At 33.5% G+C, this 72,089-nt stretch overlaps 2 protein-coding genes across 2 annotated transcripts; one reads left to right on the top strand and one right to left on the bottom strand.

Moving 5' to 3' along the window:
• The first annotated feature begins 15,580 nt into the window (after positions 1-15,580).
• Positions 15,581-16,039, top strand: LOC139869007 (uncharacterized). Its single transcript, XM_071857343.1, has one exon. The coding sequence runs from the start codon at positions 15,581-15,583 to the stop codon at positions 16,037-16,039; it is 459 nt and encodes a 152-aa protein (XP_071713444.1).
• A 17,917-nt stretch (positions 16,040-33,956) lies between these two features.
• Positions 33,957-57,283, bottom strand: LOC139866710 (caffeic acid 3-O-methyltransferase-like). The gene is made up of 4 exons (XM_071855002.1): positions 56,847-57,283; positions 54,645-54,955; positions 34,950-35,014; positions 33,957-34,496 (listed from the first exon to the last, which is right to left on the bottom strand). Exons 1-4 carry the CDS (start codon positions 57,230-57,232, stop codon positions 34,200-34,202), a joined length of 1,059 nt encoding a protein of 352 aa, XP_071711103.1. The 5' UTR covers positions 57,233-57,283; the 3' UTR covers positions 33,957-34,199.
• Positions 57,284-72,089: the final 14,806 nt, after the last annotated feature.

Genomic DNA, 72,089 nt, shown 5'->3' with positions numbered 1-72,089 from the left:
TTAATAGAATATTATGGAAACCAATTCTCCACTAGCTTTTGTCTAACTTTCGTAAATGACACTTTTTATTTTTATTTATAAATAGCTTTACAAATTATTCCGAATATCGTTAAGAGAAATAGATTTTCTCAAATCATAGTGGACCTCTCAACAGAGACTTGTAATCATAATTCAATGTTTCTGATAATTCAATCATTTAATATATATATATTTTTAATTTCATCGATAATCATATTGAAACAAATATGTTCATATAAAGCATTATACGTTTAAATACTTTATTGACATTTTCAATTTATAACATATACACATATACATACATATTCATATATGTTCATTTAATGGTTCGTGAATCATTGGAATTTGGTCGAGGTTTAAATGAATGTATAAACATAGTTTAAAATCCTTGAGATTTAACTTAACAAACATTGCTTATCGTGTCAGAATAATATAAAGATAAAGTTTAAATTTAGTCGAAAATTTCCGGGTCGTCACAGTAAATTCATGCATTAATTTCTATTATGGAATCACAACACCTAAAGTTTTTCTAAGAATTGAATTCCTTCAAAAGGATCGAATAACATAAAAACAATGATAAAAACCTTTAAACAAACAGATTGTCCTTTGCTCACGTTTCGAATAGCCAAAAGATGCAGCAGAGGGGCAGGATTCGTTTGGTCCCAATATAATTGAGTACTGTTTAGCTCCAATAACCCAGTCCACGTACAAATCTAACTACTACTACGAATCAGAAAAATTATCTATTTATTTAACTGCCAATTCCCCGGCAGCGGCGCCAAAAAGTTGATGCGTTGAAACAGTACCTTTATTTTTGAACGGATTTGAGTTGTTTTGTTACACGAATTGATTTATTGTATATATGGTATTTTAATGAATTCAGGTTGATTTCACACATATATAGGCAACTGGTCCTATCCGCGTAGTTTAGTTTTATAGGTAAATCCGATTCGTTCCACAGGGAGATGGAGTGTTTAATGGTTTTTAATAGTCTTTAAAGTTAAACTTATTTAAAAGGGAGTTTTGGATTAGGAATTTATATTTAACATAATAATAATAAAATATAACTTAATCTTAATTTAATTGAACTACTTATTAATTAAAATTACAAGATTACATGATTTATAATTATTAACTTAAAAGTGAACTAATATGAAATTATACTAATGGTGATACAACAATTTTATTACTAAATGGTAATTAATAAAACAATAACTTGTAATAAAACTAAATGATTAGAATTTTGTTTTGAGCAATAACATATAACATAAATTTATTTAAATTAACTAAATAATAAGTTTTAATTAAATTAAAAATGAATTATAGGAAATTATAATAATTAAACTAATTATAAATTAATTACTTTAAAATAATAATAAAAGATTTAATTTAAAAATTAGAATTTAAATAAAATTCGTAACAGTGCTAGTACTACATGAAAGGACCCGTTCATATACATTATAAACGATTCACAATAGTTGATTACATTGCGAGGTATTTGACCTCTATATGATACATTTTACAAACATTGCATTCGTTTTTAAAAGACAATCTTTCTTTACATCGAAAATTGACAGGCATGCATACCATTTCATAATATCCACTCTCCAATTATAAATTGATTTAATAATAATCTTTGATGAACTCAATGACTAGAATGCAACGTTCTTCGAAATATGCTATGAAAGACTCCAAGTAATATCTTTAAAATGAGCAAATGCACAGCGGAAGATTTCTTTAACACCTGAGAATAAACATGCTTTAAAGTGTCAACCAAAAGGTTGGTGAGTTCATTAGTTTATCATAATCATTTATTTTCATCATTTTAATAGACCACAAGAATTTCATTTCCAGTTCTCATAAATATACGTCCCATGCATAGAGACAAAAATAATCATTCATATGGTGAACACCTGGTAATCGACATTAACTATATACATATAAGAATATCCCCTATCATTCCGGGATCCTCCTTCGGACATGATATAAATTTCGAAGTACTAAAGCATCCAGTACTTTGGATGGGGTTTGTTAGGCCCAATAGATCTATCTTTAGGATTCGCGTCAATTAGGGTGTCTGTTCCCTAATTCTTAGATTACCAGACTTTAATAAAAAGGGGCATATTCGATTTCGTTAATTCAACCATAGAATGTAGTTTCAATTACTTGTGTCTATTTCGTCAAACATTTATAAAAGCGCATGTATTCTCAGTCCCAAAAATATAAAGGGTAAAAAGACAAATGAAACTCACCATACTGTATTTCATAGTAAAAATACATATAACGTCATGGAACAAGTGCAAGGTTGGCCTCAGATTCACGAACCTAAATTAATTATATATAATTATATGTTGGTCAATATTTATCTAACAAATTAGGTCAAGTCATAGTGTACCACAATCCTAATGCTCGAGACTAATATGTAAAAGTCAACAAAAGTAAATTTGACTCAAAATAATTTCCAAAAATCTATACATGATTAATATGTAGTTTAAATATCGTCGTTTTATATTTTTAAAAGATTTATTAGAGTAAATAATATAATTTATTTATTAATAAATAAAATTTTATATTAAATTTATATAATAAAATATACTTTTATATATATTAAGTAATAAAATTTATAGGGTTCATTTAATATCTTAAAGATAATATGATAGGTATTATTAAAGTAAGTTATTACACATAGTAAAATATGTTTGTATCACATATTTATTTGATAAAATAATATCTATAATGATAGTAAGTAAAAGTTGTATTATTTTGTAATAATAATTATTATTATAAAAATATCATTATTTATAATTACTAAGATGACATTATGATAAAACGATAATTCTAATTATGATATCTTTAATATTTACGATAATTTTTAATATTATCTTTAAAATAATAATTCTATTTATAATAATAATAATAATAATAATGATATTTTATAGTAACAATGACTTTTCTATTAAAATAATAATTTTTGTTAAAATGATAGTTTTAATACTAATGATACTTTTAATAATAATAATAATGATAAAAATAATAAGAACGATAATTTTATCTAAATCAATATCTTATAATATTTTAATTTCATCATGATACTCTTACCCATTATTTCCTAATTGTTTCGCTTAATAGCTTTTAATCATCTTTTATATCGTGTTCATAATAATGATAATAATAGTAATCAAAATAATTAGGTGTTACAAATATTTGTTTTAATTACACTAATATTAATAATGATAGTTACTATAACATTATTAACGATAATACTAATAATTATCTTAATGATAATATAGTAATAATAATAATAACAATAACAATAACCATTTTTAAATAATGATATATATATATATATATTAATAATGATAATAATAATAATAATACCAATAATAATAATAATAATAATAATAATAATAATAATAATAATTGGATAATAATAATAATACTAATTATAACTTTAACGATAATAATGATAGTAATAAAAAAAATAACAATTTTTAATGATAAATCCCTTTTATTGATAAAGATAATAATAATGATAATAATAAGATAAAACTAGAACGACGATAAAAACGACGATAATAATAATCATTTTTAATAAAAATATCGTAAATTCAATTGATTATAACTTCTAATCCGTTCATCGAAACCATTCGATATCTAAAGGAAAAGTTCTTAATTTTTCGCTAGCTTTCCAAGGACATGCATATCTTATACCTTATCTCAACCGCAAGTGTAACTAATTCAAGATTCAACCTAACCTGTCTAATGGCAATATCAAAAGTACAAGCATGCATAATTCTAAATACTCGAGCACTAGTCAGGGATACACTATTAGTATGTAAAAGTTAAATTATGAGTACTCACGTATCAATATTGAGATTCAATATTGCAGGAAAGGTACGTAGACGCAACGAAAATGATAAACACTATATTGACCTCACGAGCATACCCATGAACCATACTCAATCACCTCCATAGCTATAACCCATAATTTCCTTAATCCTATCCCACTCGAAAAATAATTTTGAAATCACTCGGAAAGCACTCCGTCGTAATATTTTATGTATACTAATAATATCTTGAAATAATACGGAGTAAATATATATATGTAAATTGATTGAGAGAGTTTAGAGAAAAATATTTTCAAGTTTCTATGAAATAATGAAACCTATTGAATTCTATTTATAATAGATTTTTGAATTATTAAAGTGAATTATTAAAGTATGAATTATTAAAGTGAATTATTAAAGTATGAATTATTAAAGTGAATTATTAAAGTATGAATTATTAAAGTGAATTATTAAAGTATGAATTATTAAAGTGAATTATTAAAGTTAAAGTAAAGTAAAAATAAAATAAAGGTAAAGTTTAAGTATAGTAAAAGTATAAAACTATGTACGTATAATACGCGTATAAATATATATAATATTAATTTAAATCGTTATATATATTTAATAAAATAAAATATAAATATCGTTATCTTTATCATACTAGTTAAGTAATGAGTAGTCAAAAATAGTTCTAGATATTTATAAAAGTTATATACGTTTTAATAATAAAGTTCTTTTTAAACTGAAAACGTTTTTGTACGTTTGAAACTAAATAGATCAATCGAGTCTTTATGAGATTCAATCTTCCACTATCCTTTGTCTAGTTCTCAATGATTGACAATTTGTTCTTATTTAAAAATCACTTTACCATTTTCCGAATATTGTTAAAATGGAAAGATTTCTCAAATCAACGTGGGTCTTTAAACAGAGACTTGTAATAATAATTCAGTATATCTGATAATTCAATCATTTGATCTTATCTTCCAATTCCATTGATAAACATTTTGAAACAGATACAATCATATAAAGTATTTAATCTAATATTTTGTTTACGTTTCAAGTTATAATATATATACACATATACATATATAATCATATTCGTTTAATGGTTCGTGAATCGTTGGAACTTGGTCGAGGTTGAATTAATGTATGAACATAGTTTAAAATTCTTGAAATTTAACTTAACAAATATTGTTTATCATGTCGGAAACATATAAAGATTAAAGTTTAAATTTGGTTGGAAATTTCTGGGTTGTCACAGTACCTACACGTTAAAGAAATTTCGTCCCGAAATTTGAGTGGAAAGGTCGTGAATGATAATAAGTATGTTTTCATGATGCATACGGGCTGAAAATTAGAGTTTTATCATCAGCGAATAATTTGGATAAACAATCCATTTATATGAAGATTACGAATGAAGCTAACATAGAAGAGTGAAATGAGTAAGTGTAGATTCATCTTATCATTTGACGTAGATATGATTGATTCCCAGATTTCAAGGGATTTGAAGAAAATCTTCTTAATAAGATTTGACTCTCCGGTAATCAAGGAAATTAGGATCCGCTTTAAATGCGATCGTCCATTTTAATTGTTCTGTCATAGATTTTCTTATAAATTCACCTCCTTCGTTTCCTTACAACTCACACCTTCTGTTGATGCATTTTATGCAAGTCCCTAGACATCTACCCACGTCCATTGCAGGTACAACAGTTTACTGGCCACCATGATTGCTTGTTATTATCCTATCCGTGTTTGTATGTGATTACAGGAACTGCAGGAATGAGATTTAGATGTTTGACTATGTTAGACTTAGTCAGACGTACGAGTGAAGCCTCACTAGTATGGCTGATAGGCTCATACGCACGGTTGATGCTGAGCTAAGTCACAATTACAACCTAAATGGGAACACACGAGTGAGTGATCACCTGTACGGCTGATGAAGCTAACTCGTACGTGTGATGAATGAATCGTATGGGTGAGTCAACAGCAGGGGTATATAAAGTCTTATGTTCTTCATTTTAGGTTAAGCCTCTCATTTGTTACACACACTCAGATCTAGTGAGCTCCTCCGATTCTCTCTCAGTCCAAATCACCCAGGTGGTGAATAATAGCTCTAGGTGTTGATCTAATCACACTTGATTTAGTTGTGATTTGACTAAATTAATCAAAAAAAACTTAACCTATTCACTAGAGGGTTTGATTCACTTATTCTGCCATTGTGTGAGTTAAATCTGTTGATTTCTAAGTTCCTAGTCATGTTTCATCACCTTCTATTCTTTCCCCCTCAACTCATATTTTAAAGTATTCATCAATATGCTCCATCCAGTTCTGATTCTCGATATACTTCTAACTTTCATATCGGTCATTCTTCTTTTTCATCTACCGCCGGAAGAATCTATTTACTTCTACTATACTCTTGGGTTTATAGTGTTTCTAGTTCTCCCGAGTCTTTATATAGCTATATGCATCGATATATATGGTTTATAATTTCTGGTTTATCGTTGGGCTTTATATGTTCCCTTATATTTCAAAGTCTCTGCTTCTGTCTTCTATAATCATTATCATTCACAGTTGATGCTCTCTTTTATTTGCTACAATTTATACCCCAATTTCTATTTCGGAGTTTTGTCCTTTCGTTTCTTCTTCTTGCGATTAAGCACCGCTTGTAATGGTCTAGAATTCACATATATGAATTTCGGAATGAACATTGTTAATGTTCTAGGAAGGAAATTGTGATGGCACGATCTTGACTTGTCAAATTACTAGAATACCTTGGAAAAGGCCGAATCATCAAGAAATATTTTCTTGATATTTTAGAGGTTAAATAGAATACAAGAGTCGTATAACATGGCACATGATGATGTTATGATCTGTGAATCATCACGTTCCATTTAGAAACTCAGCATGACTTACTGTAATATAATCACGTTGATCAAGTGTCATTATATTATACTAATTCATGCTTCAGTTCTCAACACTACTTCAAAATATTCCTATTTTAAACTTGAATGTTTCAGAATTTAGAAACTAAAATAGTTTCTTTTATGATGTAATACAGATAGCGCGAAGAGGTAAATGATTTCAAATAAGAAAAATTAAGAAAATATCTTCAGAAATATGGAGGATATTTATAATGAAAGATATGATGATATTTTAGAATTTCTAATATCAGAGGATGATGAAGAATATTGTCCGCAGGGGTTTAGAGTCAGGAACAAGGTATTCGTTAATGACTTCAGTAGGTACTGAATCATTTAGATCCTTTGAAGTCAGGTTCAGTCTTTGTAATTTGTCCACAGCCTCCTTCCTACTTTGCTCAATCCGTTTTCCAGTTCCAAAACTTCTCTTTTTCTGCGCTTTGCCAGCACACTTCATCATTATCATCCAGCTTTTACCGTTTAAAGTCGTTTATAGTTTTTGCCTGCTTCATCAGCATTTTTTTCCATTTTCGGAGAACCAATTCGTAGTTCGGAGTGTTTTTCAGAAACTTCACATTCAAATTAAGTCCAGAAGATAGACGTTATATATACACATATAACTGTTGGCGTAGACATGCTGCGAGATTTCAAAATACTGATTGCTAATTCCCAATGATTCGTATGGCAATTCTCATTACAAGATGCGAATGAGTAAATGATGGGGTTTCAATAAATAATTATAATGACTTTTTGGAGAGGCTAAAGTCAAAGGGTAATGAAGTTGTTGGTACATCTGCTAATAATGTGGTGAAATGTAAAAGGTTCCCTGGTAACGATGGTGTATATCTCAAGGTTATAATAAGGTTAGTCTGACTGAAAAGTCGAAGTTGACTTGCTGGAGCTGTGATAAAACTGGCTACTTTGAATAGGAGTCGCAAAGTTATTTTTGCTAATAAATGCCAAAGAATCTGATGCGGATACGTTGTTTAAACTTTTACTTTGGTTTCAAGAGTTTTTCGGGTACATAACTGTGGGTAACATGTGGTTGGATCATCATCTCGATTGCTCATCATTCGAAGTGTCTTCAGAAATTTTTGAAGGGTTTGAACACAGATTGTAATCGTTAACATACATTTGATGTTCTAACACAGTTTTGAAGTCAAAATATAGCTTGTGAAATATGTAAGGATCTAAGAGTGATGATTTTGGTCATATCTCGAGTTGAATTTTGAGATTTCAAAATCAGAATATGTAATTAAATTTTGAATGAGTATGGTTGTTTTAATTTCTATAAAAGAATGTATATTGTTGTGAAAGTAGGGAGTATAATGGATGATTTGCTGAATCAGATTCGAAGAATGTAACATATTATTTTTGAATTTATATATCTCTCGGGTATTACCTACCCGTTGAAAAAAAAATTCACAATTAATATTTTGTACAAAAGAATTTTATTACAGTCTTTATGAAAATATATATATATATATATATATATATATATATATATATATATATATATATATATATATATATATATATATATATTCTTCAGATGTAACATAGATTTAATGAGTTAATGTTAAATTAAACTCATTTGATTTACGGTTGAAACTAGAATTGAATAATCCCTAAAGGCTTTAAAAAGTACATAACTTTTACGCAGTATTTCTTTAATGACATTGAAATTATGAATCAATACTTCGTTATTTGCTGATGTATGATGTTCGGTTCGTGGAATTCTTGTGAATTTCGCAAAGTACGAATGATGTTATCTGAAAAGTTTCGGGTACATCGATGATGAAAGTGTAAAATCAAATATATACTTGATTTATTATGAATTGGAATTTGTTGAATTGCGACAGAGATTGTAGTTAACGCTGGTTAAGTTGCGGCCGAAGGACGTACATTATTGCATATTTGTAATATGAATTAACCGAGTAGTTAAGATTCACACACAATAGCTTAGCACGGAAAGATTTATTTCAAAATATATATATATATATATATATATATATATATATATATATATAATATACATATAATTTCTTCAGAGGGAATGAGTTAATTCTTCATAACTCGTTGATACAATATACACGTTATTGATTCGTAATGATGTCCACAGTGATTCTTGAACTGACGGAGTTTGTGATGTTATCAGTGTTGTTGATTCGGATGTTGACTGTACTGACGATGCTGGTAACGCTGACGGTACTGTTGATGCTGTTGGTAAAGCAAGTTTAGCTTGTTAATCACCCATCATTTTTGTCAGGGTTTCTACTCTTCCTTCTATCATTTTGGTTTACTTAACTGATTTATGGTTAGGGCTAGATTAGGTAATCTCTAAGACTTTAGAGATTACATAATCGCCGCGGAATGTTTCTCCAATGAAGTTATAAATTAATACTTCGTCAGTTATTGTTGTTGGTACTCCTTGGTATCTATGGTGCGTATGACGTTGATGCTCAAGTTGAGGTTTACGACGCAGTTGTGGTTGGAGGTGGTAATGGTACTGTTGGCGTTGATGATGGTGGTATTGGTTATGCTGCTGATGCTGCTGCTGGTGTTTGTAATCTCTGCACCATATTCTCTAAAGCCACTACCCGAGCGCGAAGCTCGTTGACTTCTTCTATTACACCGGGGTGATTGTCGGTTCGGACAAGCGGATAAATGAAATCTAAAATTTGATGTAATATATAATCGTGACGAGATACTCTGGAAATGAGCGAGAACATGGTGTTTCGGACAGGTTCGCCGATAAGTGCTTCAGGTTCTTCGTCAAGAGGGCAATGTGGTGGATGGAAGGGATCACCTTCTTCTTGTCTCCAATGATTGAGGAGGCTACGAACCCATCCCCAATTCATCCAGAATAGGTGATGACTGATTGGTAGATCTATTCCGGTCACACTGCTTTCGGAGCTTGAATGGGATTCCATTTCGGAATCTGAGTGACTTGAACTGATGACGAATTCCATTTCGTACGATTGGATAAAGGATTTTTTTTTTTTTTTTGATATGAAATGATTTTGGCTAACGGATGGTATTCTAATTACATAGAATATATATATATAGATCAAAAGATTTCGTAGATTACGGAGGACTTTGCGGGATATGTCAGGCAAAGTTTAAAGTAACAGATACGATAAGATATGATTTAGCAGATATGCTAAGATATGAATTTTTGTCTATACACTATTCATGCAATCAATGCAGCAAGACGTGTCTTAGACTAAAAACGATAACCAGGTAATTTCCTGAGGATGATAAGTAGTTAATTTTCGACACAAAATGATAAGCAAAACTTTTGACATGCAGACACGGTCGAAGTCCAGACTCACTAATGCATCCTATCGACTTATCAGTTAGACACACTAATGCAGACCTGGTTCGCTAAGACCACCGCTCTGATACCAACTGAAAGGACCCGTTCATATACATTATAAACGATTCACAATAGTTGATTACATTGCGAGGTATTTGACCTCTATATGATACATTTTACAAACATTGCATTCGTTTTTAAAAGACAATCTTTCTTTACATCGAAAATTGACAGGCATGCATACCATTTCATAATATCCACTCTCCAATTATAAATTGATTTAATAATAATCTTTGATGAACTCAATGACTAGAATGCAACGTTCTTCGAAATATGCTATGAAAGACTCCAAGTAATATCTTTAAAATGAGCAAATGCACAGCGGAAGATTTCTTTAACACCTGAGAATAAACATGCTTTAAAGTGTCAACCAAAAGGTTGGTGAGTTCATTAGTTTATCATAATCATTTATTTTCATCATTTTAATAGACCACAAGAATTTCATTTCCAGTTCTCATAAATATACGTCCCATGCATAGAGACAAAAATAATCATTCATATGGTGAACACCTGGTAATCGACATTAACTATATACATATAAGAATATCCCCTATCATTCCGGGATCCTCCTTCGGACATGATATAAATTTCGAAGTACTAAAGCATCCAGTACTTTGGATGGGGTTTGTTAGGCCCAATAGATCTATCTTTAGGATTCGCGTCAATTAGGGTGTCTGTTCCCTAATTCTTAGATTACCAGACTTTAATAAAAAGGGGCATATTCGATTTCGTTAATTCAACCATAGAATGTAGTTTCAATTACTTGTGTCTATTTCGTCAAACATTTATAAAAGCGCATGTATTCTCAGTCCCAAAAATATAAAGGGTAAAAAGACAAATGAAACTCACCATACTGTATTTCATAGTAAAAATACATATAACGTCATGGAACAAGTGCAAGGTTGGCCTCAGATTCACGAACCTAAATTAATTATATATAATTATATGTTGGTCAATATTTATCTAACAAATTAGGTCAAGTCATAGTGTACCACAATCCTAATGCTCGAGACTAATATGTAAAAGTCAACAAAAGTAAATTTGACTCAAAATAATTTCCAAAAATCTATACATGATTAATATGTAGTTTAAATATCGTCGTTTTATATTTTTAAAAGATTTATTAGAGTAAATAATATAATTTATTTATTAATAAATAAAATTTTATATTAAATTTATATAATAAAATATACTTTTATATATATTAAGTAATAAAATTTATAGGGTTCATTTAATATCTTAAAGATAATATGATAGGTATTATTAAAGTAAGTTATTACACATAGTAAAATATGTTTGTATCACATATTTATTTGATAAAATAATATCTATAATGATAGTAAGTAAAAGTTGTATTATTTTGTAATAATAATTATTATTATAAAAATATCATTATTTATAATTACTAAGATGACATTATGATAAAACGATAATTCTAATTATGATATCTTTAATATTTACGATAATTTTTAATATTATCTTTAAAATAATAATTCTATTTATAATAATAATAATAATAATGATGATATTTTATAGTAACAATGACTTTTCTATTAAAATAATAATTTTTGTTAAAATGATAGTTTTAATACTAATGATACTTTTAATAATAATAATAATGATAAAAATAATAAGAACGATAATTTTATCTAAATCAATATCTTATAATATTTTAATTTCATCATGATACTCTTACCCATTACTTCCTAATTGTTTCGCTTAATAGCTTTTAATCATCTTTTATATCGTGTTCATAATAATGATAATAATAGTAATCAAAATAATTAGGTGTTACAAATATTTGTTTTAATTACACTAATATTAATAATGATAGTTACTATAACATTATTAACGATAATACTAATAATTATCTTAATGATAATATAGTAATAATAATAATAACAATAACAATAACCATTTTTAAATAATGATATATATATATATATATATATATATATTAATAATAATGATAATAATAATAATAATACCAATAATAATAATAATAATAATAATAATTGGATAATAATAATAATACTAATTATAACTTTAACGATAATAATGATAGTAATAAAAAAAATAACAATTTTTAATGATAAATCCCTTTTATTGATAAAGAAAATAATAATGATAATAATAAGATAAAACTAGAACGACGATAAAAACGACGATAATAATAATCATTTTTAATAAAAATATCGTAAATTCAATTGATTATAACTTCTAATCCGTTCATCGAAACCATTCGATATCTAAAGGAAAAGTTCTTAATTTTTCGCTAGCTTTCCAAGGACATGCATATCTTATACCTTATCTCAACCGCAAGTGTAACTAATTCAAGATTCAACCTAACATGTCTAAGGGCAATATCAAAAGTACAAGCATGCATAATTCTAAATACTCGAGCACTAGTCAGGGATACACTATTAGTATGTAAAAGTTAAATTATGAGTACTCGCGTATCAATATTGAGATTCAATATTGCAGGAAAGGTACGTAGACGCAACGAAAATGATAAACACTATATTGACCTCACGAGCATACCCATGAACCATACTCAATCACCTCCATAGCTATAACCCATAATTTCCTTAATCCTATCCCACTCGAAAAATAATTTCGAAATCACTCGGAAAGCACTCCGTCGTAATATTTTATGTATACTAATAATATCTTGAAATAATACGGAGTAAATATATATATGTAAATTGATTGAGAGAGTTTAGAGAAAAATATTTTCAAGTTTCTATGAAATAATGTAACCTATTTAATTCTATTTATAATAGATTTTTGAATTATTAAAGTGAATTATTAAAGTATGAATTATTAAAGTGAATTATTAAAGTATGAATTATTAAAGTGAATTATTAAAGTATGAATTATTAAAGTGAATTATTAAAGTATGAATTATTAAAGTGAATTATTAAAGTATGAATTATTAAAGTGAATTATTAAAGTTAAAGTAAAGTAAAAATAAAATAAAGGTAAAGTTTAAGTATAGTAAAAGTATAAAACTATGTACGTATAATACGCGTATAAATATATATAATATTAATTTAAATCGTTATATATATTTAATAAAATAAAATATAAATATCGTTATCTTTATCATACTAGTTAAGTAATGAGTAGTCAAAAAAAGTTCTAGATATTTATAAAGTTATATACGTTTTAATAATAAAGTTCTTTTTAAACTGAAAACGTTTTTGTACGTTTGAAACTAAATAGATCAATCGAGTCTTTATGAGATTCAATCTTCCACTATCCTTTGTCTAGTTCTCAATGATTGACAATTTGTTCTTATTTAAAAATCACTTTACCATTTTCCGAATATTGTTAAAATGGAAAGATTTCTCAAATCAACGTGGGCCTTTCAACAGAGACTTGTAATAATAATTCAATATATCTGATAATTCAATCATTTGATCTTATCTTCCAATTCCATTGATAAACATTTTGAAACAGATACAATCATATAAAGTATTTAATCTAATATTTTGTTTACGTTTCAAGTTATAATATATATACACATATACATATATAATCATATTCGTTTAATGGTTCGTGAATCGTTAGAACTTGGTCGAGGTTGAATTAATGTATGAACATAATTTAAAATTCTTGAAATTTAACTTAACAAATATTGCTTATCATGTCGGAAACATATAAAGATTAAAGTTTAAATTTGGTTGGAAATTTCTGGGTTGTCACACTACACTTATGCGTTTCGTGTACGTATATACGCGTTTCGCGTATACTTTTAAAGATACGCGGTTCGTGTGAAATTATACGTGATTCGCGTATGGTTTATTCGATGTGACAAAACAGTACTGGTTCAACCGAAGTACATTGATTTATATTTTCAATTTTTGCTGTATAATAACAATACGTAAATAAATAACAAATATAATTATTTGCAATATATAAATAGGAGTGTTCACTTAAATGTTTCACCTCTAGATCCATGGATTGTTTTAAGTTTAAGCTTTATTAAAATGTTTAGTATAAAACTTTATATTTTTTCTTTCGAATAAATGAAGTTTCAACTAGCTAAATTAAGTCTAATTTTCATCGGATCTTATTTAGATAGTTACTATTTCCCAAGTATTTAATTTGAGACCCAACCCAGTTTTGACTTTCGCCAAAACCCAAATCATAACGGTTTCCCTTTTTACAATATCACTATTATATACCTAATGATATTACCCAAACCACCGAACTTTATTTCTAATTTAGTGTTAATAAATTATTCATAAGTTCGTCTAAATCACTATTAATGTTGAAGCTTAATTTATATAAATAAAAATAACTTTCGTTATTTGAATCTAATAAATTAAGTGACAAGGGTTAAATATCTAAATACATAATAATGGTTCTTTTAATTAGGCTCAATGTTAAAAATACTTAAGTTACATTTTAATTTTTACAAATGATAACAATCCATTTCACTAGGGGCTCTACATCTAAGCAAACACTAGGGAAATTTAGCTACTCATTATACTAGGGTAAACATAAAAATATAAATATATAAACATAATAATAACGATAAAAATTGATAACGATAATTTTAATAGAATATACTTACGAAAATATTCACTTTCATTTACTTCAAATGGTAAAAAAATTACAATAACAACACCCTTGCACTCGAACAATAATACCCTTAATCACGAACAATACACCCTTAATATTGAAACTATCCTAAAAATTGAACTTGAAAATTAATTGGAACTGAACTTAATTTATACGGAGTACAAAGATACTAATAAAATGATGATAATATCCCTCTGCTCTCTATTTTGCTATGTATATTTGTGTTGTATGGATTTGTGTACTGACCATTCCTCCTTGTCTGTGTAATGTACTCCGTATTATATCATAGTATTAGAAGTAGTAGGTAGACTTCTCTCTGATCCCTTTTTGCTGTAAAAGACTGGAAAGTGAATTATTCCCTTAAGCATGCGTATAAATATAGTTAATATATATTAAAAAGCAACCGTCCCATGTGAACTTGGAATCTGAATCTGGATCAAACATTACGCGTTTCGCGTAGGTCTTCACACGTTTCGCGTAGGAGTTAAGTAGAATCTGGAATTTAGCCACAATATTACGCGTTTCGCGTAAGGTATTACGCGATCCGCGTAGGAGTAAACTGCAGTTTTTTTAATTTTTAATTTTATGTTTGTTCTTTGTTGACCCCGTGTTGTCGTATATTGACTTGGAACTTTCATTTGAACTCTTTTCCTTCGATCATCTTGGACTTCGTTTCGGATAAACGTTATCTCGATGTATATTTGGTTAAAACCTGTCGTTTATTATCATTTCTTCAAACTTCAAGCTCGCGTTTACTTTTGCCGTTTTTCTCGTGAATTATGCATTTGAATGTCTTCGTTTCGCTAAAAGCCGATGAAATATAAATGATATTGCGTCGAAATATATGTATGTTTAAAGCAATATCACTCACCAATATTATTAATGATTTGTCTAGTTTTGTACCGCGTGACAGGAACTCGAAAGCTTGGATTTGGACATTAGCAAACAATGAGATTTTTACGGTTAAGAAGTTAACATTGTTGATTGATCAAGATGTATTTCGAAGAGACATCACTATTCCTGGAACGTTAATTAACGGGATGGTTCCTCTTAAGGTCGAGATATTCATATGGAGAGCTAGGAGACACAGAATTCTAGTGCGAGTTGAATTATATAAACGTGGAATTGATCTAAGTTCAATTAGATGTCCAATATGTGATGACGAACTTGAAGATGTTAATCACGCCTTATTCAATTGCAAATTTTCAAAAGAGATATGGCTACGGGTGTTAAAATGGTGGAAGTTCAATCAAGCAGTCACTCCGTCTTCTGTAGACATCTTCTTGGGTGATGGTTTCAATCTTTAAACTTCATTCGGTAAAGATATTTGGCAAGTGGTGGTTTGGGTCACTTGTTACATGATATGAGATAATAGAAATGCGGCGACCTTCGGAAAAACCAAGATGGGTTGTGCAATGATCTTGAGCGAAATCTAACTAAGATGTTTCGAGTGGATAAATAACATATCAAAATCTATTTCTCTCGAGTGGAACAGTTGGCTCACAAACCCTTCTGATATCGGTTGTCATCTTTCAGACACTCATATCTTATGTTTCGATCCCCTGTTATGATCAAGATGGCAAGGTCTGCACAGTTACACTCTGATGTGCAACGCGTATATATTCTAGTTATAACTGTTTATGTAATTGAGTTTGTTTCTTCTCTCGAGCCATAACTTTTATTGCTATTGGGCTTTCTCATATTGGGCCTTTTTGGATCCCAGATATTGTAAGGGATTATCACTTTTTTGCCCATTTTTTTCACCTTTTTGCGTTGGAGCCCAAAAAAAAAATGCCAAATTGCCCGCGCAACCTGGGTGTGCCTATAGCGACCTTGCTTTCCGGGGACGCAAGGAGCCTCTTGCGACCTTGCTTCCCGGGGACGCAAGGACGCAAGGTGCCTCTTGCTCCTGCCTGATCGTTTTTCTTCAGACATTTCATCGAACACCTTATGTGCATGCAAATTATTCATTGCTTTTATTATTTTGATGATATTCTTCCATCCCACATAACATGTGAAGTGAATTTGAATAAAGTTCTACATAAATAATCACATAAAAATATGCATGCACAGAGAATTCACTTGAAATTTTCACAGCTAAATAAAAAACTCAGCTATAGGTTATATCAGTCAGTTTGACCTTCTTTGTACAACTATGTAATCGTAAGCTTATGGAATTTTTGGCCTTAAATACTTGACCGATTAGTTGCAAGTTCTTTATTTATTTTTTAAACAGAGTTGTAATAATTACTTAGTTCGTTCAAGACTTCATAACATTATGCACATAAGGTGTTCGATGAAATGTCTGAAGAAAAATGATCAAGCGGGAGCAAGAGGCACCTTGCGTCCTTGCGTACCCGGGAAGCAAGGTCGCAAGAGGCTCCTTGCGTCCTTGCGTCCCCGGGAAGCAAGGTCGCAATAGGCACACCCAGGTGCAAGGACGCAAGGCGCAAGGCACCTTGCGCGGGCAATTTGGCAAAAATTTTTTATTTTTTTTGGGCTCCAACGCAAAAAGGTAAAAAAAAAATGGGCAAAAAAGTGATAATCCCTATTTTAAATCAATATATTATAATAAATAAAATTTGTTGGCTTTTCACACACACACACACACACACACACACACACACACAAAACTGGGCAAAGATATGCAGAGTAAAAAAAGAAAGAAAAAACATAGTCTAAAGTTTGAATGCATGTCACCATTTCATCGCAAATTAATTCGATACTCATATAACATTGGAAGTTAATAAGTTGATGGATTTAGAAAGGGTACGAATTAATTAAAATTATCTTACAACAACAACAACAATACATAATCCTACACATGCGAGGTATGAGGGAGGTGAGATGTAGACAATCCTTCCTCTACCATAGAATAGAAGAGAAGTCGTCTCTCTAACAACGAGTCGTGAAAGAATTCTCTGCTCACCGGAAGAGAAAGTCATACATCTCTCTAGTCCATGGTAGAGAGATTGCTTCCGTAAGAATTTCCGGCCAAGAATTTTTTTTGTCTCAAGTGTTTAATTATTAGAGAGAAGCTTTGAAGCTGACCAAAAAAGACGTTTTATGTTTTAGAACTTTTATACAATCCATTTGTCCCAATTTAGTTCTCTAGTAATTTTTTAGTATGTTTAAATTAATTATTCACTTTTATAAATTATAAATATGTCTTAAAATACTTATGTAAAGTTTTTTTATACAATACATTGAATGTATGCATGTAAGAGATATACATATGTAAAAAGTAGGGAGTGAATGATAAAATAGTAAAGAAAAGAAAAAAAAAAAGTTCATTGTAATAATAATATGGGTTGAAGTTACGAATATATCATATACTTTCATTTTTGTTTTGATGTAGTCTATATACCAAAAACGATATTAATGTACTCTATGAACTTGTTGTTTATGTGTCATTATCAACATATACAAAGTTTTGACATGATAAATAAGGTATTTTTAAACATGGTAATGTCGTTATTTTTTTCCATTTTAACATAGTCATGAGCAAAGCATGTGAGGGCATTTTTGTCTTTTTACCTTTCTCCTTCACCACCTTTATCTTCATCCCACAACCAACTCTTTCCCAAATTTTTAAAACATAAACCCTACCATGCGATTGTTTCATCATGAGCTTGAATCATGTTTATGGACCTAATCGGGCAACCGGGTCAGGTTGATCCGGTGTTACTATTCATTCAATCTTGTGGATTGATATATATGATAATGATAATGATAATGATAAAGATAATATGAATGATAGCACCGATATTATCAATATTTTAATTCCCTTTTTGCGATGCTATCTTCCTCAAATTCGCACAAATATGACATATTCCTTTGCTTATTAGGGGAAAAAATGAGCAAAGGCTACTAACCGTCCGAAAAAATTGTTTGTGACCTTTAAATGTATTATTATGGAGAAAACAAGCCAAAAATGGAATAAAATGAAGAAGCCAAAGAATACAGAGAAACTGCTCAGGATGACGACCTCATCTCCCACGCCAAAGTCCTCACTATAGTAAAAAAAAATAATTCAAATTAAAGTCAAAAGCATTAAAGGATAGTTCTCGCGCAAAGCTCAATACGACGTCCTAGATCACCAGTACGACGACCAAATTAAATAAGAAAAATATTCAAATTTAATGAAGGAAGTTCTAGAAGCAGCTCAAGACGGAGGCCAAGAAGTCAAAGCCACCGGTGTTATTTAAGGAAAAGATTAATGCGTTTCAGTAAAAAGGAAATAATCTCTCGGGAAGGGACCTTGATGGTCAAGCCGCCGGATGAGCATGCCAGTTAAGATACAGAAGACACTTTCCATAACTGAAGACGACGACCATCAAGCTCAATATTACAGCCTCAGCCCTATCCCTATACCAGGCCGACGGCCTGCGAAGCTTGGCCGGCGGATGGATTTTGCCTATAAAAGGAGAACTTCGATTCTAGTTTTTCGGAGCGGCATATCACTTTTTATATGTTTAGTTAGTTTTTATTTCCTGTCGAATTACTTTTAGTTTTTACATTCAATTTACATTATCAAAGTTAATTTCAAGCATTGTTATTTGAAGATTCAAGTTATTTTCTGGTACAAAACCGAGTATTGTACTTTTCATTCAAGATTATTGAAGTTATTTTCCATCTTATCTCCGTTGTTCATCATTTATCAAGGTATAATTCCCATTTACTTATTAGTGTTCTTAATAAGTACTATGCTTATTTGCTTTATTTACTGTTTTTCATTCAATTATGAGTAGCTAAACACCCTTAGGGTGTTGGTTTTGGGTAAAAAGGGATAATATGTAAACCGGATTTGACATTTAGCTAAGTAGGGCCGGCGACCTGAGTTGCAAGGTCGACGACCCATGACCCTTAAAATCAGAAAACTATTTCGAACACTGCCTATTGTAGTTAGAACTGAATTCCGTCTGTTAACATTTCAAGCCGGCGGCTGTCTACGTCTAGGCGGCAGCGGAACTAAAGAACAATATGTTGCAAAATTCTGGTTTAGCCGACAACAGCCGGCGACTTGGTCTGGACCGAAGACTGATACTCTGCTTTTGAATACTTTTTGTTGAGAATTCTTACAGGCTTGTTGAGAATTATCAATTACAACCTAATTTTCTAACAAACCAGTCACATATTCAATTGATAGTACCCAACAAGGATTAATTTTCTCAAAATTTGCAATTAACGATAGCGAGATACTTGTGAAAATTGTACACTTGATTTATTGAAATCATGAGTTGTATTTTGATCGTGTTTTTAAATTTAATGTTTTGGAATATAAATTTGATATGAGGTGTGCATGTGTTCTTTTGGAATCTGGATTTGCTTGTGTAGGAGTTGTTCAAATGAAAAACCAACACATGCTTGGCATGTGATTTGACTTAACTGACTTTTTTAATGTTCGTTAGTGCAGAGACTGCACACACAAAAGGAGCAAAACACAAGGACTGCTTGTGTAATTTTTTCAGTTTAGAAAATGACACATATATTAGTTTTACCGGTCTAGCAGGTAGATCACATTTTTTTTTTACATTGACACATATTTTTAAAGTTTATAAATTACAATGGTACTTTGAGGTATATAGTCAACATCATAACAAAATCGAATGTATATAATTTATCTATAGCTTTAACCCTAGTGATAAATCTAAACTATGCATTTTTTGTTCGATGACAATTACGTTTGAATAGAGAAGTTATATATTGTGTGTATAGTTTTTATGATTTAGTACTGAAATATTTAAAAGGTTATTTTTTTTAGGAAATTAGGTCATGTACATTTTTAATTTCATTTGACACTTTTTTTTTACAAAGATTGTCAAAATACACCATTCATTCGAACAAGTTTTGTTCTAACTCAAACAAACATGTTCGAACTCAACAACTGCTGAGTTCGAACAGTTTTTTGTTCTAACTCCCAAAGTTTTCAGAGTTCGAACGAGTACGAACATATTTGTGTTCTAACTCTATTCGAACGTTGAACGATCATATCTTTTGATTTGTAGCTCCGATTAGTTAGCATTTTATTAAATATGTGTGTTTTCTCCGATATCTGTCTGTTTACTACACGTGCAAACAAATTTTTATTCGAACTCAGCATACAATGTTTTTTTTTTTTTTTTTTTGAAAGGCAAGCTTGCATCAGTCCGGACCGAAGCCTAGTCATCATTTGCACACACACACACGCGCTTTCGGGCAGGAAACCCGAACCACACTCTGAGGATCCGACCCTTAAACCATCCCGAGGGGTAGGCGGGCCGGACCTTAGTCCCGGAGCAGGTCGGTAAAACCTTCCCTTTGGGCCACCTTCAAGAAATATATTTCAATTCCTAGAGCGGGTGACGAGGTTCGAACCCGAGACCTCTAGCCCTGCGAGTACACAAGTGTAACCGCGGTACCGCTGGACCGAAGATCCGTTAGTAGCATACAATGTTTGAACAAGTATTTGTTTGATCCCCGAATTGACGTTGATGCAAGTTCCATTGAATCATTAATAAAAATTGGTTTGTTGTGTATTCAAGATGATCCACTAGATAGGCCAGCGATGGAGGAAGTGGTCGGTTTATATATTTCTAGACGAGTCGTATGTTATACTTTTTGTAAAAAAAAAGAGAATGGATGTTAAGGAAACTATTCACATTATTTAGACGCCAAACATAATATATGATTACGATATACACTGTTGCTGACGATGACTTCAGACAAGAGTTAAGTGCTCGATAGTGTGTCACTGTGATATGATGCATGTGTATGTTTTAGCACTAGCAGATCATATGGATAGATATTAATGTCGTTTTGCATGATGAACGTTTGTTTAGGTAAGGACTACAAATAAAAGTGGTTGCGTGGGACTCCATAATTTTATATTGTACAAATAGAATATAAAAAAGTTACCCATATTGACCCAGTTGTTTGATATCTAAGAATTGGGTTTGGATTGTCAGTATGACAGCTCATATGTAATAACCACTCCAATAACAGAATTCTGGTACCTAAAATGTAATAATCGTTTCTTTTGATTCGTAGCTCCGATTTACTTAAACCAGCGCATCACATTATCACGTTTTAGCTAAAGTATTATATTGGATTACCTATATTAGTGTCAAGAACGGTTGGATCTTAAGAGGCTTGATAACCCGTTTTCGACAGTCTACGAAGGCTACCTGACTAGCTGGTTCCTTGAATATCAAAGAAGGACCGTTTATGATCCTTACCTTATGGTTTGGGTAGGCGTCGAGGGTAAGATATCAGTCAATCTAATCAGAATCCCCAAACATGAACCTCTAGTGACATACTAAGAAATTTGTAAGAGTTTAAGGTCAAACATTGCATGTGCCAATCACTAATACTCAGCTAGTAAAGAAGCATCTCAAAACTCATTATCTCATAATTAATGACTAAAGGAATCATAACAAGAACCCTTTCCATAATTTGAATTTACATATGTTTATTTGTCTGCTATTTATTTACCGTCTCTTATATTAATCAAAAACCCAAATCACTCATTTTCAACCGCTAAGTTTAGAAACTCGATTGTGAGGAGAAGCTTACTTCCTACTGCATTGTTTCTTTAAACGAACGACCCTGGGTCATATTACCGCTACTACCCTGATCAATCCAGTATCAAGTTATTACTTGATTGAGGATCGAGTGCAATAATAAAATGGAGGATGGAATGTTTGATGATTATTTTGGGCCCTGATGATCGTCTTTCACTTTAACAATCAAGTGATCAACCACCCCGACCCGGTCTTGATTGTCAATTAACATTGTTCACCTTAGCGCAATGTAGAAATTCCTTGGACGAGATCACAAGTGAAAATTACAAAGGCTTGGGCAAATAGCAGAAAATCAACAACCTACGAATGAGAGGTCATGCTCTCTATTTATAGTATTCGACATATCCACGGGGTTGCAGATTGCTTAACTATCCGCAGAAACTTAGCGGATTAAACCGCAGTCTTTTATTAAGGTGGAAACATAACCGCTGTACTTATTTTCAGCGGATATTCCATAACTTTGGATTATAGCTCGCATAATTCTACTCTTGGCTTTTAGCGAATAAAATATACATATACAATGCTATGTATATGATTAAGTCCCCCCAGTTTATTATGATACATCTCGTGAAGCAGATGTATCATGATAAACTCTAAAAATAAAACCGTGCTTCCTTAAAATGTATTTGCAAGTGATTTTTAATAATTTTTACCACCGAATTATTACCGTTGATTTTATTAAGCTCAACGCATAATTACAACGGTAACTATCGCATAACTGTCAAATCAGAAACGCTGTAACGGCTAGAAAATTACCGTTTACACGTTGCGGTAATTTTAGCCGTTTAAAAGTAATCATTACACTTTCGATTTCCTCGCCTTGATTTCAATTATAAATAGCTGGAGAACTCGCATTAAAAACTTTACGCTTTTATCCCTTAATTGCTTATTCAATCAAATTCTCCAATTCGTACTCGTGCATTTGCAATTAACCAATTCAACCTTTAAAACCTTCAAATTCAACAGCCGATTTAGTTATTTTACTGCAAATGGCATCTTCATCTTCTGCTAATACTCCTGGAGGCTTTGTGTCATACATGACGGAAGCAAAACTCCAAACTCTTCAGCAATGGTATCCTCCACTTGCTCAATTTGTTCCTACCGTACCATCAGCGGAGGACAGAGCGAACGCTCCCCCTAAGGGAATGATCACCATCTATGCGTCTGCCATTTCCCAAGGCAATCTACGCCTTCCACTTACTCAATTTTTTCGCAGTGTCTACGAATATTACAAAATCGCTATTGCTCAGCTGCATCCCAATGCGGTTAATAAGATCGCGTTGTTTGAGATGTACTGCAATTCTATCGACACGCATCCAATGCTTAATGTATTTCGCTCTTGCAATAGCCTTGTGCCACACGATGCGGGATGGTTCTCATTCCGCAGCAAACTTGGCGTGATGACTTCACCCAAGGACTCTATTGGCAATTGGCGCAGTTCGTTCTTTTTTATCAACGACACCACACATGTTGATAACAACATACCAAGAAAGTGGTGTACAGATTTCAATGCCACCCTAAACGACAAGATTACTCCAGACGACCTTGAACGAGACATCCTAAAAAGGATTAAGGGCGCAGGGCTAATCCTAGGTGCATACTCAAATGTACCGTTGTACATTGGTAGGGTTTCAATCCAGTGGCCTTGGAGCGACTGCAATGCTCTCTTGATTGACCAAGTGAATAATGGTATATCGCTTAAACTTTTCGCATTAAATTAATACGTAACATACGTTTCCCCCCTTTTTTATAACCTTATGCGTTTTGGTTTTGTAGTGATTGATCTTGATCTAGTTATGAGGTCAGCAGATATTAGCAGGATTAGACCTGCTCGTCGCTTAAAAAATGGCAACGGCGAGATTATTCCTATTAATGAGCCAATCATCAATACGCTTACCATTCCTGGTGGTGATGACCGCGGTAAGCGAAAAGCATCAGAGAGTGCCTCCACACCTCGCAAAAGATGCATGCGCACTATATCTGAACGAGAAACGAGTAAGTGATTTTCAATTCACATTATTTTTTATTGTGCTTTTACCATTTTCGCACTTTTTTACTGTACTTGCTTATCTCTTTTTAATTGTGCTTGCAAACCTAACAGGTGAGGCTACACCGCTCTACAATATTACTGGGAATATTCCCGAGGATATTATTGAAGAGCCTGGCAACGTAGACTTAACTCTCCCATATGATAATGAAACATCCAACCAAGAGGAAGAAGAAGAAGATGCGAATGAAGCCTCGGAAGCAGAACGAGCCAATCGTTTGTACCACAGACTCTGCAAATTCATCCACAAAAACACACAAGATGAATACCGCAAACTTACTTTTCCTCAAGTCGAGAGACAGCGACTCCACAATTGCTATAACGCGATTTGCCTAGCCATTGACAACGTTGAGCGCTTCAACGAAGTATCTGATGAATATGAAAAGCAGGTTAAAATCGCCAATGCGCAACAAAGGAAAGCGCAGAAACTTGAGTCCCAACTTAAAAAAGCTGCAGAGGAAAACTCGAAGCTCAAAAAGAGAGCTGAAAATGCTGAGAATGAATTTGCTCAGCTTGTCAAGTATTTGCCGGAATTCGGCGACAAAGTGATGGATTCTAAACCAGTCACTGAGAAGTTTGGGACATATGTCCAGGCAGCTAAACTCACTACTCGCTGCGAATGGTATGATCTTCTGTGTGAGCTTGGTGATCTTTCTAAACCGCTTCCTTCAGACATGGCGGATGAAATATGTGCCACGGACGATGCCCGAGAGGCGTTAGCTAGAGCAAAGAAAGAGGCTGAGAAAATCACCATACCAGCATTGGAAGAGCTAAGTCAACGCGAGGGCGTTACTTTTGCAGATATTAAAGCGTTGGAGCTTTAAATTATCTTAGCTAGATTGTAAATATTCTCTTCACAATCATAAATTACGCTTTTGTAACACTTCGCGCTCTTTCAGCGCTTATTATTATTATTGACATATTTTCATTTCGCAGTTGCAACTTATCGTATTTATATAGCGCTTTACTTTATCATGTATCCATAATTCAGACTTGCCCTTTGCATTTTCCACATTCGCTATTGTGCACATAACTAACACGTACTTATGCGAAACAATCTTTTATTCATTATGAATCTTCTAAGTCCGACAAATCGATCCTTAGGCATTTTAGCATTGTGAAGCATCTAAGTATTGGCAAGATCAAATACTTAGGAAATTTTATCCTTTCGCAACATTTATTGTTTAACACAAGTGGGCAATTTCATCACTTGGTTTTTAACGCATTATTTCATAATATATATTCGCATTACCATAATTTTAAACATGCCATGTTTAGCGAAAACCATGTCATTTGTTAAAAATATCCACGGAGTTTTAAATATACTTACACAAACATTAATTCAGTGTTAAGAAAATCAAGCAATTGTATTCTGCAAAATAAGCACTACGTGTGGCTACACGCAGTGTTTATGCTTTGTGTAGAAACAATCACAAACATTGAAACTAACTTTGCTTTATTCATTATTTTTTTGCGATACAAATTGCAGAAAATAAAAATAGCATATCAATCATTGATCAAATTTGACTAAGCTTTCTGCCACAAACTTTCTATTACAGATATTCGCATCATTCATAGTTGACGGAATGCCCCTCAACTCCCCTACTTTCGGTCACCGTATTCATGGTACAAAAATGGCTCCACTTCCGCATAATTTAGCGTGCATATTCCCTTATTAGCAGAGAATTTAACCATTCCATGTATTGTAGAAGGGATTGCGCCAAACATGCGCAAAGCAGTGCGCCCAAGAATCATATTGAATCGTGACTGATTTCGCATTATATAAAGATTCAACAAAGCTTTGCGCCTTAGCGTTTCATCGCGATCATCCACTAGCTCAATATGTAATTCTAACTGACCAATAGGCCAAGTTGATTCTCCTGAAAATCCAGCGAGCGAAACCGCAGTAGGTTTCATCAATGCTTTAATGTTTGCAGGCAACTTGCTGAAACATTGCTCATACATTATGTCTACACTGCTACCAGTATCAACGTGAACTTTCATAATCACAACACCAGTATTCGCAATGCGGCATGAAACCACCACTGGTTTATCCAAATCCGCACTCAAGTTTGCAGGAGTGAAAGTAATAGCAGTACATTGCCAGCTTGCAATTTGTTCAGATATTTGAAATACTGAAATTTCACCTTGCACTTCTACCACATTAATGACCTGAATTCCGCGTTGATTTTCTTTCTTACTGACCATTTTTACCCCAAGATTCTTCACTGCGGGAGCTTTGCGATCAGCAGCGTTTGGCACTTGCGGAGCATTAGACACTGTCGGCAAGATAATCGCATTTGTGGTGGTTACCGCACCTTGCGCAATTAAATGCTCTAACTTTCCTTGCTCATATGCTTCTGCGATCAGCTCCGCCAAGTCTCTACAACGATTGGTATCATGACCGTAATCGTCGTGGAAAATACAAAACTTGGATTTATCCCGCCTACTATTTTCCCCCAAAGGTTGCGGATCAGGAAAAGACTTAGCAACTCTTTCTTGCAGCAGAATTTCCTTAGGCGTTTTTGTTAGCATCTGAATGATATTGAAAGACTTTTTATTCCATTTGCGCGTAGAATAGCGATTCCCACGGCCATATCCATGGTTATCATTGTGACCTTGATATCTATCATTTTACGGATAACCACCACCGCCATTTCGCCGCGGGTATCCAGGACCACGGTAATTATCGCTATTGCCATCGCGAAGAGAATCATTGTCATCTCGCCAACTTTTATCTTTACCCCACCCACACGCAGGGGTGATAGTGCTATCCTCTCCACCTCGAAGATAGTCGTATGTTTCTTGTTGCACTTTAGTGAAAGTCGGCGGGACATCCCTTCGCAATCTTCGCATAAGTGTCGGATGCCGCTGTGGATTAATAGCATGCAAAAAACCAGAGATTTTTTTATCTTCATTTAAACTTGGTATCTTTTGGCACTCGTAAATGTACCGCGTTAATAATGCACTCAAGGTTTCTTTGCTGCCTTGTTTAATATCATGACATTCTATATGTGTCTTTTTCTGCAGTAAAAGATTCTGAAACTGCAGCAAAAATTTATCGCGAAGATCGATGAAGCCAAGAATACTGCGAGCTTGCAGGCTGTGAAACCACTCCCTTGCGGACCCTTGTAAAACCATAGGAAACACTCTACATGCAACGGGTTCATCCCAATTATAGGTGCTTACCACCCCTTCAAATCGCTGCAAAAAATCCAAGGGATCAGTTAACCCTGAATAAACTCTCAATGTCGCTGGCACAATAGGCAGTGTAACAATTGGATAATCAGAAATATGCTGGACAAACTTGTCTGCAGCAGTGGTAATTTCAGTCGCCTTTTTTGTGCGAGTATCAGTATTGTCCGCGCAAAACTTGGCGATCATATCTTGCAAAAAATTCGGTTGTATAAACTTATGTTGCATTGACTTAGGCGCAATGCTTCTAAAAGCATCCGCTAAAAAATGTTGAGCATTTTCTCTGCGAATATCATCAGATGCTTCACCCGCATCCTCATGCCGAGGGAAAGGTGTTGGTGGTCGCCTTCGTTTAACCTGTGGAATTTTTACAAATCCTTCTGCATTGTCCGAATCACCAGAAAACTCATTTTCTTCTCTTGGTGCTTTCGCAGTCTTCGAATTATAAACAGAATTTTGAATAACACGTTCATCCGCACCATCACTATCACTATCGCGATGATCAATGACTAAGCGATCAGCCTGTGATCCAGAATCATTCAGCGGCCATAAGTAAGTTCGCGGTACTCGAGATTCACGACAATCTTTTCTAGCTCGTTCAATAGCGGTGCCAAGTACTTTGTCTGCTTTTCCAGCCAAAATCCTTAATCGCTTGCCATCAGCGACGGTTTCTTCACGATGTTGCTGCAAATTTCTGCGCGCGACCATTTTTTCAGCAGCAGCCTTTAGTTACGAATCAGCGTTAACAGGATTGCCACTAGGCGCTTTAACTAGCAATTCTTTCCCTGAACTACCCGCGATAGTATTAGCGTTTGCCTGCGTACTACTTGACAAGGCATTTTGCAAATCATTAACCAGCGCATCATCGTTGACAGAACTTCCTGTTTGTTTCGTGTTAGCTGCCATTTTCAACGATCAAATCAACTAAAACGTTTCAGCGACTTCCTGTAAGTCATCGGAACAATACACGATTTAAATTAAACCAAGCAATTGATTGTTTGTCAGCACAAAACAAAAAATTTCAAGTTTAATTCATAAAACGTGTCTCACGGATGGCGCCAATTGATTAATCCAGTATCAAGTTATTACTTGATTGAGGATCGAGTGCAATAATAAAATGGAGGATGGAATGTTTGATGATTATTTTGGACCCTGATGATCGTCTTTCACTTTAACAATCAAGTGATCAACCACCCCGACCCGGTCTTGATTGTCAATTAGCATTGTTCACCTTAGCGCAATGTAGAAATCCCTTGGGCGAGATCACAAGTGAAAATTACAAAGGCTTGGGCAAATAGCAGAAAATCAACAACCTACAAATGAGAGGCCATGCTCTCTATTTATAGTATTCGACATATTCGCGGTTTGCGGATTGCCTAACTATCCGCAAAAACTTAGCGGATTAAACCGCAGTCTTTTATTAAGGCGGAAACATAACCGCTGTACTTATTTTCAGCGGATATTCCATAACTTTGGATTATAGCTCGAATAATTCTGCTCTTGGCTTTTAGCGAATAAAATATACATATACAATGCTATGTATATGATCAACCTTAAAGGATTAGGAGTGATAGTTACATTTAGGCCCCACCCTTATAAATATTAAAAGTCTCCTCTGTTCTTCGTGGCTTGCCCTTACGCATAACGACACTTAAAAATCAACGCACGTTCGGGAAGAGCATCATACTCAATCTTTATCAATTTCAGCATGAGTTTTGATTGTGTTAATTGTTTGATTGATTTTTCTTATAACATGTTAGGCTAATTTTCTTGTGTGTTTACTTGATTGTGAACCTTTGATTATGGATTGTTAATCATATGTAGTTTTATTGCTTTATTTTGGCTCGTGATTGTTGTGTTCAACTAAAGACCCATCATTGCTAGGTTTGATGTTTTACTCCAATCACATAAGTTTTTTAGTGATTAACGAGAGTTTATTCACAATATATGACTTGTGCTTTAACACCTCCGGTGATCTAGACAATTACACAAGTATTATCGAGAGATTGATGTATAAGTGTGATTGGTGATTGGTTGATATTGAAACCTAGAAATTTTGTAATCAGATATTTCGAGAGACCGATGTGGTTTGTGGTTCTACGATAGTAGAACTGGGTTGAGTCTCACAATCATTAGCCGGATATCGTTTGATTGATATGAAGAGGTTAACTAGAGTTGATTAATTCTTATTGGTTAAGGTTGCGTGATTATTAGCCAGTAGTCATAAGACTATATACCTATGTTGACAATATAATTGGTTAAACTTTTTACTATCCATGTTAAAGGGAATCAATTAAGTGGGCACTGTTTTCTTATTGTTTAATTGTATTACTTTTACGTGTTTTTACATTTTCAAAATATCACCTCAAATCCCCCTTTTACTTACAGTTTAATTATTAGTAATTTGATTCTTAAACACACTTCTCCCCATAGATCGAACTGGACTTACTATATACTAGTTACATCTGACTGGACTAGTTGTCCATTTGGATAATAGTGTTTTGATAGTTTTTGTTCTGTTTTTGTTAGTACTGTCTACGTACATTTGACATTTCACAACATTTTTTACAAGATAAAATGGTATTTTGAGATTGATTGTTGAATTTTATATATTTATTTTATTCTCACTTTTTTTTTCTCTTAACTATCAATCATATTTTATTAGTCACTCAAAAATCATCAATAACATTTGCCCACAAACATTAATATAACAACTCCTTTTTCACTACATTATCACATCATCAAAAATTTCACCCTAAAACTACACATCATTACAATTAACAACACTCCCTAAATCATAGGAGATAGTCATATATCGATAGAAGATGAGTGTGTTTGAATGATATATTTTCAAAGTTTATAAAAACTTAAAAAGGTAGAGTTTATTATTTTAATTTGTTTGTTATTTTAAGTTTTGTTTGGTAGCATAGAATAAGTAGAGCTTATGATAAGATGATAAGATGTAGAGCTTAAAGATTTAACTCTTCCTAGCTAACTTATTTTTCCAAAAAAAAAAAAAAAATAAAATAAAATAAAAAAAAGAGAAAAAAAAGAGAAAAAAGCTTATGAATGATTAAATTATTAATATACCATTTTTATTTTGTTTTACATTTTACATTTTGATCTTTTAAGTAAATTCATAACTATAAGATCTAGATTGAGCTACTTTGTCATGCAATTATAAAAAATAAACTCTAATTTCTCTTTAAAAAAAATAAGATCTAACTTTCACCTTCAATTATAAGCTTCTACCTTCAGCTCTAGTTAGTTAAACTAAACACACATGATATATATACACATATGTTGATTGTATAAACCCGAACCGTATTGCAAGAACTCGATCCTAAAACCATTCCATAAGGCACGCGAAGCAGGTCGAAATTCTAAAATACGGGTCGGTAAAATCTCCACAGAATAACTTCATAAAATCAGGTAAATATCCTAAAATGTTTTAAGATAGATGACTTGAACTTAAAACCTCCCATCTCATTCAACACCTTGGGGTGTACAACTAGACTACAATGTCGGGTACCACATTTTCTTCGATAACTTGAATACTTATTCGTAAATAGCCGCCACATGCATGTTCCATACAACCATTATTTGTGAATAGCCGCCGCATGTATGTACCATACATTTTCAATAATGTGATTACACCTCCGTATTATTTATGTTCTTTGTTCGGAATAAAACGAAAGCTTATACTATTATTTTATTATTTTATTTGTCAATATAGATTTAACTAGTTGTGGAGCCCTTGCTTCGCCCCGGGGACTCCGTTTTGAATGCGAGTTAAAAAAAAAGTCTTTCCTTTTGTGGATCTATTTTGTAAAAAAGAATTTTTTTCGACATCTAACATTGAAGGGTTGTTTCTTTTGTGAAAGTTGCTTCTTTTATCGTTGGAGACAAAAAAAAAATTGTAGCACAATAGTGGCCTATGTGGGTCCTACTGTTTGAGCGCAGTGTACAAGTTGGTAAAGCGTGGTGGGTGTTATTATTCAGTATTTTTGATGTTAGTGATGTGATAAATAATAATTTAGAATATGGGTATAAAGTGAGGGGTTCGATTTGTATTTTAATAAAAATTAGGGAGTTAAATTTATAAAAAATGAAAATTTAAATAGTACTATTCATAATGAATAAGACAAATTTTGTCTAGTAGTTATATTGTTAATGTTAATGTTAATGTTAATGAAGTTACTCCGTATTATATTCAAATCAAGTTGGTCAACAATTGGGACAACGTACAATCCAGCAGGACCAGCAGCACTTTTGTTGATCAACAACATAACAATTTATGGGGTTCAAAAAGAATATGTTTATGTTCACCTCAAGAATTTTAATGAAAATGATTTCGGTTCAAGAACCCTGATCGACTTAAACGTTTTAGAATTCAGAACAAATTTTAGAAAAAAATTACGCCGTTAGTACATGTGATTTGTTTACATTTTAATCACAAAACCTTAACTTTGTTTTCTGCAGCGTTGGTGTCTATGTTTTGCGTAAGTTTCGTGGTTGGTACCCCATGGTAATGTCTGTTATGTTTTTAAGATTAACCTCTCACATGTACCACATATGTGAGGGACTTTCATTATTTTATTAGCAAGGAGATTCATTTTAAGCTAAATTTGTTCCAAGGAGTTTGAATCCATCCATAGACATGTGAACATCACTTATCACAACATCTTATTCAATTTTATTTCCCTTCAAATATTTCAAAGTAACCTGTTGCAATTAGCAACTTCACAAAGACTTGTCAAAATAGAAATCATATTTCAAGATTTTCTTCATAATTATTGTCACTCAAAACATAAATCCTTGACAAAGTCAAAACCAAACCTAAATGAATTCATCCCACTTGCCATGTTTGTAAACAAATTTGATATTCTTTTTATTTTGTCTCCGATGTCTTTGAATAGCCATCGCCAGTCAAAATCATCTTCAACCACCTTTTTTATTACCTTACATAGCCATGCCGCTCCAGGTCTGTAGTCGTTTAAACTGGTGGATTTTTTCAACACAATTGGCTATCTATAAGATCTGAACGCTCGTTGTTTAAAATTTGTTATCGATTTTTCGTATTGGGTATAAACAAAAGGGATCAAAGCAAGAAATATGAACACAAATATGAAATGTACTGTACGACATTGATTGTCTACGATTCAGTTCTCTATACATTTATGTAGATTATTTAGACTACACGGAAAACATCGGCTAGTTGGGTGATTCGGTCGATATCTCAGTTGACGTATTGATGATTTATAACTGAAAATATAGTTAAGTATTATGTTGGTGTTGAACTTTCCATTGTTGGTGTTGATGAATTTTCTAAATCTTCACATGTGAGGTGTTAACCTTAAAACCTAACGGACGTTACCATGAGGTACCAACCACGAAATTTAAGCAAAGCATAAGTACCAACGATGTAAACATACCACAGGTACCAACTACATAATTTTTTCTGAATTTTAATATATGGAGTACTTTATTCGATATTTTGAACAATATATAAACTCTCTAATACATACTCACGATTCACGAACAAACACTTTTTTTTTTTTTTGGCTAAAATAACGATTACTATTAAAATAAAGGAAAATTCATCAATAGATGAAAATCCTAAACCGATACAGAAAAAGGAAAACAAACAAACGACGAAAAGGCTCGAAAAGAGAAAACCAACATAGGCTACCCTAACTCAAGACGAGCCTAACAATTTCGAAAACCACTAAACATAAACTAATCTAACAAAATACAAAACTAACAAAATGATCGCAACAGAAATAAAAGCACGGTGCGCATCAAACACTATTGTTGATTGTATCTATCAACTTTCTTTATTACGTGATGATTTTTCTTTTGTGCACCATCTCACACACATTTTATATTTAATTAATACTCAAATTTGACTACCGCTAACACACGTGTTCCAACACATTTTATATTTAATTAATACTCAAATTTGACCACTGTTGTAAACGGCGTCCGTTGCGTCCGTTTCGACGCCCGTTGCGGTGTTTTGGTGACTAAACCGTTTCGACCCCGTCCCGTTTTCTTATAAGCCGGTCAACGGTCAAAAGTCGGTTCAAATGCAGAAAAAATTGGGTCAACGCCGATCAAAAGTCAGAAATTCTATTAAAATTAGTCATAAGTCGGTCAAATCAATCAAAATTGACTTAGTTTAGTATTCCATTTTGTATTATATTAACGCTAATAGCAATTATAGGTACAAACTTGTCAACGAATGTTTTTTAGCTCTATAATATGTGTAAATATATATTTATATATATAAAAGTCAACATTAGTCAACATCCGTTTCGACCCCGTCTCGGCCCCGTTTTTTCCGTTGCGACGTTTTGAGGTCGCTACCGTTTCGACCCCGTCTCGCGTCTTTTTCAACCTTGAATTTGACTACCACTAACACACATGTGTTCCAACATGCTTTTGTTTTAGTACGTAAACGTTTGGCATATAATATATACATGAAAATTTTATGAAAATTAATATCAAAGTGTTATAAACCATAACTCCTTAACTTATTAGAACTACATTGATGGGTTAAAACCCATCTACATACTTGAAAAACAAGCTTGTACTTGAGATATAGAAGACGTGAATTGAATTACACATTTTATTCTGAGTCTAGATCGATGATACGGAGTATTACTTATAGAACTCCATAACCCATAATGCGCTAGCAAAGCAAGCCTTTTTGATCCCTGTGAATCCAGCCCCTTTAGCCAATGTAAGAAACTCGTCCTCGGTGCGCTCCTTTCCTCCAGGATTGTGTGTCATCATGGCCGCATCAATATGCATGTTGAGTTTGTCAATGGGGCTAGTGTTCGGCATGAATGGAAGAATTGCCTCCACGCTAATAATCTTTCCGTTGTCTGGTAAAGCTTTGTAGCAATTTTTTAGCAGTGCCAAACAACGATCATCACTCCAATTGTGAAGGATCCACTGTTCCGTATGCGATTGATCAACAAAATGTTCAATCCCTAAAGTAGTATTACAAAAAAAGCCTTTGAACTAATGTTAACCAACCATGCATGTCAAGATACCTTACTACGTGGTTGGGGTACATATATCCTCACAATAATCTCATGTTAAACTTCACTAGCATCATTTTTGTTTAAGGATGGTCAGGAAAAAGGACGTAAACAGTCACGAAATAACCCCGTTACACCCGGTATGTATGAGCAGAATTACTCAACGGATATCGGGGTAGCTAGAACAGAGAAAACTTTATTCATTTACCCATTTACTTTGAACTACCAATATACTATGAGTACACATCATTAGTACTACGTATTTCTTACTTCAAGTCTTATCTATGACATTTTACTATTTTAGATAATATTTGCATGTGACGCTACATAAGAACTAAAAATAGTTATGTATAAGCTAACTTACCTTCATAAAAATTGCATCTCCTTGTGGAACTTCCTTAAACATGTCTCCTCCAACATGCTCTACACCTAGGTTAATTAATTATAGATATATTTAGGTATAAATCGTTTACAATTGTAACGACCCGACCAAAACCGTTATTGACGGCGCCGTTAACTTAGGTCCCGTTGCGTGGTCGTAGTCCCTATATGAGACTCGTTTGACCAAAATTATGTCGCATTCAATTGAAAGGTACAAGACCTGCAAGTTTAGTTTAACAACGGATCGACAACAAGTTTAAGTTTTCAAAAGTAGTAAAGTATGATTGAAATAACTCGCGACATAATTAGTTTAAAATCACAGTTGCTATAAATAGCGTAAGTAAGTAGACAAAAGTTTGAATCCAAAAGTGCTATCCCTAGCGTATGCATGCATGGTTGACTCCAATCAAGTAATCAAAGAGTGCGGAAGCATGTATCACTAAGCATTCAAAACCTGAGAAAACATAGAAGAATCTGTCAACGCAAAAACGTTGGTGAAATCATAGGTTTAAGTAAGTAAGTGAGTAAAAGTAAAGTAAGTCGAACCACAAGATTTGCAAAGTTGAAATAATAGTACATTCTAAAAGTTAATATTCACGAGCACTCAATTATCAAAGCTTAACATTCCGTCCGTTGAACCCCGTAATAATAGTGTTAGAACATACACTGTTTCCCGAAAATATATTTCACCCGTAGACGGTAGCGAACCGTCCGAAGTGAGGGTTTGTCAAACCCATATGGCCATATAACATAAGTTCTCGCTTACACCATCTGATGTAACTAATGATAATCGAATTGAGGATTTGTGTTCAAACTCGTATGTAGAATGTTTGTTTTCCCTGTACTTGTGTTCACGTAGTTTAAAAGAACGTTTATGTTTTCTCATCCCAAAAGTAAGTTCAAAAAGAGTAAAAGTGGGACTATGATCTCACCTCGAGTGCACGAGTATAAAGGTACTTCAACAAGTAAACGTGTGCATGAAAGTTGCTTAGCCTTGACCTAAACAAGTAAGTTATATCAATTAACCGGTTACGACACAAGGTCGGGTGAAATGTGTTCAATTAGTCCTATGGCTCGTTACGACTCGATTAAGTATAGCATGTGAATCACGTTGTCAAGTTTCATACAAGAAACAAGTATAAAAGCATGTTAGAATGATTGTATAAAAGTTTGGTTAAGTTTGACTAAAAGTCAAACTTGGTCAAAGTCAACGAAAAAGTCAACATGTTCGGGTCGGGCCCCGGACTATTTTTCTATGCTAATTATTCATATACAAGTATATTAAAACAAGTTTCATGTGAATCGGAGGTCGATAGCTAGTCAAACATTTCGCGTGAAAAGTGACAAAGTGAGCAGAATCTGGCCAGACCCATTTGCGCGCCGCGCGGGGTGAGGTGCGCGCCGCGCACCATGCTGTTCAGCTATTTTCTGCAGTTTTCAACTTATGCACGAATCCAACTTCAAAAATTCCTAACTCACAAACCGCAAATCTCCTAAACATGTATCTTATATCGTTGGAAAGGTATTTTAACAAGGAATACAACTAAACACTTTTCATAGATCATAACCGACAATTTCCAAATCGAAAACATCATCAAAGTTCATCATTTTCAACCAAAAATCAAAGAAACGCATTTTATGATTCGGGAACTTTTAACATACAAATGATATGACGTTTTGAAGGTAATAACGCATACATTGCAACTAGACGCATATTCCAAGTTTCAATAAACATTTACTACGTCAAAATCACTAGCCACGTTATCGTTTCAAAATCAATTTCGACACAAATGAGACTTATGATTCACTAATCAAACGCTAGCATACATCACACCATTTCGAAGCTATTTACGCATACAATTTAACTAGTTAACTAGCATACATTCAAACAAGTGTCTCAACTAGCATTCAACCGCATCAAGTTCCTACCAAAGCGATAATCGATTCACCAAAAACACATTTCATGTTATTGAGCTAGTTTTTCATCATCCAACATATCAAAACGAAGCTAATGAAGTAACTAACACTTTTAACACATACACTTTATCTTATAACATCATTTGAGCAACCAAAACTCAAGATTAAGCTAGACCCATTTGGGTGTTCATGTCATATTTTCAAAACACGAAGAACGAGCATACAAATTACATACACGACATCCCTACGAGCCATAGACACTAATTAACCACTTGACAAGTCTAAAAACGAATTTAACAAGTTAGGGTTTCATGAGAAATTCTTACCCCATGCCATGAGACTAGTATCAAATCGAAGAGGATGAAACGAGGATTCCAAAAGTACAATTTGTTTTGATGTTTGATTCCTTGCTTGAATTTGGATGATGATTGAAGATGATGAAGAATTTAGGATGGGAGTTTTTGGTTGAGAGAAAAGAAGAAAGAAAAAGAAATTAAATGGGGAGGATGATGGAGAAGTAGTTGACTTAGTCAACTACTAGTGAGTAGTTTGGCCATTTGGTAAAAATGGTCCCTCAATTTTAAGCCGGGTGCGTAATTTAACCAAACGAGATATTTTAAAACGCTAGAGTAAACGAGTGGTGTTATAATTAAATAACGAGAATATTATAAACGTTAGTCAACGGAAATTGGGAATTTAAATAGCGAAAGATATTATTAAAAAAAAAAGACGGTGTTAAAAATAAATTTAACGGAAAAACGCGGGATGTTACATTATCCACACCTCAAAAGAAATTTCGTCCCGAAATTTTAGTTGGAAGTAGTAGTTGTTGAATCTTACTCGAGATCTTGCGTTGTAAATTCTACGAATAAGTGAAAGTACGTCCTTGAGCATTTCAACGAACTTGAAGGTCGGGGTCGTATGTTGTTTGAAGGTTTTTGTTTCACGATTCATGGTTTCAACCGGTTCTCCTAGGAAGTGAAGTTTATCGTCGATAGTAAGCTCATCAAATAAGATCACAAGTTCTTGTTTCGCAAAACACGTCTTTAAGTTGATTCATCGAATGTAGGATAAACGGAGACTCAAAATGAGTCGGAAAATCTAAACGGCTAGCAACGGGTCCAAAACGCCCCAAGATTTCAAAAAGGATCGAAATATAGCGGATTTAGCTTCCTACGTTTCCCGAAACGGATTGCACCTTTCCAAGGTGAGACTCTTAACGTGACGCGGTTTCCCACGTGGAATTTGAAATGTTTACGTCTAACATTGAGACGACCCGACCCAATCCATAGGGACGAATACAATAACATATGATTACATCGCGAGGTACTTGACCTCTAAATGATACATTTTACAAACATTGCATTCATTTTTAAAAGACAATCTTTCATTACATCGAAAGTTGACATGTATGCATACCATTTCATAATATCCAAACTATAAATGACCTAATCTGTCATTTACTTAATAATAATCTTTAATGAACTTCAACGACTCGAATGCAACGTCTTTTGAAATATGTCATGAATGACTCCAAGTAATATCTTTAAAATGATCTAATGCACAGCGGAAGATCTCTTTCAAACCTGAGAATAAACATGCTTTCAAGTGTCAACCAAAAGGTTGGTGAGTTCATTAGTTTAACTTAAACAATCGTTTCCATCATTTTAATAGACCACAAGATTTCAGATTTCCATTTCTCATAAACATACGTCCCATGCATAGAGACAAAAATATCATTCATATGGATTGAACACCTGGTAACCGACATTAACAATATGCATATATAAGAATATCCCCATCATTCCGGGATCCTCCTTCGGACATGATATAAATTTCGAAGTACTAAAACATCCGGTACTTTGGATGGGGCTTGTTGGGCCCGATAGATCTATCTTTAGAGTTCGCGTCAATTAGGGTGTCTGTTCCCTAATTCTTAGATTACCAGACTTAATAAAAAGGGGCATATTCGATTTCGATAATTCAACCATATAATGTAATTTCGATTACTTGTGTCTATTTCGTAAAACAGTTATAAAAGTTGCGCATGTATTCTCAGCCCAAAAATATAAAGGGTAAAAAGGCAAATGAAACTCACCATACTGTATTTTGTAGTAAAAATACATATAACATCATTGAACAAGTGTAGGGTTGGCCTCGGATTCACGAACCTATATTAATTATATATATTTATATGACGGTCAATATTTGTCTAACAATTTAGGCCAAGTCATAGTGTACCACAATCCTAATGCTCGAGTCTGACTCAACAGTATAGTAACATGTTATATTACCCATGCTCAGTTAGGTCAAAAGTCAAAGGTTAAAGTAAAAACGAGGTCGCATGCACAAGTACAATAACTTATACAAAAATGATTTTTCGGTCAAACATGACTAAACGGCCTTTAGAAAAATTATCGGAGCTCTGATTGATAAACGGCCAAAGATAAAAGTTACACATTACCAAAAAGATTAAGCATAAATTTTACAGAAGTAAACTAAACCTAGACAACTCGTAGTTGCCAACGCGGTTTCGGCGTTTCAAAGTTAATTTTTCAGCTTTAATAAATTTACAAAAGTGACCGAGTAGCCTACTTTGGAGATTTTTAGAAAATTCCTCGAAACTCGGATTGACAAACGGTCAAAGCCTGCAAATTCTAGTTACCACAAAGATATAACATGATTTTTAGCAAAAGTAAACACACATCAGGCCGACCATGACAACTGATACAAAACTGACATTTTTAATAAAAAGTTTCAGTTCTTTTCAGAATTTTAAAATGTGACCAAACAGTCAACTTTGACGATTTTTAGAAAAATCGTCGAGACTCAAATTGACAAACGGCCAGAGTCGTTTGCTAGACCTTACAGTAAAGAATTTAGTGGTATTTTTGTTTTAATCTGAAACAACGCAGATCAACGAGAATTTCAGTTTCCGTATCGACGTTTCATCAAAATTTACAAAACTTCTTTTATCCATAACTTGACAACCGTTCAACGAAACGAGACGTGCTTTATATGAAAATTCATCTACTCGACGAGTAGAATCCAAATAACCAGTTTTTATTACCCAGAAAATTAGTTCACTAATTATCATTAGCAATCTTAATTACGAAATTAATTGTTTAATTCATAACTTTCTAACCGTTCATCGAATCCATTCGATATCTAAATGAAAAGTTCTTAATTTTTCGCTAGCTTTCCAATGACATGCATATCTTATACCTTAATTCATCCCTAGTATAACAACCTTTAAGATTCAACATAACCTATCTAAGGGCAATATCAAATGTACAAGCATGCATAATCTTATTTTCTCGAGCACTAGTCAGGGATACACTATTGGTATATAAAAATAAAATTATGAGTACTCACGTATCAATATTGAGATTCAATATTGCAGGAACGGTACGTAAACGCAACGGAGATGATAAACACTAGATTGACCTCACGAGCATACCCTCGAACATTACCCATCACCTCCATAGCTATAACCCATAATTTCCTTAGCTCTATCCCACTCATAAAACCCGTTTTGAAAACACTTAGACAGCACTCTGTCGTAATATTTTATGTATACTACTAATAATAATAACTCCTAATAATAATATGATTAATAATAATAATAATAATAATAATAATAATAATAATAATAATAATAATAATAATAATAATAATATATAATACGAAGTAACAATAGAGAAAGAGAGATTGAGAATTGATACAATGGTACTAGAAATCGAATGACTTTATAGAAGTTTTTTTTTTTTTTTTTTTTTACGTACGCATGCAAACAATCTTCCAGCTCATAAAGCACTTTGTGCTCTGCCGACACTCATAAATCATTTGAGTAATATGTATAATATTATTTAATATATATAATATATTTAATCTTTAGAATTAATTAAATATTATATTATATTTACGTTAATGGTAAAAATATAATTTTTACAAAAATGACACGGTCGTGGTCTCACGACGCATGTACCACTTTCGGTTTTTCGGGCGCACTTTCGTACATTTAGAAAACTAGCCTTTTACGTTACGTGACGTGTACCTTTTACAAAAATTAGACTTACTCAACAATAAATTACCTTTATAAAAATATAACTTATAAAATTGACCGTTGTGGTCATTTACTTCTATAAATCAGTGACTTGTTGTTTATCAAAATGTATTATTTTAAATCAGGACGTTTTATGACTCGTACCTTTATCAAAATATAGACTTAAATTAATTAAAAACTAACCCACTCAGAGTGTAACTTAATCTTTTGAGTGTTTTGGTCATTTACTTTTATAATTCATACCCTCGTTAGTTATCGAAGTATATTTAATAACATTAACTTAAACCAAAACGTCTTTTGACTAAATTAAAATATATTTATAATATATAGGTTTGAAATACTTTAATAAAATATTTAGATTTTAATTATATTTCAAAGTATATTTGAAGATCGTTTATGATATTATATCCTATAACGTTTATACTTTAAAAAAAATATAATTTCCTTATGCGTCAACGTTTAGTTTGTTTTCCTTAAACTTTCTAAATAATATAACTATATTCCCAAAGTTTCTCTTTCACTCTAAATAATAGGAAGGTTAACTAGTTAACGTTTATATAGAAAGTCGAACAGAAAACTCCACTAACATTTGGCTAGTTCCCGTTAATTGACACCTTTGTCTTCTTTTATAACTCACTTTACCATTTTCCGAATACGGTTAATAATAAGGGTTACCTAATTCAAAGTGGACCTCATAACAGATACTCTTAATCATAATTCAATGTATCTGATAATTCAATCATTTGATATTATCTTTTAATCTCGTCGATAAACTTACACCGAACAAATATGTTTATGTAACATATTATTCATTCAATACCTTGATAGCATTTCCAAGTTAAAAAAAAATAGATCTTATAGCTTATATTAACTAATCCGTTCAATGTTTTATTAATATATCTCAATTTAATAAGCACACATGTATATGCATATATATTTATTTACACATAATTGTTCGTGAATCGTTAGGCATGGTTAAAGGGTATTTGATTAAATGAATATAGTTTCAAAACTTTTGGGACTCAACATTACAGATTTTGCTTATCGTGTCGGATATATATAAAGATTAAAGTTTAAATTTGTTCGAAAATTTCCGGGTCATCACATTACCTACCCGTTAAAAGAAATTTCGTCCCGAAATTTGATAGAGATTGTCATGGCTAACAGTAAGAGTGTTTTCATGACGTATATGAACTGATAATTAGGGTTTTATCATCATTGATTAATATAGATAAAAAGATTTGTTTTTGTGAAGAGTACGAATGAAGCTATCACTTAAGAGTGAAAATGAATAAAAGTAAGTTTGACTTAACCGGTGTCGTAGTCAAGATTGATTTCCAAAATTTAAGGAATTTAGAAGAAATCTTCATATTAAGATTTGATTCTTCGGTAATTAAGGAGATTCAGATCTTCTTTGATTAAACGCAATAATCTGCTTCGATTGCTCTGCCGAAAATTTTCCTATAAATCCACCCTCTCCATTTCCTTACAACTCACACCTTCTATTCTTTCTTTCTCAATTCCTACTTTAAAGTATTCGTTAATATGCTCCATCCCATCCTGATCCTTGATATCCTCTTAACTTGCATATCTGTCATTCTTCTTTTTAATCTGCCACCAGAAGAATCTATTTACTTCTACTATACTCTTGGGTTTATAGTGTTTCTAGTTCTCCCATGTCTTTACATTGCTATATGCATCGATATATACGGGTTGTAATTTCCGAGTTGTTGTTAAATTTTACACTTTCCCTTATATTTTGATGTCCCTGCTTCTGTCTTCTATAGTCATCGTCATCCATAGTTAATGCTCTCTTCTATTTGCTGCGGTTTATACCCCGAATTTCTATTTCGGAGCTTTGTCCTTTCGTTTCTTCTTCTTGCGATTTAACATCTCTTGTAATGGTCCGAAATTCGTAGGTATAGATTTCAGAATGAACATAGTAGTTGTTCTAAGAAGGAAATGGTAATGATACAATGTTGATTTGTTAAATTACCAGAATACCCCGGAAAGAACCCAACCATCAAGAAATATTTCCTTAATATGTTTAGAGATTAGATAGAATGTAAGAGTCGTGTAAATGACACATGATGACGGTATGTTTTGTGAATCATCACATCCCATTAGAAACTCAACATGAATTACTGTAATATAATGACGTTGATCAAGTGTCATTATATTATACTAACCCATGTATCAGTTCCCAACACTACTTCAAAACATTCATATTTGAATTTTTCAGAATTTAGAAACTAACACAGTTTCTTTTATGTTGCAGATATTACGGAGAGATAAATGATCTCAGATAAAAATAGTTGTGATAATATCTCCAGAAATATGGAGAGTATATATAGTGGAAGATACAAAGGTATCTTTTAATATTTAAGATAAGATGATGATGAAGAATATCTGTCTGTGAAGGTTTAGAATAAGAAGTAAGGTGTTTGCTAACGAGTTCAGCAGGCACTGAATCATTTGGATCCTTTGAAGGCAGATTCAGTCTCTGTGATTTGTCCACGGCTTCCTTCATACTTTGCTCAATCCGTTTTTCAGTACCAAATCCTTTCTTTTTCTGAGCTTCACCAACTCACTATCTTTTATCATCAAACTTTTGACCGTTTAAACCATCTACCATTTTTATGTTTCCTCTGCATTTAGTGCTAATATCTGAATCTCTGGTTAGCAATCCGAGGTGGGTTCAGAAGAATCGTGTTTTAGATGATTAAACGCTGGTGGTAATATGGTGGAATATGAAAGGTTCCCCAGTAATAATGATGAAAGGCAACGTATCTAACAGGGTTATAATAAGACTGGTCTGACTGAAAAATCGAAGTTGACTTGCTGGAGCTGTGACAAAATTGGCTACTTTGAAAAGGAATCGAAATGTTGTTCTTGCTAGAAGAATTCGACGCAGGCACATGTTAGATTATGACTTTGGTTTCGAGAGTTTTTCAGGTACAAAACTTCAGGTAATGTGTGGTTGGATCATCATCTCGATTGTTCATTATTTGAAGTGTCTTCAGGAATTTCGAAGGGTTTTAAATGCAGATTGTCATAGTCAATATCCAAATGATGAATTCGTCCTGACTCCCGAATGATTTTCATATTCATCTGAGTGTTACGATTAAAAGTGACGTTCTATCACAGTTTTGAAGTCAAAGTATAACTTTGAAAAAAAAAATAAGGTTCTAAGAATAATGATTTCGGTTGTATCTCGAGTTGAATTCTGAAATTCCCAAAATCAGAATATGTAATTAGATTCGAATGAGTATGGTTGTTTTGATTTCTATAGAAGAATTTATATTGGTTTAGTTGATGATTATTGAATCAGAATTGAAGAATGTAACATATTAATTGTGATTTTATATATCTCTCGGGTATTACCTACCCGTTAAAAAAAACTTCACAAATAATATTTTGAACAAGAATTCTCATTACAATCTTTATGAAAATATATGTGGGTATATTTTCTTCAGATGTAGTACAGATTCAATGAGTTAATATCATACTAAGCTCATTTGATTTTCGGATTGAATTAGAAATGAATTTTCTCTAAAACATTAGAGATTACATAATCTTTGCGAAGTATTTCACTAATGTAATCAATGCTTCAATATTTATATGTATTTCCTTAGTGAATCATGCTGATGCTCATAGAACTCTTGCTAACTTCGCAAGATACGAATATTGTTTTCCCGTAAATTTCTGGTATATCGAAGATGAAAGTGTATAATCAAACATGTTATTTAATGATACACTTGATTTATTATGAACCGGAGTTCATTAGATTGAAACAGAGATTGTGGTTAACGATGATTAAGTTGTTAATGAAGGATGTACATCATAGGATATTAGTAATATGAATTTAAACGAGTAGTATCTACTCTTTTTCAATTCATACTTAATAGCTTAATACAAAAAGATTTATTATAATTCCAGAATTCATATATATAAAATATATAATAATTCTTCAGAAGGAATGAGTTAATACTATATAACTCGTTGATACAACATATTCGTTGTTGATTGGTAACGATTTCCACATTGATTCTTGAACTAATGGGATTTGTGATGTCATAGGTGTTGCTGATTCTGACGATGCTGACGTTACTGACTATACTGGTGATGCTAACGGTACTGTTGCTGCTGATGATACTTCCGGTAATTGCTAGTGATGCTTGTATAACAAGTAAATCGCGCACCATCCTTGTTAGGGTTTCGATTCTTCCTTGACTCATTTTGGTTCACTCATCTGATTTAGGGTTAGGGTGGAAATAGATAATCTCTAAGACTTTAGAGATTACATAATCGCCGTAGAATATTCCTCCGATGAAGTTATGAATCAATACTTCATCGTTTGTTGTTGTTGGTACTCCGTGGTATCTATGATGCGTGTGATGTTGATATCCGAGGTATAGATTATGATGTTGAGGCGTGTATGCGAATGTGATTGTTGATGATGGTAATGGTACTGTTGGTGTTAATGATGATGATACCGTTGATGCCGGTGATGCTGCTGATGTCTAGAGTATTGAGGTTTGCGATGTTGATGTTACTGGCGGTACTGATTATGCTGCTGGTGCTGCTGATGGTGTTTGTAATCCTTGCACCATAAGCTCCAAAGCCGTCACGCGTGCGCGAAGTTCGTTAACTTCTGCTAGTATACCGGGATGATTGTCGGTTGGGATGAGCGGATAAATAAAATCTAGGATTTGATGTAGGATATAATCGTGACGAGATACTCTGGAAATGAGAGAGAAAATGGTTTCACGAACAGGTTCGCCGGTAAGTGCTTCAGGTTCATTGCCAATAGGGCAATTTGGTGGATGGAAAGGATCACCTTCTTCTTGTCTCCAATAATTGAGGAGGCTACGAACCCATCCCCATTTCATCCAGAATAGATGATGGCTGATTGGTTGATCCATTCCGGTCACACTGTTGTCAGAGCTCGAATGATACTCCATATCGGAAAAGCTATCGTACTCTGAGGAATTTGAACTGGTTGAGGGATCCGTCTCGTATGATCAAGGGAATGAATTTTTAATATGAGATAGATTATAGGGGTTAGATTTGGTATCCTTCAATACATAATTTACATATGTATATATATTACCAAAATCCCATAAATTACGGAAGAATCTTTGAAAAATGTCATTCAAAGTTCACAGTAACAGATATGCCAGGATAAGATTTCGTCTATACACTATTATGCAATAAATGCAAGAAAACGCGTTTAGACTAAAAAGTAATAATCAGGTAATTTCTTAAGGATGGTAAGTAGATGATTTTCGACACAAAATGATAAGCAAAACTTTTGACATGCAGACACGGTCGAAGTCCAGACTCACTAATGCATCCTAACGACTTATCAGTTAGACACACTAATGCAGACCTGGTTCGCTAAGACCACCGCTCTGATACCACATGAGACGACCCGACCCAATCCATAGGGACGAATACAATAACATATGATTACATCGCGAGGTACTTGACCTCTAAATGATACATTTTACAAACATTGCATTCATTTTTAAAAGACAATCTTTCATTACATCGAAAGTTGACATGTATGCATACCATTTCATAATATCCAAACTATAAATGACCTAATCTGTCATTTACTTAATAATAATCTTTAATGAACTTCAACGACTCGAATGCAACGTCTTTTGAAATATGTCATGAATGACTCCAAGTAATATCTTTAAAATGAGCTAATGCACAGCGGAAGATCTCTTTCAAACCTGAGAATAAACATGCTTTCAAGTGTCAACCAAAAGGTTGGTGAGTTCATTAGTTTAACTTAAACAATCGTTTCCATCATTTTAATAGACCACAAGATTTCAGATTTCCATTTCTCATAAACATACGTCCCATGCATAGAGACAAAAATATCATTCATATGGATTGAACACCTGGTAACCGACATTAACAATATGCATATATAAGAATATCCCCATCATTCCGGGATCCTCCTTCGGACATGATATAAATTTCGAAGTACTAAAACATCCGGTACTTTGGATGGGGCTTGTTGGGCCCGATAGATCTATCTTTAGAGTTCGCGTCAATTAGGGTGTCTGTTCCCTAATTCTTAGATTACCAGACTTAATAAAAAGGGGCATATTCGATTTCGATAATTCAACCATATAATGTAATTTCGATTACTTGTGTCTATTTCGTAAAACAGTTATAAAAGTTGCGCATGTATTCTCAGCCCAAAAATATAAAGGGTAAAAAGGCAAATGAAACTCACCATACTGTATTTTGTAGTAAAAATACATATAACATCATTGAACAAGTGTAGGGTTGGCCTCGGATTCACGAACCTATATTAATTATATATATTTATATGACGGTCAATATTTGTCTAACAATTTAGGCCAAGTCATAGTGTACCACAATCCTAATGCTCGAGTCTGACTCAACAGTATAGTAACATGTTATATTACCCATGCTCAGTTAGGTCAAAAGTCAAAGGCTAAAGTAAAAACGAGGTCGCATGCACAAGTACAATAACTTATACAAAAATGATTTTTCGGTCAAACATGACTAAACGGCCTTTAGAAAAATTATCGGAGCTCTGATTGATAAACGGCCAAAGATAAAAGTTACACATTACCAAAAAGATTAAGCATAAATTTTACAGAAGTAAACTAAACCTAGACAACTCGTAGTTGCCAACGCGGTTTCGGCGTTTCAAAGTTAATTTTTCAGCTTTAATAAATTTACAAAAGTGACCGAGTAGCCTACTTTGGAGATTTTTAGAAAATTCCTCGAAACTCGGATTGACAAACGGTCAAAGCCTGCAAATTCTAGTTACCACAAAGATATAACATGATTTTTAGCAAAAGTAAACACACATCAGGCCGACCATGACAACTGATACAAAACTGACATTTTTAATAAAAAGTTTCAGTTCTTTTTCAGAATTTTAAAATGTGACCAAACAGTCAACTTTGACGATTTTTAGAAAAATCGTCGAGACTCAAATTGACAAACGGCCAGAGTCGTTTGCTAGACCTTACAGTAAAGAATTTAGTGGTATTTTTGTTTTAATCTGAAACAACGCAGATCAACGAGAATTTCAGTTTCCGTATCGACGTTTCATCAAAATTTACAAAACTTCTTTTATCCATAACTTGACAACCGTTCAACGAAACGAGACGTGCTTTATATGAAAATTCATCTACTCGACGAGTAGAATCCAAATAACCAGTTTTTATTACCCAGAAAATTAGTTCACTAATTATCATTAGCAATCTTAATTACGAAATTAATTGTTTAATTCATAACTTTCTAACCGTTCATCGAATCCATTCGATATCTAAATGAAAAGTTCTTAATTTTTCGCTAGCTTTCCAATGACATGCATATCTTATACCTTAATTCATCCCTAGTATAACAACCTTTAAGATTCAACATAACCTATCTAAGGGCAATATCAAATGTACAAGCATGCATAATCTTATTTTCTCGAGCACTAGTCAGGGATACACTATTGGTATATAAAAATAAAATTATGAGTACTCACGTATCAATATTGAGATTCAATATTGCAGGAACGGTACGTAAACGCAACGGAGATGATAAACACTAGATTGACCTCACGAGCATACCCTCGAACATTACCCATCACCTCCATAGCTATAACCCATAATTTCCTTAGCTCTATCCCACTCATAAAACCCGTTTTGAAAACACTTAGACAGCACTCTGTCGTAATATTTTATGTATACTACTAATAATAATAACTCCTAATAATAATATGATTAATAATAATAATAATAATAATAATAATAATAATAATTATAATAATAATAATAATAATAATAATAATAATATATAATACGAAGTAACAATAGAGAAAGAGAGATTGAGAATTGATACAATGGTACTAGAAATCGAATGACTTTATAGAAGTTTTTTTTTTTTACGTACGCATGCAAACAATCTTCCAGCTCATAAAGCACTTTGTGCTCTGCCGACACTCATAAATCATTTGAGTAATATGTATAATATTATTTAATATATATAATATATTTAATCTTTAGAATTAATTAAATATTATATTATATTTACGTTAATGGTAAAAATATAATTTTTACAAAAATGACACGGTCGTGGTCTCACGACGCATGTACCACTTTCGGTTTTTCGGGCGCACTTTCGTACATTTAGAAAACTAGCCTTTTACGTTACGTGACGTGTACCTTTTACAAAAATTAGACTTACTCAACAATAAATTACCTTTATAAAAATATAACTTATAAAATTGACCGTTGTGGTCATTTACTTCTATAAATCAGTGACTCGTTGTTTATCAAAATGTATTATTTTAAATCAGGACGTTTTATGACTCGTACCTTTATCAAAATATAGACTTAAATTAATTAAAAACTAACCCACTCAGAGTGTAACTTAATCTTTTGAGTGTTTTGGTCATTTACTTTTATAATTCATACCCTCGTTAGTTATCGAAGTATATTTAATAACATTAACTTAAACCAAAACGTCTTTTGACTAAATTAAAATATATTTATAATATATAGGTTTGAAATACTTTAATAAAATATTTAGATTTTAATTATATTTCAAAGTATATTTGAAGATCGTTTATGATATTATATCCTATAACGTTTATACTTTAAAAAAAATATAATTTCCTTATGCGTCAACGTTTAGTTTGTTTTCCTTAAACTTTCTAAATAATATAACTATATTCCCAAAGTTTCTCTTTCACTCTAAATAATAGGAAGGTTAACTAGTTAACGTTTATATAGAAAGTCGAACAGAAAACTCCACTAACATTTGGCTAGTTCCCGTTAATTGACACCTTTGTCTTCTTTTATAACTCACTTTACCATTTTCCGAATACGGTTAATAATAAGGGTTACCTAATTCAAAGTGGACCTCATAACAGATACTCTTAATCATAATTCAATGTATCTGATAATTCAATCATTTGATATTATCTTTTAATCTCGTCGATAAACTTACACCGAACAAATATGTTTATGTAACATATTATTCATTCAATACCTTGATAGCATTTCCAAGTTAAAAAAAAATAGATCTTATAGCTTATATTAACTAATCCGTTCAATGTTTTATTAATATATCTCAATTTAATAAGCACACATGTATATGCATATATATTTATTTACACATAATTGTTCGTGAATCGTTAGGCATGGTTAAAGGGTATTTGATTAAATGAATATAGTTTCAAAACTTTTGGGACTCAACATTACAGATTTTGCTTATCGTGTCGGATATATATAAAGATTAAAGTTTAAATTTGTTCGAAAATTTCCGGGTCATCACAAACATCGGCATAGTTCTTTTGGCGACTACGATCCGCCTTGAGTCTTTCTTGGAATTGAAAAATTTTCCGGTTGTTTCATGAATGATTTCGGGTCCGGTGGTTCGCTTGTCACCTACTTCGGTTCAACAAATTAAGAAAACGACGATTACGGCTATACGGGTCCTCGAAAAGTGTGACGTTAAGACTTGAATGATAACCATCGTTGTAAGAGAATTTGGTTAAAGGCAAAAACTTTTCTCAAGTAAATTTGAAGTTGATAACACAAATTCGTATTACGGTTTCCAAGGTTTGAATCGTATGTTTGCTCGGTCCGTCGGGTTTTGGATGGTACGCGGTACTCATGTCTAAACGTGGTCCCGAGACTTTTTGTGAGGCACTCCAAAATCTAGAAGTGAAACGAGGATCTCGATCCGAAACGAGGTACATCTCTTTAAGGTATATTTGAACAAGTTTGTTAGGACGTGAAAACGTTTGTTGGAACAAGTTTCTGTTTCTCAAGAATTTCGCGCCGCGGAAGATTTATCGGTTTCCAAAAACGTTCGTCGGGGCAAGTTCTTATCGGGTTTTGAAAACGATTGTTAGGACTATCCACCCTCGCGGCGGATACTTGTATGACGTGAAGAGTCGCTCTCCATTGAGAATTTAGAATAAGGACCTCCTGAACCGGAAGTACGAGGGTGATGCAAGAGAAGTTTCCGCCCCGATGTGAGCATAACGAGTAAATTGTAGTTAGTCAATAAGACTGCGCGAGGACGAGCTAGTATACCCGTGTGATATACGGTTGAAGTCGAATGGAATCGGTAATTCATTCGGAAGCATAAATATAATTTGACAATAATTGAAGGTGTGTCCCCGGTATGGTTGTTATAAATATTCTCGAAGTTTTCGGATGTCCAAACCTGAAAAGATGAAGTCATGTACATGGCACATGGTGGTGTTTAGGTTGATCGAGTCTAACCACCATCACGCGTCACTAGAACTTTGGTATGTCTTACCGTAATATAACCACGTTGATCGAGTGTCGTTATATTACGCTAACTCATACCTCCATTCCCACATCACTCTATAGATTCAAGTTCGTGCAATCGTGAAGTTTAAAATAAACAAAGTGTAACGACGTCTCTAGCGTGACTCGTATTGAATCGAAAGAATTAGTGCAACTATAAAGAAGCGTTCCCCGAGGGAAGTGTATAAATGATTGTTCACGTCAATGTGGTTCGAGTCAGACAATAAGGTATTCAGGTATGAAAAGAGTAACGAGTCATGATAACGAGTAGCACGCAACCGTAGTGATAAATGTTGATGACGATACTCACCTAGAGTAGTGATGGTAGTAACACCAAAAAGTAGATAGTAAGAAACACCAGTGGGAAACCGATAGTAAGTTGAAACGGTGGCAAATAACAATCCGGGAGACAGAGTTCCCGAACAAGTGTGACTAATGAAGTCGTCGTCATCCATACGGGTATGAATCCTGAATTTACGCGTGTTACCAGAAAGTTGCAGAATACGAGTTCGTATGATGAAAACTTGGTACCATTAAGAAGTTTGCCTAAGAATGATTCGAGTATAATGCACAAGTAGTCAAGTAAGTGCTATCTATAGCAAATGTATGTCAGAATGCAAATGCTAACTATCCGGTTGTAGTCTAGACTTACTAATGCGTCCTAACGACTCTGTTAGACACACTAATGCATCCTAGTTCCCTACAACCAACGCTCTGATACCACTTGTAACGACCCGACCAAAACCGTTATTGACGGCGCCGTTAACTTAGGTCCCGTTGCGTGGTCGTAGTCCCTATATGAGACTCGTTTGACCAAAATTATGTCGCATTCAATTGAAAGGTACAAGACCTGCAAGTTTAGTTTAACAACGGATCGACAACAAGTTTAAGTTTTCAAAAGTAGTAAAGTATGATTGAAATAACTCGTAACATAATTAGTTTAAAATCACAGTTGCTATAAATAGCGTAAGTAAGTAGACAAAAGTTTGAATCCAAAAGTGCTATCCCTAGCGTATGCATGCATGGTTGACTCCAATCAAGTAATCAAAGAGTGCGGAAGCATGTATCACTAAGCATTCAAAACCTGAGAAAACATAGAAGAATCTGTCAACGCAAAAACGTTGGTGAAATCATAGGTTTAAGTAAGTAAGTGAGTAAAAGTAAAGTAAGTCGAACCACAAGATTTGCAAAGTTGAAATAATAGTACATTCTAAAAGTTAATATTCACGAGCACTCAATTATCAAAGCTTAACATTCCGTCCGTTGAACCCCGTAATAATAGTGTTAGAACATACACTGTTTCCCGAAAATATATTTCACCCGTAGACGGTAGCGAACCGTCCGAAGTGAGGGTTTGTCAAACCCATATGGCCATATAACATAAGTTCTCGCTTACACCATCTGATGTAACTAATGATAATCGAATTGAGGATTTGTGTTCAAACTCGTATGTAGAATGTTTGTTTTCCCTGTACTTGTGTTCACGTAGTTTAAAAGAACGTTTATGTTTTCTCATCCCAAAAGTAAGTTCAAAAAGAGTAAAAGTGGGACTATGATCTCACCTCGAGTGCACGAGTATAAAGGTACTTCAACAAGTAAACGTGTGCATGAAAGTTGCTTAGCCTTGACCTAAACAAGTAAGTTATATCAATTAACCGGTTACGACACAAGGTCGGGTGAAATGTGTTCAATTAGTCCTATGGCTCGTTACGACTCGATTAAGTATAGCATGTGAATCACGTTGTCAAGTTTCATACAAGAAACAAGTATAAAAGCATGTTAGAATGATTGTATAAAAGTTTGGTTAAGTTTGACTAAAAGTCAAACTTGGTCAAAGTCAACGAAAAAGTCAACATGTTCGGGTCGGGCCCCGGACTATTTTTCTATGCTAATTATTCATATACAAGTATATTAAAACAAGTTTCATGTGAATCGGAGGTCGATAGCTAGTCAAACATTTCGCGTGAAAAGTGACAAAGTGAGCAGAATCTGGCCAGACCCATTTGCGCGCCGCGCGGGGTGAGGTGCGCGCCGCGCACCATGCTGTTCAGCTATTTTCTGCAGTTTTCAACTTATGCACGAATCCAACTTCAAAAATTCCTAACTCACAAACCGCAAATCTCCTAAACATGTATCTTATATCGTTGGAAAGGTATTTTAACAAGGAATACAACTAAACACTTTTCATAGATCATAACCGACAATTTCCAAATCGAAAACATCATCAAAGTTCATCATTTTCAACCAAAAATCAAAGAAACGCATTTTATGATTCGGGAACTTTTAACATACAAATGATATGACGTTTTGAAGGTAATAACGCATACATTGCAACTAGACGCATATTCCAAGTTTCAATAAACATTTACTACGTCAAAATCACTAGCCACGTTATCGTTTCAAAATCAATTTCGACACAAATGAGACTTATGATTCACTAATCAAACGCTAGCATACATCACACCATTTCGAAGCTATTTACGCATACAATTTAACTAGTTAACTAGCATACATTCAAACAAGTGTCTCAACTAGCATTCAACCGCATCAAGTTCCTACCAAAGCGATAATCGATTCACCAAAAACACATTTCATGTTATTGAGCTAGTTTTTCATCATCCAACATATCAAAACGAAGCTAATGAAGTAACTAACACTTTTAACACATACACTTTATCTTATAACATCATTTGAGCAACCAAAACTCAAGATTAAGCTAGACCCATTTGGGTGTTCATGTCATATTTTCAAAACACGAAGAACGAGCATACAAATTACATACACGACATCCCTACGAGCCATAGACACTAATTAACCACTTGACAAGTCTAAAAACGAATTTAACAAGTTAGGGTTTCATGAGAAATTCTTACCCCATGCCATGAGACTAGTATCAAATCGAAGAGGATGAAACGAGGATTCCAAAAGTACAATTTGTTTTGATGTTTGATTCCTTGCTTGAATTTGGATGATGATTGAAGATGATGAAGAATTTAGGATGGGAGTTTTTGGTTGAGAGAAAAGAAGAAAGAAAAAGAAATTAAATGGGGAGGATGATGGAGAAGTAGTTGACTTAGTCAACTACTAGTGAGTAGTTTGGCCATTTGGTAAAAATGGTCCCTCAATTTTAAGCCGGGTGTGTAATTTAACCAAACGAGATATTTTAAAACGCTAGAGTAAACGAGTGGTGTTATAATTAAATAACGAGAATATTATAAACGTTAGTCAACGGAAATTGGGAATTTAAATAGCGAAAGATATTATTAAAAAAAAAAGACGGTGTTAAAAATAAATTTAACGGAAAAACGCGGGATGTTACAACAATTTTATAGGAAGAACGTGGAACCACAAATTAATATACCAGGATAATGTGGAGCGTTACGAATGACATGAGGCAGATCGAAATTGATTCCCTTAATTGTGGGATATTTCGATACGATCATATTGATATTGATTCCAAGGCCACCGGCTACATCGACAACACTTTTTAGCTCCTTGAAACCATGGTAGCATTCAAGAATTCTGCTCATGGCAATCACAGTATGACTATCCATGGCAGTGTTGAATACATCGTTGAACCTCGAATCTAAAGATGGATATTCATACAAGTGTGTTCCATGTACCTTGTTGAACGGTACACCTCCCTCCATAACGGAATCCTTAAATGCAAACCTTGTTCAGTTATATGAAACATATGCAACAATCAGATTATTCAGATTATTGATCGATCTATTCACACTTCGTGATATCAAAAAAGTAATTTTTAATTATATTACAGCATAATAGCATAATAACATATTGTCAGAAACGTCACAAGAAAACTCGATTAAACTGCATACATGCATTTGAGTATGAAAAACTCGATTAAATTGCATACATTAGAGTAAAAATAATTCTCCTCCTCGGATAGTCTAGCTAGAGAACCTTATCCGTTTTAATTATTTAATATAGTTACACAAAAACATAGTCGGTTCATTATTCCACGTGCATGCATGTATGCATTTGGTCTACATGTCCGTTTGACCAATATGGTTACAGTGTTCCACGTGCATGCATATATGATATGAGAGGTGATTCGTACACCACCTTATTTTGATCATACACCACCAAAACAATTATTTGGACATTTTTACCCTTCCTTTTATTCACCACCAACTCCCCTTAACTTCTCAAATGAAGGGTAGAAATGTCCAAATAATTATTTTGGTGGTGTATGACAAAAATAAGGTGGTGTACGGATCAACTCCCATATGATATACGCATTTGGTCTATGTTTAGTGTTATATAGTTGAGAATAATTTGAAGTGGATTTGTATGTTAGTGGGTTATGCATGTTTCTATTATTGACATTTCATTAACACTTCATCTATCTTAATTTAATAATTTTTAATTAATTTTATTCTTAACTTTGACTTTGAATAGTAATATTTTGTATTATATATAAATATACATGAAGTACGGAATAAATTAAATTTTATATGTGCTTTTATATGGTAGTAATACTTTTATCAAATATTATACACTACACAACAACAACAACAATAACAACAACAACAACAATACTCAATCCCACAAAAGTGGACTATGGGAGAGGTGAGTGTAGACAATCATTCCTCGTACCCTAGATTAGAAGGAAGTCACTACTCCACCCGCGGGTATAGAACCCGCGCCTAGATAAGGTCGTCCCTCTCTATACTCTAGAGCAAAAGAGATTGCTTTCAAACGGACCTCCGACCAGAAGTGCTTATAAAAACGAAATAGATAGGGCAAAAGATACGTACCTGTAAGAGTTATGTGCTCCTAGCAAGAAGCAACCATACACAGTAACCAAAAAAGAGAACACATAAAGCAGTAATGCACAACAGTAGGGCAAATAGCATGGATCATACAGAACACAAAACCATTTAAAATCAAATAGACATACAGACAAAAAAAAAAAAATATATATATATATATATATATATATATATATATATATATATATATATATATATATATATATATATATATATATATATATATATATATATACACGCGCACCACACATGAGCATGGATAAAAAAAAAACTCATGCTTAAACATATATACTACAGAACAATAATTTGCATTCAAAATTATAGAAATAAGTCAACTAACTATTAAACTAAAACGAAGGGAGTAGTTGTTTATTATTAGTATAAATATGTATGCAGTTTTTTGTTTGTTTGAAATATATGATGAATGAATATCGGTTTAATAGTTCAAAAAATCTCTTCTTAATCTTTTATTTTTAAAAGAATAACTATCTCGAATCGTTCTTCTATCAATTCCATTAACTAAATTATGGCTCTCCCGGTGCTCCTCTATTCATAAGGGTACGCGTTTATACTATATTTGTAAAAAAAGTAGATAAATAAAATGTTTGTAGAGTGTGTGAGTTGTTTTATAAAAAAAGATGAAAAGAATTGCTTGTCATAAAACTGGATAAAATGTGTCTCATAGTATCAATATACAGTACTATTTTTTGTACAAAACGTCGTATGTCATTTTAAAGCAAATAAATATGCATGATTTTATAACTTACCAACTATCAATGAACACCTTGTCATGAAGCAACAATACTGACGGGCCAAGGCCTAACGAGGACCCATCTTTATTCGGGATAAAATACTTTGCAACTGGAGTGAGTCCATACACCCGAATTGGCTTTGATTGATGATCTTGTTGAGAGCAAGTGACAATAGAATGGCTAGCGAGTAACCTAAGCATCCGATCAATCTTGTCCGGGGCATCTTGGTTAGAGATGGACAAACGAGATGCGATCTCGTGAGCCGAGAGTTTGGCATCGGGTCCCGCCATAGCTATAGCCTCTAGGACTTTAAGCTTGATTGCACTGTCAAGCATCATGGTCATTGATATGGAGGAAGAGATTTGTAGTGCATAAGTGAAGTGATCTTCATTTGAACCCATATTCACACAACTCTAATTAGTGTCTATATATAATACTCTTTTTCTTTTGTTGTGAATGGTGAGGTGATATGGCTTTGTGGAACTTGTTCCTATGATATTTATAGAGATATTAAAACCATAGATAATGGTGACTGTGACGTGGAGTGGTAGAGTTGCACTTTTTGGGGAAAAACTGTGACTGGGCCATGACATTTTGGGGGGTGTTGTAATGGGGGGCTTTTGTAAGGGCGTTTGTGGGTGATGTGTCAAAATATGATTGGAGGTTGGGTTAAAAAGTGGTGAAAAAGGTAGAAAAGAATTAAAAAAAAAAAAATATCACAAACGCACATTTTTATGCCCGTGCTTCCTTGACAAACGCCCCAACACAAACGCCCCATTCCGGGCGTTTGTGGGCGGATTGAGGCAACAAACGCCTGCATTATCTATGGTCTAAGGTGTACATTGCTTGACAAAATTATGGGCCACGAGTCATGACTATATATCAACTCTGATGTATAGTATATAAAACTTTAGTTAATTAATTATTTTGTTATTTTAATTCGAAGTAGTTGTTTAACTTTGGTTGGTAAGTTGAGATAATGTCAATTGTATTCTCCGACCTCAAACTCTGCATAGTTAATCAGGTGGTGGCCTTAATTTGTTAAATATTTATTTCAATGTCTTTAAATACATCGTTATCCCGTTTTTTCTCCAAAACGTATTATAATCAATAAAGAAAAATAAATCCGATAATCTAGACCGTTACAAGATTTGTTACATTGACAGATATGAATTTTTATGCCTTTACTCTATTACAATTACATTAGAAGTTTAGAACATCAATACTTGAGACAAAACCCCGAAACAACCACAATCGATGATCAGAAGCTGATGCTTCCTTGAGGTAACCACCGCCTAGACCACCAAATTTTGAAAAAGGTCCTCACATCTGACAACCCGGAAATTTCTGACCAAATTTAAACTTTAATCATTAGATGTTTCCGACACGATAAGAAAAGTTTGTTAAATTAAATCTCAAGAATTTTAAACTGTGTTCATACATTCATTTAACCTCGATCAAATTTCAATGAGTCACGAACCATTATATGAATGGATATGATTATATATGTATATGCATATATTATGTTAACAAGGTATTAAATGTATAATACTTTACATGAACGTAATTGCCACAATATGTTATCGATGGATTAAAATAGTATATCAAATGATTGAACTATTAGATACATTGAATTATGATTACGATTCTATGTTGAGAGGTCTACGTTGATTTGAGAAATCTTTTCATTTTAACAATATTCGAAAAAATGGTAAAGTGATTTACAAGTAAGAACAAATAGGTCAATTAACGATAATTGGATAAAGGTTGGTAAAGATTAACTTTCAACACAATGATTGCCTCGTGTTTTTGATAAGATAATTATTTAGTTTTCATATTATTGAAAACGTTTATGATATAGATGAAACCTTTTAAAGAATGAAGTTGAATATATACAATAAGTCGGAATGTAAATTGTTAGAACTATATATATAAATAACTTGCATCGTGTATTTAAAACGTGTTTATGAATATTGAATATATATGATTTCAAAATTTGTTAAATAAATGATAGTAACATTCGGTTATTCGATTCGATTGATTTTTAGAACGTTTGGGAAGTTAACATAAACGTTGGCGCATAAATGAATTATATCAAGTTAAGCTCTAGAGCATAAATATTAGGTGATATAATAATATCTATTATTTAAACGATTTTAAATTATATATATTGAACGTTGAAATATAAATTTATTTTTGAAAAACTAAAATATAATATTATTAAATAAATATTTCAATCCTGTATAATATGTACAAAATTATATTTTTCTTTGAGAATATATATATATATATATATATATATATATATATATATATATATATATATATATATATATATATATATATATATATATATATATATATATATATATATATATATATATATATAAATATATATTGCAAAGTGATTAAATATAATATTAACTAGATACAAAACGTTTTGATTTAAATTATCATATGTATTGTAGAATATAGAAAACCCCGTAGGTATTATGCATTACTACCTCCGTCTCATTCCAATAGGGCAGTATTCCAATTTGGGCTGTCCCATTCTGATAGTCCACTTCCATAATTAGAAAGGAAAGAAGATATTTCATTGGTGGATCTGGAGAGAGAAGATATTTCATTGGTGGAGAAATGAAGTTAGTGAAATTTCCTAAAACTGCGTGTTTTTTGTCTGTGGACTATTGGAATGAGACGGAGGGAGTACATTGATAACTATTTATAAAGTACAACGTAAACCCTAATCAACTACTTAAAGCCTAATGAATCCTAATGGATCGAGCCCACTATACAATTGAGTTGGGCTGATCGTTTTCTAATACATATTCTAATACTCCCCCGCAATTTGAGCGTGGGGAAATTACAAACGCTTAAACTGGAACGTACATGATATAAACATAAAAACATAATTGATAAAACTAAAAATAAATAATTTGTCTTCATACTTCAACTTGGCTGATGTCAACTTCATGACTTGAGGTTCTTTTTTTTTTTTTTCCCACGATGGATAGAAAATAAATGAGAAAGAGTTGGACAAAATTAAAAGATTGTAAAAAAAAATGAAAAAGATGAATGAATTTAGGAAACAAATATGAAGCAAGAATAATATAAAGAGATATGATTGAGGTAAATAAAGAAAGGAAATAATGGGATATTTCGGAAAGATTTAGATTACCATTGGGAAAGAAATTACGATTAAAATTTAGAAAAGAAAGACATTAATAGTAAACGAATTTTTTTTTAATGGCACTATTATCAAATAGAAAAAAAAAAAGAACAGTAGATAAAGTAAGAGACTAGAATTAAATATAGAGTAAGAAAATAGAAGATTCAAGAAGATTAGCAAATATTGTGTTTATGATTATGGCTTAGAAATAATATGAATACGAAAAAGAAATAGGAATACGGATGAATTAAGATGAAGAGAAGAGATTTGACTATAATAATAATAATAATAATAATAATAATAATAATAATAATAATAATAATAATAAGTTTTTTTTTTTCAATGTTAGAAAAGAGATTGAAGGAGATTAAGAAGATTCAGACTAAAGAAACAACTTTATATATATATATATATATATATATATATATATATATATATATATATATATATATATATATATATATGATAAAATTGCGCCGATGGCTCATAATGTTTGTATCAAACTGCATGGTTAACCTTTTTCTTTTATTTCGACTTAGATGACCTTCAATTATCAATTTTTGACATGGATGACCCAACCACTAACTCCCGTTAATTTTTTGACGTTAACTATGCTCATGTGCCTAGAACATGAGGGCAATTTCGTCCACACCATTATATCTTAACCACCCTAATAATTCATATCCATCGTCATCATCAGTTGATTATCAATATTTGATATTCATAAAAATTATTTAGATATTCCTTAAAAATATTTAAATCCGAGATCTACATCTATGTTCGTCATTTATCTACTAAAATTCTTCAATTCACCTCTATAAATCATTCATCTTCAAGTTTTAAAACATTATTCCCAAATTAAAAACCTTTATAAAACTTTATCACCAAATTAAAAACCTTTAGTTCATCAATTTCAACCTTATCAAATCTGTTCAAATAAAGAACGCCTATCCTAATCCTAAAATAAAGAACACCTAAGCAAAATCACTAAAATTTAATATTTATATAACAAAATCACTCAAATTATAAAACAAAATATATTCTAATCACTAATTGTTGTTGCAAGAAATTCGGCAGCCATGTTTAGATTTGAAACAAGAAATCCAACAGCCATGTTTAGATATGAAACAAGAAATCCAGCTGCCATGTCAATCACAGCAGATTTCGGAGATGATGGTTTCATCCCAGATCTGAAATTGTGGTGCGTGAACTCAATCTTAAAATGCTCCATCGTGTTTCCTTACAAACAACAAGCTGGGAGATGTTATGATGCATCAATTTATACAAACAACAACAGGAGTAGTCGAGAGTTGCTCGGTAGCTGCCGTGAAATGGACATCATCTTAACGGCGTTGCGTTGAATTAAAGGATGTTAAAAAATTCTTGGTGGAACTCCAACTGTTGAAACCATTGCTAATTGTTGTTGATTTAATTGACGTCAATTGCCGTCGACGTATGATTGACACTAACGTAATGCTTTAATCCTTTCCTTTCATCATTACTAAACATTATCACTCTTAGATTGCCGTAAATTTAATTGTTGTTACATGTTAGCTTTAGTTTTATGTAAATTTATTAGTTTCAGTAGTTGTGTTTATCAATTTGGGATTTGATTTTAAGGTTCGTATTTAAATTTAGACTTGGATGATATTTAATTTAGGTTTTTGATTTGAATTTAGAGAGTTTTGATTTGAAATCAAATATTGATAATGAACTGATGAGTGGGTGTAATTGTGTAGCATATGCACTCTCTCCCCTCTCCCTGCAACTGCTTACTCAAACCCACATCGTCAACAAAATGTCTTCGTATTTTACATTCTAATCTCTAGGAGTTAGGTGTCACAGCCATCTTCTTTCAAAACGGATTTTTTTTACGAACCAAGCCCGACACATGTTCCCGGATTCTGAGCCCTTACGCGCCTCCTAGGCTCTGCCGGATTTTTAGTTTTCCGGCCATCTTCAACCTTTTTGGGCATGTGACCGCTGCTGGTATCTGTTACCGGAATTTGTGTGTGCTTTCAGGTTTATTAAGTTATTTTTATAAAACAAAAAAGATTGCAGATGATCCAATAATATGTCTCGTTTTCTCTCCCACCCTATCCCACCCATTCCGACGTCTCCTTTCACGCCGGCAACCGCAAATCACCGGCAGTCGATCAATAATCACTACTATAATCGTGTTAAGACTAATCTATTCCATAATCAACCAAACAAACCCACGCGTTCCCAAGTGGATCAATCGACAAACCCTAACCCTAATAACGCCACTGAAGATGGTTGGAATCTGGTACAGCGACGGCGCAAAAATAATCAATCGTCTTCATCACCATCAACAAGAGCAAGAAAGTTAATTCATCAATTCGGCGGCTGGAACAATAACCGATCGGATAAAAGACAGCAGTGGGTCCCTAAATCCAATTTCAACCAAGCCAATCCTTTGAACTCCAAACGTCCCATTCCGGCTACAGATCCAAACAATATCCCTTTGAATCACAAAGGGACCATACCAGCCTCTGCAAGCCCTCTTCAACCGGACAATGATAACGTGACGTCAATAATGTGTTTCGGATTTCTTGAACATTGGGAAAAACTTGACCTTCGTTCCTTCTTAAGCAGATATGGTAAGGTTACTGACATTTTCATTCCTTATTTTAAGCGATTGAAGAATGGTAGTAGATTCGGTTTTGCTAGATTCAAAGATGTGGATGATGTTGATTTCCTGTTAAAAAAATTGGGTTCCATTAATCTCGGGAATGGTTGGTTCAGGGCCTTTAAAGCGCTAGAAAAAAAGTGTAACCAACCAAAGGTCGATCCTGTGAATGACCACCCCCCTTCTAAACCGGAAACTGTGAAACATAATGAGGGTTGGACTGATGGCAGGAGTTACAATGACGTGGTTAGTAACAAAGGAAAACAACCTCCTGGCATACAGAATCTGGAAGAGTTCGGATGGTTCAACAGGTGGGACCATAATGGTAAATTCAGAGTGGTATCGGTTGATGAAAAAGATATTAATGTGAATCTTCTTAATAAGGCTATTATCGGTACGATTACCAAATTCGAGTACCTAGAGCACATAATGTTCTTATGCGACATGTAGAATCTACACAACGTTGAGGTCAAGTACCTCGGGGGAATGGAAATAATGATCATATTCGATTCGGTTGAACAAGCAAATCAAATTATTAATGCTAAAAACCATTGTATCCACAAATGGATGATGAACATTCGACAGTGGAACACGAATCATAGTTTCCAAGGGAGAATTACATGGTTAAATATTACGGGCATCCCGGTCCAGTTTTGGAGTGAAAAGACGTTCAAAGCTATTGCCGAATGGTGGGGACAACCCCTAGATTTTGCTAATTGCTCTCTCAAGGGTAATCAAAACTTAGTGGTGGGAAAAGTCCTGGTGAAACTTACGGACGCACACTTAGTTCATGACATTGTACGTGTTACTTCAGATTCGTCCATCTTTTTTGCTTACGTCTCTGAAGAAGTGAATGGTATATTCGAAATAAATACTAAATATGATTGCGAAGGCGGGGATGGTAGCGATGGAATATCCCAGTCAGATGATCTTAAATCTATCGATTTAGCTAATGTTAGTGACGAGGAGAATATAGATTTTTTCGACGAATTGCTATCTAGCCGATTAAAAAGGAAAGATTATGAGGACAATGTGGAGGATTTACACTCTAAGTGCAGGGTATCTGAAAGTAATTTCATGGATAATGACACGGTTTCAGACGCAAACAATATTTCCCCTCCGACTCCAACTGTTGAGGTTCCTAATGATCACACATTTTCAACAGAGGGCACGAAATCTGTCAAGGGGAATGATGTGGAAAATGGGCCGAAGGTGATAATCATGGGTGCGGGTGGGCCAATGCTGAAGAACAACCCAAGTCCGGCCCAAGATGATGATGGCCCTCCCCCTATCCCTAATTACGCTGGTAGCGATTATGTGCCTTGCAATACAAATACCGAACAAAATGGCACGACTGCTTCGAAACAAAACACGACGCCAATTATCTCTGAAAAACAAAAATCGTGCACTTCCAGTGACGTCCCTCCAGGATATCAACCTCCTCCGTTATATAAGGATGATATACGTATTTTCCTACCCAATTTTCAAGCGGATCAGGCGGGCGAGAATAATGAACCTCCAAACATAAGCGATTGTAATAATATCCAGGTGCAGGTTTCGACGGTTGTGGACGAGATAAACAACAGGGTTAAAGACATACAAAGTAATGGTAAGGTGATGGTTCCTTGTAAGCCAAGTCTAAGCAACGATCGTGAACTCTCAAATGGTAGCTCGGGGCTAAAGGAATTCGGGATTGATATTGGGCTTGAATGGATCGAGCCACCGTCAGGGAAGTAACTCTTCTCCCACTTCGTTTTCTTTTTTAATTAATTATTTAAAATGAAGATAATCTCTCTAAATGTACGTGGGCTCTGGAAACTTGAAAAAGAAAAGTTTAATTGGTTAAAAAAATTAATTCGTTTTCATAATCCGGACATCTTTGCCATCCAAGAGTCAAAAAGGAAAAATGTCACTGATTTTATGATTGAATCGTTATGGGGTAACAAAAACTTCGAGTATATATTTAAACCTTCGATGGGACTATCGGGTGGGTCAATAATGATATGGGATCCTTCTAGATTTCGTGTATCCGGGGCGGTTGAAAAAGAATTTTTCCTGGGGATTCGGGGTCGTTGGGCGGGCAAAAATGTTGACTCTATTATACTGAATGTCTATGGGCCACATAATGATACTTTGAAACAATTGTTCTGGGAAAGTCTTGATAATATTATGCAGGTTGATGTTGATGACTGGACTATTTGCGGGGATTTTAATGAAGTAAGGCGCAAGTCTGAAAGGAAAAATTGTGAGTTTATCGAAAATAGAGCAAAGATGTTCAATGATTTCATCGACAAGGCGAATCTTATTGAAATTCCGTTAGGGGGCATGAAGTTTACGAGAATCAGCGATGACGGGTTAAAATACAGTAAATTGGATAGGTTCTTGGTCTCGAAATCATTTTATGCATCCTGGGTTGGAATTACTGCGTGCACTCTTGACAGGGATTATTCCGATCATTGCCCCATCATCTTGAAAGATTCGAATACTGATTTTGGGCCAAAACCGACCAGAATCTTTAATAATTGGTTCGAGGATGAGAATTATGTCGACTTGATAAAAGATGCGTGGAGTACCGACACTCGTAACCCAAGGGCGGATTGTGTATTCCGTGATAAACTAAAGAATGTCAAAACGGTGCTGAAAGGAAAATGCAACCCAAATTTTAACAGTCTAAATGTCGAAATCGACACCCTTCACAAAGAAATCTCTGATTGGGAAAATCTCATTGGCACTCGAGACCTCTCGGATGTGGAGATCGCTTCGTGGTTAAACTCGAAAAAAAAGTGGGCTCTTAAGGATAAGGAAAAAGCGGCCATATTAAAGCAAAAGGCTAGGATCAAATGGATTGTTGAAGGGACGAAAACAGCAAGTATTTCCACTCGTGTATTAAAAGGAGGCAAAACAAAAACAACATCAGGGGTATTAATCTAAATGGCTTATGGACGGAGAACCCAGACGAAATCAAGCTGGCTGCCTTCTCATATTTTAAAAATCGTTTTAGCAACACAAATGAGCGTAGTTTCAAAATTCGAGGTCCATTAGAAAAAACGCTCAATATTGACGAGGCATCGAGCCTTGAAGTTCCATTCACACTCTCAGAAATACACGATGCCATTAAAGATTGTGGTGGTTAAAAGGCCCCGGGACCCGACGGCTTCACTCTGAAATTTTTCACAACACATTGGGACGTAATAAAAGAGGACCTTCTTGCGGTATTTGCTCATTTTTGGGAGGTCGATGAAATCTCTAAAGGTTGTAACTCTGCTTTCGTCGCTCTAATACCGAAAAAGAACGATCCACAAGGATTTGGGGACTATCGACCAATCAGCTTAATCGGGTGTATATATAAAATTCTATCAAAAGTTCTAACTAAAAGACTTCAAAGAGTGATATCTTCTGTCATTGGTTTCAAACAAAGTGCTTATATTAAAAACCGATATATTCTTGATGGGGTTCTAATCGCAAATGAAGTTCTCCATGACGTTAAGGTTCGTAAAAGGAAAGGCTTCTTATTTAAAGTTGATTTTGAGAAGGCCTTTGATAGTATCAGCTGGGACTTCTTGCTGGAAATCATGGAACTAATGGGGTTTGGTCATCGTTGGCGGAAATGGATTCACACATGTCTTTCATCCGCTTCTATCCCAATTTTAGTCAACAGGACCCCAACAAAAGAATTTTCTCTTCAGAAAGGCATGAGACAAGGGGATCCCCTATCCCCATATCTTTTCATTATGGTCGCGGAAGGTCTAAACCACCTCACTAAATTGGCCGCCTTTCATGACCGGTTCTCGGGTATTCCTATTGGGCGGGGGGATGCTCGTGTCACGCACCTGCAATACGCGGACGATACCTTATTTTTCAGTGAATGGAACAGACGAAACGTGCAAAACCTTACTAAAATTCTCAAATGCTTTGAAGCGACTTCGGGATTAAAAATTAATTTCCATAAGAGTTGTGTGTACGGTCTCGGGGTATCCAATTCAGAAACTGAGAATATGGCAGCATGGCTTGGCTGTGTAGCAGGCACTTTCCCGATCACCTATCTTGGTCTTCCACTTGGTTCGTCTATGAAACAGTCAAAAGCTTGGGAACCGGTTTTCGAGAAGTTCGGTAAGCGGCTAGCGGATTGGAAAGCAAGATCACTTTCATATGGTGGGAGGCTCACTCTAATTAAAACGGTATTATCTAGTCTACCCCTTTATTTTTTTCATTATATTTATTCCCATCATGTGTCATTGAAAAACTGGAGGGTTTGAGAAGACGTTTCTTTTGGGGCGGGTCCTCTGAGGCATCAAAAATGGCATGGATTAAATGGGATTCATGTCTTTTGCCTCGCGAGCATGATGGGTTGGACATTGCACCTCTTGCTCTTAAAAATCGTGCTTTGTTGTCAAAATGGTGGTGGCGCTTTTATAATGAAAAAGACTCGCTTTGGGTGTCAATTTTAAAAAATATCTACGGGGAGGACGGGGGCCTACTGTCTCCATCCTCTTCTCGGGTTTCTTCCACCTGGGCGGGTATCCTCAATGTGGGTAAAAGCATCTCTTTTAATAACTCAACTTTTGCTCACTCGTTTAAAAAAAGGATTGTTGATGGAGCTAGAACTCGTTTTTGGGGCGATTTTTGGGTTGGGGATTTTTTACTTAAAGATAAATTCAATAGACTTTTCCGACTAGATTCAAATACAGATGCCACCGTCCTCGACCGCATCCGCTGGGTGGATACTAATATCCATACTTCCTGGTGCTGGTCCCGTGATCTCTCGGGGAGATTGGTTAGGGACCTCACCAACCTTACTAACCTTTTATCTAGTTTTGTTCCATGTAGCTCAGGTTGTGAAGAATGGTCATGGTCTTGGGGCAAGGACGGGTCGTTTTCGGTTAAGAAGCTCACCGACCTCTTAGTTCGGGCCAACCTTCCAAACACCCCCTCGTGCATTAAGACGCTTCGTAACTACCTTGTCCCGCTTAAAGTCGAACTGTTTATTTGGCGCACTCGTCACAAACGGTTACCTACGCGTATGGAACTTGATAAGCGCGGGGTAGATTTGGGTACGGTTCGATGTCCGGTCTGTGACAACGGGCTCGAATCAGTGGAGCACTCCATTATATCATGCAGTTTTGCTAAAGAGGTGTGGATTAAGGTCTTCAATTGGTGGAATCTGGGTTCCCTTCCTAACTTGACTATTAATGAAGCATTTCTCGGGAATGGTCATAGTTTTACCACCGATGTTGGTAAACAATTGTGGCAAGCTACTGAATGGGCTACTGGTTATTCGATTTGGAAGAATAAAAACGCTTTCACCTTCACAAAAGATAAACCGACAAGCACTATGATCTTTAAAGAAATCCAACTTAATTGTTTTGAATGGTTCTCCAACCGGGTAAAAGGCCCTAAAATCGAATGGGATATATGGTTAGAAAATCCACGTGCTTACGACTCGCTAGCTTACTCATCAAAAAGATCTGGGATAGGTTAATATGTTGTACTCCACGCAGGTTTTTTGCCCCACTCCCGGAGTAGTCGTTTTGGTCGGGAGAATTTGGGGTGGTTCGAGGTGCTTTGTCGTTGAATTGCCAACACTGTACCCCGTTCCCACTCCAGCTTGTTAAGTTAATTCTTCTCAAGTCCAATCCCGCCCTTAATGATAATGAACGGACTACGACGTTTTCCTGCCATTCGTGGAGTCTATGCATCTCGGTCTCTCTTTCTTTTTTCTCTCGTTTTTTCGACTCTTACCTATATAGATGATTGTAGGTGTTCATTTGTAATTTGGAACTCCTTGTAAATGTGTCGTTTTTTATATATATAATATATACTGTTTTTGCCGTTAAAAAAAAAATAATGAACTGATGATGACGATGGATATGAAATAGGGTGGTTAAGTAAGTTATAATTGTGTGGACAAAATTGCATTCACGTGCTAGGCACATGAGCATAGTTAACGTAAAAAAATTAACGGAAGTTAATGGTTGGGTCATTCATGTTAAAAGTTGATAGTTGAAGGTCATCTAAGTCGAAATAAAAGAAAAAGGTTAACCATGCAATTTGATACAAACATGAAGGGCCATCGACGCAATTTTATATATATATATATATATATATATATATATATATATATATATATATATATATATATATATATATATATATATATATATATATATATATATGTTGCAACTTCAAAGTGTAGGGGCTACGACAATAGCCAACAAGCAACAAAGACGTATTCTTTTAATTATGACGGCTATAGAGTCGAATAGCCGTAAAGTTTGAAGAATAAGAAAGAATATACGCTAACGTCGAATATGAAGAATCAATTGAATAACTGATTTAGAAGAAAGAAATAAAAGATATATGTGTGCATCGGATATAGTCATGAAAATATTGAAGATATTAACTTATAGAATTGAAGATTGGTGGATGGATAACCACGAAGAAAAAGATGCAGAAGAGAAAGATTAAGGAAAAAAAAAAAAGAGAGTGATGATTGAATTGAGAGTTCGCGGACGGGAACGCGAAAAGAAGAAAAGAGAAGAGTGATAGGAACCTAAGCTCTGATTACCATGTAGAATATAGAAAACCCCGTAGGTATTATGCATTACATTATACTATATACTAAATATGGATAACACCCTCCAACCACAACCCGCCACATACCCAAAAACACTGTAGCTACTGTAGCGCACTGTAGCTACAGTTGTTTTTTTTTTTTTTTTGAAATAATTTACTTTATCTTCTGATTTTATTCTGAATTCTGATTTTAAGTTTAACTAAATAATTAACATATACTTTAATCGATTCTAAACAATCTAATAAATAAATAAATTGGAGTAGATCTTAAAACAAAAATCATATACTAAAATTAATACAGTAACTAACAAAGACTAATAAAGAATTTTTTATCACCAAAAACAACTATAAAAACCCTCCATAAAACACCACCGCCACCAACCATTTTTGAAACAAACCACCGTCAACAGCTATTTGCCACTTCCGGCAACAATTCGCCACTAACACCAACTTCTAGCAAAAACGATGTCGGCAACAATCAATACCATTATACATTATACATTATACTAAATATGGACAACGCCAACCAATTAAATTCCACCACATCAATGAAATCGCTACAGTATAACAGTAACCACCAGGGGTACTTTTGTCTTTTCACACCCAAGGTTGCAAAAAAAAAAAAAAGAGCAAGATCACAGTTTACAATATTCTTTCACATCTTTAGATCTTCAACACCACCATTTTTTTTTTTTTACCTCTTACCCAACCACCACCCCTCCACCAGCACCGCCGCCAAGCAAGATCACAGTTTGCAATATTCTTTCACATCTTTAGATCTTCAACACCACCATTTTTTTTTTATCTCTTACCCAACTACCACCCCTCCACCAGCACCGCCGCCACCGTCACCATACCGCTGCTACAAGCACGTCGCCACTAACACCAGCCAATATGGATCTAGAACTAAACAGATCTGAGGACAATTTTTATTTATTTTTAGTTAAGCAAAGTCTGAAAATATAACAAACACAAAAAACAACTGAAAAATAAAAACATATATCGCTATAATATACGAACTTACAAGATCATGAACTTGAAAATTTTTAATCTTAAACTGAAAAAATAAAAAATTCTAACCCAAAACAACTTTTCCGACCGATGCGGTTTCCGGTCTTGATTTAACATAAATTTCGGTTCTAATTGTTACGATGAGAGATCTACAACTAATATCGACCTCCACCACTACCATCGTGAAATTCCGTTCACCGCCATCATCGCCCTACCACGAACTCCGTCCATCACCACCATCAACCTACTACAAATACCACTTTGAAAAGAAAAATATGAGTTTCTTAATAACGACGTTTATTTTTTCTAGATTTGTTGAACGAGAATGTTAGAAAAAGCATACATATAAAAAATCGTTTATATAAAACTCGATTTGATATTATTTATGCTAAAAATATACTAACAAAACAAGTTAGAAACTATTAAATTTTTTTTTGATGAAAACGCGTTGAAGATGAAAATTCAAGAAGATAAACTCAGATACAGTTTAGTAGAGGATAAAGCAAATGAAAAAGTGTGTGGTGTTTGAATAATGATAAAGAAAATTAACTTATACCAAAACCCTATCACAAATGAGCAGATTTCAAGCCTTTTCTGGTGGGCTTAAGCCCAAACATTAAACGAGATAAAAAAAGCCCACATATTTCTTATTATCTTAATTTTAATTTTTAATTTTAACTTATTTGAAATTAAATTAAAAGTTAAGTTCATTGAAAAAATATGCGTAGTATTTATACTCCTATTTCTTAACAATGACTTTTTTCTTTTTGTCTTTAAAATATTTTTTTGTACAACTTTAATTATTTATTTTTATTTTTGCCGTTGATAAAAGTTATAAATACGAATTATGAAAGTTTACACTAACATAGTTGTAGTTTTTGTTCTTTTATTATCACCAAATTCAAACATTTATTTGTTCTTTTTATCTCAATAATTTAGAGTGTAAAAATGAACAAAGGATGCCTCAAACCATAACAGTTGCTGGGCATTGCGTAAATGGTCTGGAAAGAGTGGACAACATTTTGATGACTTTCAGCCCAAAAACTGTCTAACGATGTAGTAGCGTTAAAATGACACTAATCCGCCGCGAAGCGCGGACCACAAATCTAGTTGATAACTATTTATAAAGTACAACATAAACCCTAATCAACTACTTAAAGCCTAATGAATCCTAATGGATCGAGCCCACTATACAATTAAGTTGGGCTGATCGTTTTCTAATACATATTCTAATATGTATATATAATGAGACATCGATTTATAGAAGCAAATGACCAAAACATTCAAATGTATAAGTTAAATTTCATGGAGTACAACTATTGGTGAGATAAGTCTAATTATTGATAAAGGTACGTGTCGCGAAACGTAAAGTACAAGTTTTCTAAGCGTACGAAAGGACGTTCGAAAAACCGAAACCGACATATAAGTCGAGCGTTAACGTACAATTCATCGGTGCTAAAATTTTGAATCAACTATGCACGAGAATATAATATAATATAATATTTAATTAATTCTAAAGATGAAATATATTATATATTAAATAAATATATATATGTATATCATAAAAGTGTCGGCAGATGAAAAGTGGTGCATATTTGCTGTCTAAGGGTGCCATGCGATCGTATGGCATGTCACCCTCAAACCCATGCGATCGCATGGTGGGGGGTTGGTGGCCAAATCCTTTAAAACTCGAACGAATTCTGCTATTATTGCACACACTTCACTCATCTCTATCTATATTACTCGAATCAATTTATTATTATTATTATTATTATTATTATTATTATTATTATTATTATTATTATTATTATTATTATTATTATTAATATTAAGATTATTAATATTAATCTCATTA

Source organism: Rutidosis leptorrhynchoides, chromosome 9 (assembly GCF_046630445.1).
Source record: "Rutidosis leptorrhynchoides isolate AG116_Rl617_1_P2 chromosome 9, CSIRO_AGI_Rlap_v1, whole genome shotgun sequence".
Taxonomy (NCBI): Eukaryota; Viridiplantae; Streptophyta; class Magnoliopsida; order Asterales; family Asteraceae; genus Rutidosis; species Rutidosis leptorrhynchoides.
Note: the sequence above shows the minus strand (reverse complement) of the source record. Positions and strands in the feature narration are given on the sequence as shown.

Excerpts from the sequence above, each read along its gene's own strand:
- LOC139869007 (XM_071857343.1), top strand. The coding sequence starts at position 15,581 with ATGTTTAAAGCAATATCACTCACCAATATTATTAATGATTTGTCTAGT.
- LOC139866710 (XM_071855002.1), bottom strand. The coding sequence starts at position 57,232 with ATGGGTTCAAATGAAGATCACTTCACTTATGCACTACAAATCTCTTCC. Across the intron at positions 54,956-56,846 it reads AAGGTGTTCATTGATAGTTG|GTTTGCATTTAAGGATTCCG; the intron begins GTAAGTTATAAA and ends TAACTGAACAAG. Across the intron at positions 35,015-54,644 it reads TAACGCTCCACATTATCCTG|GTGTAGAGCATGTTGGAGGA; the intron begins GTATATTAATTT and ends TAATTAACCTAG.